At 46.5% G+C, this 71,025-nt stretch overlaps 1 protein-coding gene across 1 annotated transcript; it reads left to right on the top strand.

The window, feature by feature from the left end:
* The first annotated feature begins 28,567 nt into the window (after positions 1-28,567).
* Positions 28,568-61,850, top strand: TMEM260 (transmembrane protein 260). The gene is made up of 16 exons (XM_054635409.2): positions 28,568-28,916; positions 33,968-33,999; positions 34,805-34,953; positions 47,321-47,498; positions 49,419-49,532; positions 51,316-51,495; positions 53,791-53,831; positions 54,177-54,263; positions 54,631-54,748; positions 54,991-55,166; positions 56,361-56,532; positions 57,698-57,846; positions 58,701-58,877; positions 59,572-59,625; positions 60,013-60,103; positions 61,193-61,850. Exons 1-16 carry the CDS (start codon positions 28,736-28,738, stop codon positions 61,463-61,465), a joined length of 2,172 nt encoding a protein of 723 aa, XP_054491384.2. The 5' UTR covers positions 28,568-28,735; the 3' UTR covers positions 61,466-61,850.
* Positions 61,851-71,025: the final 9,175 nt, after the last annotated feature.

The raw sequence follows: 71,025 nt of genomic DNA, 5'->3' as shown, positions 1-71,025 counted from the left end.
GCAGTGCAGGTGCTGCTGGAGGTGGTACAGAGATGTGAGCCCGGCTGTGTGGGTTTGGCACATGCTGTCAGGGTCCCCTCGAGGCCGTGGTCACAGGGAAATGGAGCCCTGAGATAAAGGCTGTGGGTGAGCTGCCCATCCTGCTGAATGCAGGTGAAAGCATCCACCTGAGCCTGGGAGAAAAGGAAACTGCAGTGGGCACAGCAGGGAGGATGGGAAGGAAGTGTGACAGGCCTCAGAGTAACATTGGCAGGACCTTGGTGAGGCTCAGCCCAGCCCTGGACCAGACACCTGCACTTCAAACATGAGCAAAAAGAGCAAAAGGTTGTTTCAGGAGCAGATGGGAGCTTTCCCACCACCAAAGTCATTCATAGGAGATCTGAGCTGGAAGGGGACCACAAGGATCATTGAGAGCAGCTCCTGGCCCTGCACAGACACCCCAGCAATCCCACCCTGTGCCAGGGAGCACTGTCCAAACACTCCTGGAGCTCTGGCAGCCCTGGGGCTGTGCCCATTCCCTGGGGAGCCTGGGCAGTGCCCAATCACCTCTGAGTGAAGAACCTTTCCTCATATCCAACCTAAACCTCCCCTGACTCAGCTCGATGCCATTCCCATGGCCAGAACCCAGGGAAAGCAAAAGGGGAATTTTTAACTTCCCTCTCGGAGCCCTTATCCACCCCAAAGCCATCTCAGCACCCATCAGAGGCACCAGCAGCTCCTGCTAAAAACCTTTCCCAGCTCTTCCAGCATCCCCTAGCGTGGGTAGGGTATGCACCCAAAGCCTTGCAGGCTTTGCCAGAGGATTTGGGCACCTCCAGCTCAGAGGTTTCTGCTCCCTGGGTTTGCAAACCCAAAGCAAAAGTGTTTTTCAGGATGCGTGCCCTGAATCCTGCTCCAGCCTGGTGGATTTGGGCGAGCATTGCTCCGAGTGGCATCATCTGACATCACCTGGCACCTCTGGCAACAACTCCTGGGCTGGGGGAGAAGTTTCTCAGCTTTGCTTTGCTTTTTGCCTGGCAATTGGCATGCAAATACCCTCTCCCCAGAAAATAATGTACATTGGCCTGAGGATTTATGTGTTGCCAGCTGCAATTTATGAGATTCTGCAAGCTCTGCTGGTAGCTTTGTATACTGGAGGATTCATTTGAGAGTCATCAGCCACAGATTATGACTGCAAGGGGTGCCTGTCTTTAATCTCATTTTTGAAGGAATAAATGTTATTAGTTTTGATGAATTAATGGTATTTAGGTGTGCAAGGTTAGCATGATTTAATGTCCACTTATTTCTGTTGTGTGCCTGACTATTGTAAAAGGACTCTGGTAAGCAATCTTTGCACAGTCTCTTTTTTTCTTCCCCTTCATTCTTTTCTAATGCTCTTTTAGGAGCTTAAAAATAATGTTTGAGAATTCTTTTTTTCCTCTTTCTTTTTAAGTAAAAAGAAATATTGAAGATTTTCCCCTGGGTAGAGCTGACATTAACTTAGCCACTGCTGAGTCACGGAAGGCTAACAAGCATTTGGGAGCCCAACCAAAAGGCTCTGATTTATGGATGCTGCAGGTGGAGGAATAATTCATGGCACAGCTCAGCTTTCTGGGGAGGGCTGGCATTGCTGAGGATTGTGGATTTGCTGGCTGATGGAAGAGCACCAAGAGAGGAGTTGCAGGGAACCTGCCACCTCCAGAGTGGGTCACAGGAGTGCAGGCACTGGGATCTGCTGCCACACGGAGCCAGGGACCACAATCCCCTTTATGAGGTGCTCACCTTCTGCTTAAACCATTTTGTTTTAATTTTACCTTGGAATTGTTGAGCCACAGAATGGTGTGGGATGGAAGGAACCCTAGAGACCATCCCATTCCAAACCCCTGCCATGGATAGGGATGCCTTCCCCTATCCCAGGTTGCTCCAAGGCTTGTCCAACCTGGTCTGGAGCACTTCCAGGGATGGAGCAGCCACAGCTTCTCTGGGCACCCCATGCCAGGGCCTCACCACCTTCACCCTCAGGTTTTCTTTTTTATATTTTCTGCATATCTAATTTAAATTTCCCCTTTTGCAGTTTAAACCCATTACATTCTTCTTAAACTTCCATGTTTTCCTCTGATCAGAATCAACCAGCCCTGATAGTTACAAAACCTCATTTCCTTCATTTTCCCTGGCTGATTCATGATCGTTGCAACCTGGCTTGTTTGTGCTCCACACTGTCCATCAGATCAAGGCAAGTGTGCTGCTTTTACTTGTTTGAGATGATTCTCTAGAATAACATCACTTTCATGGTGGGGGAAAAAAAATCAGTAAAAAAATTGCATATTTCATGTTCCAAATGGTTGTGACAGGTCATGTTTTGAATTTCTCTGCGTGGGCTGAGAAGGTTTAACTCTGAAATGGGTGGATAGTGTGTTGAAGGTCCTCACTGCCACTCCATCCTTCAAAAGTAAGGACAGAGGGATGTATCTGGCTCTTTCTTTGCCCACCCTGCAGAGAGCTTGGCATGGGCATTTCACAAAGCTGTGGGGAAAATTAGGCTGGTCTAATAAGTTTGGCCTCTCAGAAAGGGGCTCAGCACAGACGGTTTTGGTGGCAGCTTTGTACCTGTGAGTGCAAACAGCCTTTCTGAAAACAGGCAGCAATATTCACTTCCAAACCTTGAGGAATAATTCTAACAGAAAAATAATTTTCTGGCATAAAATCAACATAAAATTGGGTTCCAAATCGATGTGCCATGAACACCTCGACCAGATATTTATTTATAGTTCCCTGGCAATGCTCAAGGAAGGTTGGAGAGGCTTGGAACAACCTGGTCTAGTGGAAGGTGTCCCTGCCCATGGCAGGGGGTTGGAATGAGATGGGCTTTAAGGTCCCTTCCAACCCAAAATTCTATAATTCAATGATTGTCAACAACCTGGGGACTGAGAACATTGATCATTAAAAACCCAGAGATTTCTCTGCCTTCCCCTGGTCCCATCAACTGGGGACTTGCTCTGTTAAAAGATAATAAGATCTAAGATTTGGCAGTGTTGTCTGGATGGAAGGAACCTTTAAGTGAGGATTTTTTTCCTTTCTTAATGAGGAGTCTCCAGGAGCAGGCGGGGAATGCCTGTACTGCTGGAAGGATCCAGGTTTTATCGTGCTTGCCTTTTTGAAATTCTGCGTTATCTGGTGACAGCTACAGAGCCTTCCCCAAAATTGGGTTTGTTACAGTGCATTTGCTGAAAAAAATTGCACACAAAAGATCTGAACCCCTTTACAAGGGAAGCACCTGTAGTATGTGATAGGCTTCTTTCTCCCATATAGGTATATTTAGGAATAACAAAAAGTCTGTGTAAAACTGCCTTGAGCTGTTCTTTAAGTTAATTATCACTTCTTTGGGTACTATGAATGGCTGTTCAATGACACTGTCAGCGAGTGGAATGAACCAAATTACTTTAATTATGGAGTAATTGCACAGAGTGATGGTAATTAAATCTTGATCAGTTTAAGTGAGTGAATTAATTGCTCCAGCTTGGAATGCACACGGCAGCAAGAGGAGTTGTTTTGTAGTTTAATTAACACCAACCACTAAATTCTTATCATATCTAAAATGCAGACAATTAATGAGTTTGATTCTGCTCTCACCTTAATAGGAACTAGGACAGAACACATGCTGAGAAAGGTAGTTGTGGTAGCAGAATGACAGAAAACTTAATATTCCTGTCAGTGGTGGAGATACATTAGCTATACTCTGCTTTGCCTTGCAGTGAAATGTGCAAATAGAAATATTTCCATATAATTAGCTCCTGGCCCCATTTTGTTTCAATACTTGCTGATCAGGAGACATTGCCAAATTTGTTAATGTTTTCAGCTTCAGCTGCCTGTGTTTCCAGGTGATTTTTAGCCTCTTTTCCCTGTGTTGTCCAGCCTGCTGCTCCCAACCTGGATAAATGAGCTGCTCTTCCCCTGTGCCACGTGCAAAGGTGCTGCCATGATTTTGGATCACACAGACCCCTCCTTAATTCAATGTCCACCTTCTGCCTCACCTGACAGCCTCCCAAAAGTGACTCCTCCCATGGGAAAGTCATTGCTTCTCTCCTTTTCATTCCTGCCATGATAAAATCTTCCTGAAGGGTCAGGGGACATAGAGGTTGGGGTGTTGACATGTTGACAAAAGGGAGGAAAGCTGCAAATGCAGCCCACAAGTGCTTGCCACGCTGGTGACACTGCTTAAGGGACACTTAAATTAAAGAAGAAGGGAGTTCCCAGCAGATGACGTGTCTGTGGGTTCAGAGTATTAATTTTTAGCTTAATCTTAGATATCAGAGGAGGGGGGAAACCCCCTGGATTGATACCAAATGAGGAACTTGGCTTAAAGGTGCTTTCAAATAATAAAATATCTGCTCTGAACACCTGCCTGAGGCACTTTCATGCACACAGATAGACAGCTCCACCTTTCACTCACAGGAGGGGATAATTTACTCTGCAGAGAAGCTGGAGGAGGTGTGATCCTGAGCTGGAGCTGCCATTCATGAGGACACAGCCACCAGGGCACTGATGGCCACTGGCCAGCATCGTGGAGGGCAGTGGCCACAGTGGGAATGCCATGGGACACTTAAATATAAAGAAGAAGGGAGTTCCCAGCACATGACGTGTCTGTGGGTTCAGAGTATTAATTTTTAGCTTAATCATGGAGATCAGAGGAGGGGGGAAACTCCCTGGATTGATACCAAATGAGGAGCCTGGCTTTAAGGTGCTTTTATATAATAAAATATCTGTCCTGAACACCTGCCTGGGACACTTTCACACAGACAGCTCCATCTTTCACTAACAAGAAGTGATAATTTACTCTGCAGGGAAGCTGGTGGAGGTGTGACCCTGAGCTGGAGCTGCCATTCACGAGGTCACAGCCACCAGGGCACTGATGGCCACTGGCCAGCATCGTGGAGGGCAGTTGCCACAGTGGGAATGCCACAGCTTCGAGGTTCTACAGGTGTCAAGTGTTTAATTGGAATTTGCACCCCTGAAGTCTCTAAATTTGACCAAAACCAGTAAATTTTCCAGTTCAGAGAAGCACTCAGCGGTGTGGCCAGGGACAGTGCCCAGCTGGCAGTGCCAGAGCAGCTGCCTCTTCGTTAGCTCTGATTTCTGCCTCCTCTTTAATTGCTGCTCAGAGCCAGCCCTGTCAAGGATCTGCAGTGCTGCTCTGCCCAAGGTCAGCTCTTGATCAAATTTTCCACATCTCGTCCCGACCTTGGTCACATTCCCTCACTCCTTCCACACCCACTCAGCTCCATATCATAGACACAGCTCCAGGAGATAATTCCCTGCTGAGTGATATCTCCTCTGATTTGAATTGCTGTCAGTGGCAAAACACCATCTTTTGGAAGCAAAAGAAAGAACCTGCTGAATTAGAGGTATTTCTCCATCCATTTGCTAGATTTCATGGAGTTAATTTGAATGCATGGCTCCCGTGGCTGCCATGACAAAATCAGAGCCTTAGAGACGGCCAAGGAATTCCCATTTTCAGGGATTTTTGATCCCCTGAGGCATGCTCAGCTTCTGCTAAGGACTCAAGCCATGTAAAGGGTTGAGTCCTCCAACACCTCCCTCCTCCTCCAACACCCTCAGACTCACAAAATATTTATTCATTATTCATTCAAATATTTATATTCATTTATTTCAAAGCATCTTCCTACTGTTTTCCCAAAATAACATGGTAGCACAATGTCTGGGGCTCACTACCCAGCATCCTAGAATTTTTTTTTTTTTTTTCTCTTCCTTCTTTGGTGACTTGGCTCATGAACTGGTGCACAATATTTGCCTGTGTTATGTCCTGAAGATATTTAAAGGCAAAAGGGCTTTTTCATTCTGAAATCTGAGCCTCTTGAGTGAAAGGCCCTGTTGTTTGTGGTGCTGGAGTAGTTGGCCACAGGACTTGCAGCAGCTTGAGGTTGCTGTGTTGAAAGCAGCATCACCCTTATGTCCATGGCAGGAAGGGCAGGAAGGGCTGCCTAACCTGTGTGACAGGGTGGGAAATGCCAAATCACAGAGTCACAGCACTCCAGAATGGTTGGAAGGGACCTTAAAGATCATCCAGTTCCACCCCTGCCATGGGCAGGGACACCTTCCACTATCCCAGGTTGCTCCAAGCCCTGTCCAACCTGGCCTTGGACACTTCCAGGGATGGGGCAATCACTTTGTTTTACATTTTCCTCAAAGTGCAGGAAAACCAAACTTTTGGCACTTATTCTGATTTATCTACCCCTTTTCTCCACTCTTTCTTCTCTTGGCTTTACACAGCAGATTTTAGCCCTGAATGAAGGAGGCTGTTGCAGATTGGTTGGGCCTTCATCCCCTTTGGGACCTTTGTTCCACTTTGCCTTTCCCCACAAAGCACCACCTTCATTTTGGCACTGGAGAGGAGGCCACACTGTGATAATTTATTTGTGGGGAGTTTTGAATAAGTTAGAGATGGGGATTTTTGAGTTATTTTTGATGATGTGGTTTATTTTTTTATTTTTTACATAGGTAGGAAGGGTGAGTTTGGTTTACATTGTTGCAGTATGGTTTAGAAAGTTATAAGGCTTTTAGTTATTAGATTTTTAAAGGAGTTATTAACTAATAAATTGGTAACAAAGATATTTATGTTTTTAACTTAATCTTTAAATATTTAGTCTTATATACTCATATTACAGTGTAAGTTTTCTTAATCATGTTATGACACACAAACCTACAGTACTACATTCTAATCTCCTTATTTACCTCTGTAACTACTTTTATTTTTTCTTTATCTTAAACTCAAAACCTCTAAACTTTCCTTAACTTAACTCTAAACTTTCCTTAACTTAAACGTGTCTCTACTTTAAACTCTAAATCCACATTCTTGCTTCTAACACTTAAGTGTAGAAGCTTCTTCCAAAGTCTCAAGTCAAATCTTGTATTTAATTCTAAGCTTTAACTTACAAACCCAAATTCCTAAAAATTCCTCTCATTTCAAATTCCAGCACCACACAACCACTCCAGACAGACAGGGCCCTGTGCCACCCACCTTTGACCCATCACAATGTTTGCCTAAGGAAAGACAGGGAAGGAGGGGAATTGCTTGTTTTTACTCTAGGGAGGGTCTGGACCCGCTTGGACCTGGATTCCTTCCAGCTGCCCATCCCTATGGATTTTCTGCTACTCTCCCTACACCTCCTGCCTGGGTTTTGCATGGTGCCAACCCTCTCCAGTGCCACCGAGATAAGGATGACCAGGAGTGACTTGCAGTGATGGTGGACTCTTGGGAAGGATGAAAGTTTGACAAGAAAGTCTCACAGATAGGGATGCTTAGCAGAAAGATTTTTGAATGTAGAGTTTGATGAAGGAATAGAGATGGAAGCAAGTTTTGATATAGAAGAAAAGAATTGCTGAGCCAGTCTTACTGGATAACCAAGGAAGCAAAGGGTGTGTTAGTTAAAAGGGCTTTTTATGACTTAGAGCAAAGGATAAACCCACCCCAAACAAGAAGATGTTTTTACCAAGCAGAAAGATAGCACAGGCAAAGTCAGCAAATGTTGCAAGTAGGAAAAAAGGTCTCAGAATTTTCCACTGCAAGAAAACTGAAAATCAACTTCTATCTTAAATTATAATGTACTAACTTTTAGTGATTGGAGAATGGTAACATGAATATGGTAATTATAGTAGTTATGATAGGCTACAGATAAAAGTTAAGGTATAGGTTCTTAAGATGCTCAGCAAAGAAAATATATAATGCATTGTGACCAAAACTAAGGGTGTCCTGGCCTGCCTGCAGCTGGAGCTGACAGCTGTGGGCACAGGCTCTGTCACCCACAGCCCTGGACTGCTATAACTCTTGGATGTAATAAACTGCATTTTGAAGAGCTCCTGGAGTCCCACATCCCTCATTCAGGCTCTCAGTGGACAGGTTTGAACAGCCCCCACTCGCGGTGCCCTCATCAATCCATCCCTCCTGCAGGACCCTGGCTGTCAGGAAATTCTGCTAATCCCATGCAGCCATAGAGAGCTTTTCTCCCATTTGCTGGATGTACGAAATCCATATGTCATCAATCTCTTTCTGGTGGCTGGAGCCTGCTCATGAAGCTTAAATCTCTGGCATGTGGCTGGGAGCACGAGGGCCAAGTCCTGGTGCCTGCCAGCACAAGCTTCCCCCTCCCACTTCTTCTGCTGCCCTCTGGTCTCCCTCCCCTGGCAGCCAGCACCCCCTGCAGCCACTCTTGGATCCATTTTAGGGGAACCAAATGGTTCCTGCATAAAGCTGGTGGTGGAGCAGCCCAGATGTGCTGTTGGAGCAAGGAGGAGGCAGAGCTGGGCAGCTGGCTGCGTGCTTTCCCCCGGGAGGGCATCACCAGTGCTCCAAAATCTTCTTCCCAAAACCACCTGCCAGCCCTCAAGCTGCCAAAAAAGCAATAAATGAAGTACAACAGGGTCAGCTGCCTGGCCTCCACCAGCACTGGGGAGCTGGGGCTGCTTAAAAATGATGGCATTGCCAAATTTGGGGGCAAAAATCAGCCTTTTGTCGATGCTGTCTTTGCTTCAGTGCCCGGTTTGGGCTTTCCAAATTCCTCTCCAGAGGCTGGGCAAAGGAAATGGGCAAAGGGGGTTGGTCTGGGAAACAATCCAGCCCTCCACAGTGGGTGGAGGGGGTCCTGCAGTTGGCAAGGAGGAGCTGGCAGAGGCTGGGCACCGTGGGGAGGTGACAGACCCGCTGGTGGGGACAGGGGGCCAGGAACGCTGCCCCACCACTGCCAAGCTGCCCCTGAGCCCCAGGCACAGAGCAGATGTGGGAGGATGGGGAATGCTGCCACAGAGAGGTGCACAAGAACAGGGAATGAGGCCCAGGAGCAGCTCAGGGTTGGGATGAGGGGAGAATTCACATGGGGTCAGAGCCCTTCTCCCTTTATCTTTGGGAGATTTGGGTAGCTTACTTTATTTTAGTCCCTTGCAATACATTTATATAAAGCTGCTTTGGGCTGAGTGCTTCTTAGTGCTGGTCTCTGCTCTATTTAAACATAAATGTTTTAAAGTGCACAGATAGGTTTTTAACAGGGGAAAAAATTGCATGTGAATTACATTTATTTCTTGTTTACCCATACGGCTCCAGCCAACACTTATCGACAGATTAACTTTCACTAAACTTTCCATGTAATATGTTTTAAAAACCCACTTCAAGTACAGATTCTATTAGTTCCTGACCTTATGTTTTAAGAGGAAGAAAGTGGCTTTACACCACATGAAATGTGTTAATGCATGGATAGAAGTCCTCTTATCCTCCTGCTTACATTAGGTCCAATCAGGAGAATGGATTATGTTTTTAATAATCTGACATTAGTATTAAAAGTAATATTTAAGGCATTAGGATCCATAACTGCTGTGGTGTGTTCAGAGCTTTCTCTTTGTGTGTGTGCCCACAGGGCTGGGCTAAAACATATGTTTATGAAACAATGCATTAGCCCAAAACCTCCCCAAATATATGGGGATAAATTGGGGCAGCAGATTACTGTTGACATCACTTTTTCAATTAGAGGCAGAGGGAAGATTTGATGGCCATTTTAAAACTGATTATGGAGGGCAGGGATTAGAGGCTGTTAGGAACAGGAGGTCTTGCTCTCCTCTCAGCCTTGGCCTCCTGGAGCTCTGTGGACTTCAGGAGTGGGTGCTGATTTATGGGGTGGAATAAGGCCAGAGGCACTGGTGGCACTGGTTTTATGTACAGGTCATCTGTACATGGGGCTAGGCCTCTCTGCCTGTCTTAGTCCCTTGGAAACATCTCATGGGACAGGGGAAGAAATTTGGAGTCTTCATCCCTAAACTGAATATTTTAGGGGAAAGCCAAATCTTCCCAGCTGGTCTGGGTGGGTAAACAGTGAGCCCTGCTGGGCTGGATCTCTTCTCTCTGTCTTCACTCATGGCTGGAGGGACATTTAAGTCATCTCAAGCCCTGATGTCCCCTGCATCCCCTGGACAAGACAAAAGGGAGCTGGAAAAGAAACAGAGAACACCAAGAGGAGAAAATGGAATGTGTGGCCATCACCATGCAGAGGAGAGGACTAGGATCTGCCATCCCAGACAGATTTCTGCAGTGTTTAATTCCCTCTACTCAGAACCTCACTTCTAGGTGTAGTTTGTCTAATTGCAGCTTTTAGCACTTCAGCCTCACTTCAGCTTTGTCTGCTCAATTAATCATCCTTCCAGAATCAGAAATCTTCTCCTCATGGGGCACTCGCAGCCCACAGCCACGTTACTGCCCACCCTCCTCTCTGCTAAGCTGTAGATTGCTCAGTGGAATTACAGAGGGGCTTTTTGCACTCCTACTGGTGCCCACAGTGAATTTTAGACCTGTCCTATGTTTTAAGAATCCTCCTTGGGAAGCCTAACCTGAGCCTAATGCTCCCATCAGCGCTGGACGCAGATGTAACTCCATGACTGCTGTTTCCTGTTGGCAAGAATTTGAGATCAAAATGCTTCAGTTTTCACTCCTCAGCTGCTGGGAGAGCATCCTCCCTTATTTTCACACACACACCTTTCTCTCCCACATCTCCTGGACAAGCAGGAATTGCAGGGAGCCTCTGCCTTTCCCCCGTGATGGCAAACAAGGCTTTATCTTCCCAGCATATGTGCAGTAACTGTTGTTTGGTGGCAGAAGGGAAATCCACAAGCTATCCAGCCACTGCACCTGCCTGCTTGGACCGAATTCCCTCACTTGTGTTTGTTGACTGGAGTTAAGCAGGTCCTGGGCTGGGAGACCAGCTGGGAAACCCAGTGATTACAGGCACAAACAAACGAGCGAGGGGCGGGCACGGGCGGCCGCTCCTGTGTGAGCACCACCGAGGGAATTTGGCAACGCACCATCCTGACTCTTTGTTTTAATTCCAGTCAGGGGAAACTGGAGCCAGCCAAAGGAGGTGGGAGACAGGATGTCCCCCACCCTCCAATCTGGACTGGTGACACATTTTGTCTGGGGGAACGCAGCGGTTCGAGGCGGCCACCCTGGGGTCTGCAGACTGTCCTGCCTTCCTCCTGCTCTGCCACGGCCTTTTCTGACTCTGGGGGGGTGTCTGAGCAGAGCCTCTTTGTCTCCAGCTTCCAGACACAACAGCTGTTTCAGGGGGCCCTCCTGGCAGCCTCTCACAGGTGTGGTTTTGGCCAGCACAGGGGTAAAAAGTGCCAGGTGAAAGGATGGGTTGTGCAGAGCTCACGGTGTTTAGCTGGAAACTTCCTTCCCCAAAAGAGCTGGGTCATTTCTGGGTAGATAAGAGATGAGACCCCCACAGATATCTCCATGCTTGGAGTGACTCCTTGAACTCAGCACCCAATGGATTTCATTCATATGCAGAGAAATCAAATGAAATTTAAAGGAAATGAAATGTAAGGTTTTTCTTAGTTTTCCTGGTGTCCTTTCCAGTTGGTCAGCTACAGCGGACAAAAACCCAGCTCAGATAAACTGATATTCATGAATACCAGTGGATATTATTCTGCAAAAGCTTTGTTTGGGAAGGTCAAGTTGTACAGCATTATCTCATATTTATGACTGAAAAAAAATCCACAAGGTTCCTAGAAAACAGGAAAAAATGCTTCAATTGCCTCCTGTATTGCAGAAGAATTATCTGTGCTGATTAAGCTGTTGCTCATTAGCTCACCAGGCTTATCAAGGCCCCAGCCCACAAGGCCTTTGACTCCAGCAGAAATGATAGCACAGAACATTTGGACCACCTTGGGTCATTTTACACCCATTTTGCCTTTTTTTCCTGCTAATATCATGTGTAAATATATGCACAGCTGACCCTGCTGGAGAGTCCCCTGTCCCCTGCAAGAGGCTTCAGTTCCCCTGTGCTTCCTTTAGCAGGGTAAGTTCAGGCAGATTTGTGGAAAGCAGGAGATTTTGTTTGCGCCTAAATCTTTTTGTAGGATTTTCCTTAAAGGCCTTAATGCCATGGAAAAACATCAAGAGGCAAATTCTGCTTTGGGTTACACCAAAAGGGGAGTAAGGCAGCTGAAGGCAATGAGGGAAGCTGGATTTATCCCAGTGGAGGCAGAAGCAGAGCTCAGCCCCTTGCACTTTGCTATTTTCTGCACCAGCAGTTCTGGCCTTTGAAAAATGAGATGCATTTTCCTCACTGTGGCTTGAGAAGAGCCTGCAAATGCCAGATGACAGAAAGCAGAGGAGGAGAAGTCTGAGGCTCCTAAATTAGAAGCTTGTGGCAACTTCAGGCACTGTCCTGTAGAAGCTGCCCTTGGCTTTATGATAAATGTTGTTTTCTTGTGATTTTCAGCATTTGGTGTTAAAAAAATGCTCAGGGAAGGCTCATTTTACCTCAAATCCATGATTGGGCAGTACCAGATTGGAAGATTTGTCTCTTTATGGATTTGGGATTTGGAGCAACCTGGCTTAGTGGCAGGGTGTGGAATGAGATGGGCTTTAAGGTCTCTACCAACCCAAACCATTCCATGAAGATTTTGGGGTCCTTCCCACCACATCTCCCACAAGGCAGCAACTCCCACAAGGTTCTGAGCAACTGGTGATCCGAATGGGCAAGCCAGGTCTGGGAATATGCCAGGATTTAATCTGGATTTAATGCAATCCATTTAATCTGTTTCCTAGCCTGGCCCTCCACAGGAAATGGAGATGGAGCCAAAGAATCCTGATTCTGTTTTTGTGCTTCCTGACCTCTAAGGAGAACAACTGCAGGACCTGTGCAGACCTTGAAACCAGGGCATGGAGACCTTTCAGGAGATTTGATGGAGGATTCAGGATTCAGGAGATCCTTGATGCATGGAGGGTAAAATTCCAGCTGAGCTCTGGGGATGCTGCTGGGCTGGGACATGCTCCTGTCAGCCACCAGCATGCTGAAAAAAACATGCCTGAGGTCTGGGTTGTTTTTTGAGGCTATGGAGAATCCCACTGTCCCAGCCTGAATTTTTGGTGAGGTTTATGCTTAAATGGTTCAGCCATCACTGTGAGTGTCAGAGAAGAATATTGTGTTCTGCTCCTGTGTAATAAAAACAGCAGCTCTGGGACTGTCACCCCCTGGGACAGGAACTAGGGAGGAACTGAGCCAGGGATCAGCCTGGGAAAAGCAAACCAGCCCACTGAGCCCAACTCAAAATCCTATCCATGGGTTCACCTACCAAATCTCTTCCCTCCAAAAATTGGATTTATTACATTGGAGCTCTCCAGGCAATGTGAGCTATCCACAAAATGGCACGTCCTGCATGATGGCACAGTGGAGCTGTGGCTGTAAAATACTTGTGCCCAGGCTAGAAGTGAAGTAGAGAACCAGCCACCTCCAGCTGTTCCGACACTCCTCCGGCACGAAGCCAGGAGGCGTGTGTCGACCGTGGGTCGATAGAAAAGGGCAGGAAGCCGCTGATGACGAAGGTCCAATACCGCAGGAGAAGGAAAGAGGCGACTCTCTACTGGCTTGGGGTAAAAACGGGTTTAATGGGGAAGGACTAAGCAAGGGGGGAACCAAGCAGAGAGAGCCCCGAGCCCTCTCGGGACCCGGGTTTTAAAGGCAGGGGGTGGGGTAACAATGAACCAATAGCAAACTGGGAGAAAGAGATACATTTAAGATGGATAGGGAGAAGGAGCCTATGAAAACCGATCTGGGGCGGAGCCCCGGTCCCTCAGCCAACCACACGACGCTCCAGCCAGAAAGTTCTGGAAGAAGAGGCTGGGTGCCGGATGACAGACAGGGGACTCGGGGAGGGGCCAGGGGTGTTACATAGTAGGTAACCGGGGAAACAGGGGAGGGGTGCCGGGATTGGCATATAACAAGATTCGGGCTAAACCATAAAACACAAGAGGGGGAAAACCGAACAATCCAAACGCAGGGGGAAACTGAGCAATCCAAACGCAAACCACAACATCTCCCCCTTTTTTGTTTAAAAAGAAAAGAAAAGGCAGTCAACTGAATCTATAACAGAATATGTTCAAACTGATGCTTCTCCTTGTCCTGTGCTGTTATCTTCTGCATCGGAGCTTCCGGCATCGGAAAGGTCCGATGCGCTTTCTTTGTTTCCGTTGAGTTCGGCCCGATGGACTTCGATAAAATCGGTGGCTTTATACAAGAGTCTTTTAACAAGTCCCCACAACACAGAACAGCCAATTAACACAATAAACAGAATTAAAAGGGTGATCAACACGGATCTCAAAACTGACCCTGCCCATCCTGACAATCCCCATCCCTTAAAAAGGTCCCTCAGCCAGTCTGACGTCTCATGCTTCACCTGATGAACAAGGTCTTGCATCTTTTGGATGGAGGCCCTCGCATCTTCGGCCCTTGATGATAAATTGAGACAGCAGAGGCCCTCAAACTCTTCACATCGGTGATGGTGCAAGAGCAGCAAAAAATCGATTGCTGCTCTATTCTGGAGCGTCGCCTTTCTCGTAGTTTCCTCGTCTGCTAGGAGGTCGGATAGCGTCGCTGACGTCAAGTTGGCTTGCTTAGCCACCCAGCACTCTAGGTGGGCCAATTCACCTAGAGATTTGGCGATCGATACCCATGGCAAAAATAGGGTGACCGCCACACTTTTAGGCTTTGACCAATGAATAATTTCGGAGTCGCAATCTGAGTTGAGATCTCTGAGATCTCTTTTGGCACGGGTCGAATTGGATTGCGCTCTCTTAGCTTTCCAATCTTGAATATGCTTGTTGCTGGGGGTAAGCAGCGTCAGTCGCCCGATAGTACACGGACCTCCGACCAGGCGAGAGGGGATGCCTGCCCACGCTCGGTCTCCGCATATAAAGAAAATCCCCCGGGGCAGAGATAGTGGTTGCCCTGCATAGGTAGATGGATAGTAGATGTGGAATGTTGAGTTACACCATAAACTGGCAGTATACTCTTTCTTGTATTGTTTCATTTGCTCAAAGCGCTTGTCATCGGGGGAGGGGGAATAAACAAACTGAAAGCAAAAGGGGGCATCCGCGGAGCCGAGCAACTCAAGTTGGGACGGTTCGGTGGGCAAGGGAGCTAGGTTCTTAATCGCATCCCTCCACACGAACCTGGGGTCAACTGAAGAATGGAGGGGTCGGGTGGCCAAAGCAATAAGGGGAGGGCCAATGGGGTAGGGGATTTGGACGGGAGGGAGAGGGATCCCCACGAGACAGGTCGACATAGGGTCCTCTGCTGAAGCCAGGTTAAGGCAAATGTGCTCTTGGTCGAGGGCCTGCGCAAGGGTCCTCCACACGTTCGCTTTTGGCTGGGGCACAATCCAGGGACCTACGGATGGCGATAGGGTCCCGATGAGGGAGACGGTCAGGAGGGCGATGGTTCGGAGGAGGTCCATGTAGGCGGGAAAGTAACTGAAAGTGAACAAAGGTAGACATGAGAAACGGGAATAATGATGAAGGTTTAGCCCAGAGAAAGGCAACTGAAATCAGGGGTGGCTCAACTTCCACAGCCTCCGCTTCCGCCGCCAACACGCTTCTGCTACCTGATTGGCTGTTTCTGGTTTTATACCCCTCTTAGGGCGGAAGGGTTTAACCCATTTGGATGGTATCCACCTCGGACCCGAGGGGGTGGACACGCAAGCGTATCCCCTTCCCCAGGTCACGAGATCAAATGGCCCTTCCGTTTTCCAGGTCTCCGGGTCCTTAATGAGGACAGGAGGCCTGGCCCTTGGCTGCAGCTTCTCGTGCTTCCCGAAATGTCGCACGATGGGCGGATTGAGATTTTCAAACGAACAGTTTAAGAAGTTGATGGTATACAGCGCCCGTGCGAGACGGATATGGGGGGACTCCACCTTCACTGCCGTACGTTGCTGTTCTAAAACTCTTTTAAGGCTCTGGTGGGTCCTCTCCACCACGGCTTGGCCTGTCGGGGAATAGGGGATGCCGGTTTTATGTTCTATTCCCCATTGCTGCAGGAAGCCTCGCAGCTCCCTGGATTTGTACGCTGGGCCATTATCTGTTTTTAACACCTTCGGGATGCCCAGGACTGCGAATGCTTGAAGCAGATGCTTCTGGCAATCTGCAGCCTTTTCCCCTGTGTGGGCAGATGCGTAGACTGCACCGGAGAAAGTATCAACAGAAACGTGAACGTATCGCAGGCGGCCAAAGGGAAGATAATGAGTGACATCCATTTGCCACACCTCACAGCTTGATAAGCCCCGGGGGTTTGCTCCTAAGGGAATGGAAGGGAGCTGATGGGACTGGCAATGAGGACATGTAGCCACAATGGCCTTGGCCTGTTCGCGTGTGAGATGGAACTGCCGAACTAGGCCAGGCGCATTTTGATGAAAAAGCTGGTGGCTGATCTTAGCTTGACCGAAGAGATCAGGAAGCGGGGCAGCTTGAACCGGGGCAGCAAGGGCGTCAGCACGCCGGTTGCCCTCCGCTATAAACCCAGGCAAGTCAGTGTGCGATCTTACATGCATCACGTAGAAAGGTTGCTCTCGGTGGGAGACTAATTGGACGAGTTTGGAGAGCAAGTTGTATAACGGCATGTTTGACACCTCTTGAAGAACCGCATTCTCAGCTCTGGACACCACACCGGCAACATACGCCGAATCAGTAACTAAATTAAACGGTCCAGGGAACCTCTCAAAAGCCCTGACGACTGCGTCCAACTCGGCAATTTGAGGTGAACCCTCAACTTCGGTGACATCAGACTCCCACCTCCGAGTTTGAGGATCTCTCCAAGTCATTACTGACTTGTGAGTTGCTCCGGACGCGTCAGTAAAAACTGTCATGGCCTTCAAGGGGACTCTACTCTGAACCGATTTTGTAGATAGAGTAAACTCTTGGTTAAACAATTTATGGGCCGGCCGATCAACAACAATTTGGCCGGTGAAGCTGTCCAAAGCGAACTGAAGCATCTCGTTGGTTTCGAGGAGGTTGTCAAGCATTTTGCGTTTTAAATGGCCCGAGTCGAATTTGAGGGGAATGTGTATGCATGCAAAATCGACACCCGCCAACTCTCTGGTCCTTGATCGAGCTTTTCTGATCAACTCTGCCACCATTTCAGCGGGCTGTGTCATCCTTTTGGACCTGTGGTGGCTGAGGAACACCCACTCTATGATCAAGAGGGGATCCCTCGAGCCTCGGTCCTTGCCTCTGATGTTATCGTCCCATTGGAAAATCATCCCGTGGAGGTGTGGCAGTTTTCCTAAAATGATAAATTTGAACGGCAGGCTCGGATGGTATCGGTGAGCCTGCCTGGCCGAGATAGAGTTCTGGATTTTCTCCAATGCAGTCTTCGCCTCTGGAGTAAGGGACCTGGGAGAACTTAGCTCCTCCCCCCCCTTCAATAAATTGAAAAGGGGGGCTAGGTCTTCAGTTGGTATACCCAGCCAGGGCCTTACCCAATTTAAAGACCCACACAGTTGGTGGACATCCGCAAGGGTCTTGATATTAGTTTTTATAGCCAATTTCTGAGGAACAATGGTCCTCTTAGTTATTTCAAGGCCCAGGTACTTCCAGGGTGGCATCTTTTGAATTTTTTCTTGCTGGAGCTCGAACCCTGCAGCAACCAATGCATCGATTGTGAGGTCAAGAGCGTGGGCAAGTAGGTCTGTGGTTGGGGCGCACACCAATATGTCGTCCATATAATGATATAGGATAATTTCTTTTGTGACTGCACGTACTGGGGACAGCAAGGAAGCGACGTACCATTGGCATATCACTGGGCTGTTCTTCATGCCCTGTGGAAGAACACGCCAATGGTAGCGCTTGCTTGGGGATTCACGGTTGATGGCAGGAACCGTGAACGCAAAACGCGGGGCATCGTCCGGGTGCAAGGGAATTTGAAAGAAACAATCTTTGATATCTATTACGGCCAGATTCCAATCTCGAGGAAGCATCGTTGGGGACGGCATCCCTGGTTGGAGAGGCCCCATATCTTCAATGATGTTATTAATTTGGCGGAGGTCGTGAAGGAGCCGCCACTTATCTTTATTGGGCTTTTTGATAACAAAAACCGGAGAATTCCATGGAGATGTGGTCTCTATTATGTTGCCCTTAAGTAACTGCTCCTTAACGAGCTCGTTGAGCGCCTCTAATTTTTGTTTATTGAGCGGCCACTGCACTACCTGTACTGGCTTGTCAGATTTCCAATTGAGCTTCCAGGTAGGGCGCTCATCAGTGGCCGCCGCCCGAAAAACCTGGGGAGCCACTGGGAGGTCAATTCGGGCTCCCCACTGGGCCAAGAGGTCTCTCCCCCACAGGGGTTCCGCATAATCTAGAACGAATGGACGTACAGAAGCCAATTGTCCATCCGGCCCCGTAATTTGTACGATGCTTTTTGACTGCTTAGCCAATTGTAAACCCCCAACACCACGGATGTGCCCTGGCGCGGTTTGCAACTCCCAATGTGACGGCCATTCCCGTGAGGGAATGATCGTCACATCTGCCCCAGTGTCCAGCAGGCCTTTGATTTGTTTGCCTTCTCCCCCTTTTGTGATATAACAATTTAAATGCGGTCTTTCTCGTCCCAGGACTTGGGCCCAAGCGACAGCTGGGCTAGAGTTTTTGGGTGGATGACCGATGGTCCAAGTCATTTCTGGGACAGGGATTGCTTGAGCTATCACTTGCCCCTTGGGCAAGAAGACCGGGGGCTGGACACAGTGCAATCCGACAGTAAACTTCTCTGGGTCCGATGGTAAAAGTCCCGGGATGATGTTTACTGCCGGCGGTGTGTTTTTGGTGTCACCAACCACGACATACTTGCAGCGAATCCGTCCCCAGTTACCTGGGCATTCCGGGTTTACTGCGACGAGTTGAAGGTCGGAGGTCTTGAGATGTAGAGGCTCCGAAAGCTGCAACCTGAAAGGTGTAAAAGCAGAAAGAGTCGTTAGAACTGGTCTAGATTGGAGTGCATTAGCAGAAGTAACGTCCGGTGAAAATTCGTCAAAATCGGTTGGCGGCGGTTTCTGATTGTTCCCCTCCGTGCGCGGTGATGTTAGATTTCCCGCCTTATTTTTGTCAGAGCGCAGGGGGGCACTGCGCTCAGATCTTAGTTTTTTTGCTGGTTGGCCCCCAACTGGCCCCGCTCCCTTTTAAATTGATGGAACTCTGCCCGCAACGGGCAGTCGGGCATCCAATGCCCAACTTTCCCGCATAAATGGCATGGCGCGGTAGGTCTAGGGTGACTGGCGGCTCCGGCGAAAGAGTCAGGCGGGATCTCTTCTGCCGTGCTGGCTCGGGGTAGCGGCGCTCTTTTCTTTTCGGCTTCCCTTGATGGAACGAGCTGGATTTTTCGGACGCAGACTTCGAGCATGTCTGACAACAGGGGCGGCGGGTGCAGGGGCAGGCTGAGGATGGCGTCTCGACACGCTTGATTGGCATTCGAAGACGCCACTTCTCTGAGGATGGTCTCTCGAGCCCCTTCGTCGGCCACTTGTTGATCAACGGCTTTCCTCAACTTCTCGACGAAGTCGAGGAAAGGCTCGTCTGCGCCCTGAAAAATCTTAGCAAATGCAAGAGGAGGGGCTCCCCTAGGCAGCGATAGGAAAGCCTTTTCTGCCGCCCGAGCTGACTCTTGAAGTGCCTCCCGGGGTATGACACTCGCCTGCGAGTGCCCATCTGCCCAGATCCCGGTCCCCAGGAGCTGGTCGATGGCCAGGACGTTGCCCATGAGGTCCACCCCAGTATGGGGCTGACTCCACAGGCCCGGGAGAGCCTCCGTCACTCCCCTTTTCCAGGCCGCCTCCCACAAGGCCCGCTCACTAGGATTAAGCAGGCACTTGAAGAGGCGCCTGATGTCAAAGGGGGTGACATCGGCTTCAGAGAGCGTTGCCTGCAACGCTCCCTGGAAATATTCGCTGTCCCGGCCATATTCTTTTTGTGCCTTGACCAGCTCCTTTATTTGAGATTGATTAAGAGGGACCCACTGTCGGCGCACCCCACCATCTCCCTCATGGTGGTAAACGACCGGGGCTGCGGATGGTATGGCAGCAGGCCCCGGTCTCCGGCTCTCGACGCCCCCCCCCCCCGACCCCAAAGCGTGGGAACCGGGAGGAGGAGCGTGGGAACCGGAAGAGAAGGGGGCAGGGGCGCGACTGGGAACCTGGGCAGGAAGGTCAGATGTAGAGTGACTCTCCCGGGAGGCGGAGTCAAGGGGCGGGGCATACTGATCGGCAGGAGGTGTAGCAACAGGAGGTGGAGCAGTGGGAGGTGGTCGTGGAGGGACCATGGGAGGAGCTACGGTGGGAAACGGGGGAGGAGAGATGGCTGGGTAGATGGGAGGAGAAGTGGGAGGTACTGAGGGGGAGTCTGAAAAGGAGGAGGGATTAAAGAAGGGGCAGGACGAAGAGGCGGGACATAGGGAGTGGCTGAGTGGCAGGAAGGGGTTAGGATTTGGTGAGAAGGGGTTCTGGGAAGAAGGAGAAGGTTTTCCCGCCAACTCAGCCATGCGGTCGCCTCCATCTTGGGCTTTCTGGGAGCCATTTTGGGTCTTCGGAGGCGACCGGGGGTAGACTGGGGATTTTGAAACCGGGGGACAAGAGCACGGGGACTTAGAAGCTGGGGATCGCGAACGCGGGGATTCTGGAACTGAGGATTTCGGGACGAGAGCTGGGGGGACAGGAGAAGGTGAGGGGCCCCTAGGAGTCTGGCCAGGACTCCCAGGGCGAGGGGGCTGCGAATTCTGAGGGGAGCCAGGGGGAGGATGGGCGCCCTGCGCTCGGCTGGTAGAGCGGGATGCTCCCCGCAGAACTCCAGCTTTCAACTTAGAGGGTTGGGAAGAGGGATTAGGGGTAGAGGGTAAGGTACTTGAACTGGGAGAATGTTTAATGCGAGCTGAGGTCTTTTCCGAGCTTCCCTCTTCTTTTAAGATTTTTCTAATTTGAGAAACTGTTTTAGCCAATTGCAGAAAGGATGCGTCTCCCGACCTGGTCAATTCCGAGAGTCTAATTTTGACTCTCCGCCAAAAAGCCGGATCCTTGACCAAGTCGGGAGAGATTTCAGGGAACTCGGAAGAGACCCACTTAATTAATTTTTTAACTTCGGATTTTTTATAAGAACAACCCCCCCCAATAAGGATTCCCGCAACTTGGATAGTGAGCCCCTTTTGGGCTGCAGACAGCCGCGCACCCATGGCTAAAAGATCTTAAAGTCTGCAACCACAACCCAAAGCCCTCCTCGCCCCGGAAACGAAAAACTAAACTAAAACGACTGCCTGCCGGCCCCTGCGGATATATATTTTGGGGAGGGCAACAGAGTACCCTGGGGACTGGGGAGGGCCGGGAGAGTGATAAAACACTCACGTGTCCGACGGGCAGCCAACAAAAACCGTGACGAGGTGGGTCCTGCGGCGAGACGGCTCCGGGTGCAGGAGTTCCCGTCTGATCCCCGGGGAGCGCTGCCACAGAAGGCCTGCTCTACCACGGGGTAGTGCGACGTCCAGAGGACAATGCAAGTCCAATCCACGGGGTCCGTGCGAAGATTGTAATTCCAAGCTCTACTGGCCTTAAAGGCAGCAGACCAGGAGCAGGCAGACGAAGCAGAGGGGCCCCACGTTGGGCGCCAGCACTGGAGCTGTGGCTGTAAAATACTTGTGCCCAGGCTAGAAGTGAAGTAGAGAACCAGCCACCTCCAGCTGTTCCGACACTCCTCCGGCACGAAGCCAGGAGGCGTGTGTCGACCGTGGGTCGATAGAAAAGGGCAAGAAGCCGCTGATGACGAAGGTCCAATACCGCAGGAGAAGGAAAGAGGCGACTCTCTACTGGCTTGGGGTAAAAACGGGTTTAATGGGGAAGGACTAAGCAAGGGGGGAACCAAGCAGAGAGAGCCCCGAGCCCTCTCGGGACCCGGGTTTTAAAGGCAGGGGGTGGGGTAACAATGAACCAATAGCAAACTGGGAGAAAGAGATACATTTAAGATGGATAGGGAGAAGGAGCCTATGAAAACCGATCTGGGGCGGAGCCCCGGCCCCTCAGCCAACCACACGACGCTCCAGCCAGAAAGTTCTGGAAGAAGAGGCTGGGTGCCGGATGACAGACAGGGGACTCGGGGAGGGGCCAGGGGTGTTACATAGTAGGTAACCGGGGAAACAGGGGAGGGGTGCCGGGATTGGCATATAACAAGATTCGGGCTAAACCATAAAACACAAGAGGGGGAAAACCGAACAATCCAAACGCAGGGGGAAACTGAGCAATCCAAACGCAAACCACAACAGCACAGCTCCATCACCAGGGCTGCTTGGATGCAGGGAAATGGGAATTACAGAATCCCAGAATGGTTTGGGTTGGAAGGGACCTTAAAGCCCATCTCATTCCACCCCTGCCATGGGCAGGGACACCTTCCCCTATCCCAGGTTGCTCCAAGCCCTGTCCAAGCTGGCCTAGGACACTTCCAGGGATGGGGCAAGCCCACCATCTCTCCTCCATTCCCACACTACCTGCTGCTCAGCATCTCCACAAGTTCATTTTGGTCATGTATCAACACACCACAGCCCTTGTCTGTGACCTCATCTATGCAGAACAGGGAGAGGAGAAAAGGTTCCCATCACAATCTTACCAGAATGAGATTAATGCAAAAACCCTGTGGGGTAACACAGGTTTTGGAGCTGACTCTGGAGCTGCATCAATTTCCAACTAGAATAAGGTAGCAGCACCACGGATTTGTTCAGTGGAGGAACATAACAAAGACATGGTGGGGCCAGGCAGGAAAACACAGGTGAAACCAGGTACAGAGAGCAATTTTGGAGGGTACAGGTCCTGTCCTACTTGACATCCTTTGTGCAAATTCCCTCAGCATGATCCTCAGCTGACACAATTCTGACAGAAGCCCAAAGAAATGGGAACAAAACAGAGAGAAATGATGGAATGTGAGAAATTCCTACCTAAATGATTTCCTTGATGAGTTTTACTGGAGATGTGAGCACAGATGGAGAAATTTGAGTTTGAAACCCTGAACTGCTGGTACAGATTTTCAACCATGTGCTGTGTGTGGGCATTTCTTGGGCCAGGCTGTGAATTTGGCCACCAGGGTATGGGCTAGAAATTGATTCCTACAGCTGTAATTAAAACAAGGATGAAAATGTGTAAATTAGTAAAAAATGCTCCCTTTTTCCAAACACTTACCAGAGAGTAATGGAGCAGCCCAGGGATGAAGGGAGCAAGGCCCTCAAGTGGTGCAGCAGCCAGAGAAGAGGATCTGGGAGGTGGTGGTGGAGTCACTGTGCAGATCAGGCATTTCCAATAAGGCATGGGGATAAATAAATAATATTAGTTCAAGGAAATCAGGTTTGAAAACATAGAGATGAATGTCAGAGTTCTGGGGAAACCAGCTGAGACAAGTGGGATCTGTGACTGCTCAGTGTGACAGAAAATCAGCTGGGAGGCCACTGAGACTGGTGCAGGAAGAGATTGGAGTCTTCTACAAGTCAATAAAGCCTTTCTGACAAAGGTGCAAAACTGTGGGAAACAGGAAATGGGGAAATTAAAATTAAAAATTGAAACAAGAAACATGGGGAAATTAGTTCAGTCCGTTTTCCTATTTGGGGAATAAAATGAAGCTGAGCTTTGAAACAAAGAACAAGCTGTTCTGGCAGCAGTGGAACCAAGTCTGTTTTCCCATGGAACTGAGTCCCTGTCTTCTCCCAGACCTCTGACTCCCTCTCACCTGGGAGATCTTTACCTTTCTTTTGAATTTTGAGGGGTTCACAAGGCACTGGGGGTTTCCTGGTGGATGTGAAGTGCATGAATCTGGGTCCCTTGGATGGCCAGGGAGAACACAAGGAACCAGCACAGAGCTTCCCCATGTGCTCTGGGTGACCAGCCACATCCAGACGTGTCCTTGATGGCTGGATCTACCTTGAAAATGTGTTTTTGCAGGATGGGGCAAACAGAACCCCACGTCTGATGGTTTTTGGCTTCTTTTTTCTACCTCTGTCAAGGTTGGGATTGAAGCTTTCGAGATATTTTGTGTTCAGGCTCAGGTGTTTATTATTTATTATCTGTATTACAAGTTGTGAGTTCTACAGCATTCTACTAACAAGCTACAAAAGGGCTAACTGTCTTTCTCTACAAGGTCTTTTAAGGCTAAACTATCCAAGTAAGAAATGGCACCTAAATTATTTTCACTTTTAATGCAATAACTAATCACTCCCAGTCCGCAATGCAGACTTTTCTGTCCAATTACGAAATACCACCCAAACCCATGGAGAAGAAGGAAGAAGGTGAAGAAGAGCAACCAGCCACCACCCTAAAACCTCCATCTTGTCCCATATATATTGCTATATTCTAAAATCTTAAACTCTAAATTTTCCACCCTGTGATATTACACACTTCTAATCAAACTACACACTCATAATCCCAGTTCTATTAATCAATTTTGGAAGCCTTCTTCATGGCCTCAGGTCAAATATAGTATTTTCCTGTGGGTCTGTGCCCTTCAGCACAGATAGTTTAAAATTCTCAGCATCCAGGATTCCAACACATGTCCAGGGACAACAGGATGCTCCCTGGATCAGGTGTGCTTTTATTCCACTTTATTCCCTTTGGAAACTCCTTCTGCACCATGTCCAGTGCAGCCACGTTGCTGTAACTGGGATACAAGAGCCTGGTCTTGCCCCCATCAACAAGCAAGTCATAAAAAGCAGCTTATTCATCAACTTAAGACCAAATAAAAGCAGCATAACCTCCTTTCTCGTGCTTTGCAGGCAGCCATACATCGCCAGTGGAAAATCTGCCAAAATTCTTGTTTAAACATAGGAACTGTGCTGCTTTGTATTGTTGGTGGTCCCCACGAGGACCTGCTCTCCTTGCATGGGGATATTGTGTAGAATGAAGTCTGAGCTGGCTACTTTGCCATTAAAATTCCGTGCCAGCCCAGTGCTGACAATATTGAGGCTTTGCTAAATGTGTGTACGTGTAAGTTCATTAAATGGGTGCTGACTGTTGTTACATGAGTACAGCAGTTGAGTGCTTTCTGTATTAACCTTATCACCTGATGGGCAAAAGAAAAGGTTTAACTAAAGCTTAGGACTAATTGAACGGTATTTCAGTATTTTCTTATGTAAAACTGGTTCTGGTCTATTGTTTTTATTTATTTGCAATAACTGTGCTCATTCAAGTTTGTAATGACACTGCCATGGGTGAATAGAATTTGCTTTAAGTATTATTCTCCCTTTTCCTATCTCCTGCCTCCTCTAAACTGTGTCTCTCAGGAGAAAATCTGCAACAGAGCCTGGTAAAAAGACAACTCTCTAAGTACACAGTCATTTTGGGGAGTTACAATCCCAAGCTGTGTTTTTAAAATTACTTCTAGCAGTTCCTGTTTATTTTCTCTGCCTGCCTTGGGTATTTCCTGTCGGGCTGAGCACCGAGCGTGGAGCTGGAGGAGATAGGAGAGCAAAGCCTCTCGACGAAAGGTCGGAGGTGTCTTATCATCAAGACACTGCACAAACCAGAGCACTTTCTTTGCTCGGTTGCCACTAGAGTATGCTCTCGTGCTACAAGTTCCAAGGATTTTTTAGAAATAAATCACTCTGTGTAGCAAGAGGCCGTCTTTCAAAGGCTTTCCACTTGCCCCAGTGGTTTGGTTTTTTTTTTTAAGTAAGACTCTTTTTTTTTTTTTTTTAATTGCTGTTGAGCACACACTCAAAGCTTTGTGAAAGCCTGGAGGGTTGCTCTGTGATGAGGTGAATCTAACTTGGGTTTGGACAACTCCCAGCTTCCAGAGCATGGGTGAAAACAGCCAAAAAATATCTTACCTGTCTCTAAAAAACAACAGAAAAAGGAGGTTTGCATGTCCTTCTTGTCTTGGTCAAACCCCTGGGTCATGGCTGATGAAGAAAGGGGAGGCAAATCTCACGAATTAATAGATTTCTGCTTACAGAAGAAACATGTAAATTCCCCTTTTCAACATAAAGTGTGCCTGTAATCCCAGCCTTTGAAATGGTGGTAGTTATTCAGTAAGATAAAGGCTGCTGTGAGCCTGCCCCACCACATTACAGCAAAGTACTTTGTCACTGGCACCCTAAAAGTTCCAGCTTCTGCATGACAAAGATATGAAACAACTTGCAGGACAATTAAAGAACAGTTTGTCCTCACCCTATTATTACCAGCCATTCTTCCACGTTTCGATATTTGCCCGTAAATTGCTACCTCCCCCATCAATATAATTGTAATCAGCCACGGTTCACATTTGTCTTTGGATGCCTTTTCCAAGGGAAACACAAAGAAGGAAAAATACGGCAAAGAAAAAAGCCACGCTCCGGATAAAGAGCCTCGCCACCAGCCTGCTTTCACACGCAGGCTGCGCACTTTGCTGCTAAAATTACATTTTAGGAGCCCCAACGGGCACGGGAACAATGACCCCGCTCATTTCCATAGTGACAATGGCTGGAGGAGGATTGGAACGTGTCTTTTTCCTCTCCCCGATGGTGCTCAGCCAATGAGGGCAGAAACCTGCCAAGGAGTTGGGTCCCTGGAAGCTCTGGGTCACCACGGAGCTGGGAGGTTCCCTTTGGGATGGGAGGCAGCTGCTGGGCCCAGGTGGTGCTCACAGCCTCCAACACCAGTGACTTCTGAGTGGGTGGAAACGTCATCTTTTCTGTACAGCCCAGTTGAGTGCACAGAGCTTGTCTAAATTCATAAAATAACAGGATGGCTTGAGTTGGAAGGGGCCTCAAAACCCATCTCATTCCACCCCTGCCACGGACAGGGACACCTTCCACTATCCCAGGTTGCTCCAAGCACCATCCAAGATGGCCTGGAACAGTTCCAGGGATCCAGGGGCAGCCACAGCTTCTCTGGGCACCCTGTGCCAGGGCCTCACCACCCTCACAGGGAACAATTCCTTCCAATATCCCACCTAACCCTGCCCTCAAGCAGTGGGAAGCCATTCCCCCTGGTCCTGTCACTCCAGGCCTTTGTCCAAGTCTCTCCTCATCTCTCTTGCAGCTCTTTTAGGTTTTGGAAGAATCTCTAAGGTCTCCCTGGAATCTTCTCCAGGCTGAACAACTTTCCCAGGAAGCTCATGGGAAAGCCAGGCTGCTGAGACAGAGTGGCTGTCACCCACTCTGTGACAGCCCATTTCATGCATGGAGCACTCAGCTCCTCCAAGTGCTACAGATGTCAGAAAACCAAACGGGAACATGCTGCATTCTTGAAGAACATTCATGGGATCAACATTTCCAGGGATCCAGGGGCAGCCACAGCTTCTCTGGGCACCCTGTGCCAGGGCCTCACCACCCTCACAGGGAACAAATTCTTCCCAATATTGTCACTGTGATATTTTCTGAAAAATCCCTTCACCAGGAGTTCTTCTCCTGGGAAGATAAGAAGCCTCAGCTTCTCCATGTTTTCCTCCTCTTGAATGGGGTCTGGAGATTGTTTATCCAAACATGTGAATTGTTTTTAATTAATGACCAATCAGCATCAGCTGTTTTGGACTCTGAGGAGTCAGGAGCTTTCATTATCATTCTTTTCTAGCCTTCTGATGTATCCTTTCTCTTTCTTTAGTATAGTTTTAGTATATCATTTCTTTTAATATAATATCATAAAATAATAAATCAGCCTTCTGAGAACATGGAGTCAAATTCTCATCTCCCACCTTGTCCCAGGGACCTCACAACACCACACAATATCCCATCTAAACCTACTCTCTTCTAGTATGAAGCCATTCCCTCTTGTCCTATCACTCCGTGCTCCTGTACCAAGTCCCTCTCCAGCTCCTTGGAGCCCCTTCAGGTACTGGAAGGCCCCAGCGAGGTCACCCCACAGCCTCCTCTGAGCACCCCCAGCTCTCCCAGCCTTTCCTACAGCACAGGGCCTCCATCCCTCAAATCATCTTGGTGGCCTCCTCGGGACCCCCTCCAGCAGGTCCATGTCCCTCCTGTGCTGGGGACCCTGGAATTCCCTGAATGCCTCCCTTGGTTTCACCTTCCAGGGGTTTTGTGCTGCTGTTTCAGCGGGGCCCTTCTCCAGCCCCGGAACACCACGCACGTTCCCTCCGTTGTGTCAGCCCTTAATCCTGCTCTTTTTTTTCCTTAATAAATGCAAACCTAATTTTCTAACGTCTCCACTTAGATCTAATCCATAAGGCTGTTTATTATCCTTGTTACCCTCTCCTATACCTTTTTTCATTTGTATTCAAAAGCCTCTCTTTAATCTGTCTCAATTCTGCAGGTACGGCCTTGCCGCTCTTTGGTACAATCCCATAATGATTTCCACGGATGTGTTTTAGTCCTCCATCGATAGGTCTCGGATGCTATTTGCCTTCCTTAACTGCTTCCCACAGCGGGAATCGCCGCTTTTAATAATCCCTGCGCTGACACCTCCAATCTTTCCCTTCACCAGCATCTTGTGCCATCCCATCCACGGGTTAAATCTTTATTATTTGTGTATGGGCACACTGGGGCTGTGGTGGAGGGGGTGCAGCCTGCAGCCAGCACTGTCCGAGGAGGGCTTTGTTGTATTTGAGAGAGGCCAGAAGGAGCTGATCCTTAAAAAACCTCGTCCTGAAGGGACGATCCCGGGAGCAAGGCAAAGACAGGACGCGCACCGGTCCCTTCCACCGCCCCGCATCTCCGCGGTGGTTTCGGCCCGTCCCCCCCCGCGCGCGTTGGTCCCGCCCGGCCGCCCGGCCGCTCTCACCCTCCGCCACGCCCTCTCTGGCTGTACCAACTCCTGTCCGCGGGGGAGGATGGAAGAGAACGGGAGGCCGCGCTGAACAGCCTCACCGGGTTCGCGGCTCTCTCTGTTCTCTATGTGAGATCTGTATTAAGAGAAGCCCCGCAGGGCGCTTTGGAGAGAGCGAGACGGCGAGCGGGACAGGGGTGCTCCCCCCGCGGGGCGGTGGATGGTACAGCCCGGCCGAACCCGGAAGGTGGCGGCGCACATGGGTGCGGGGCCCGGGCCTGGGGCCGGCACCGGCACCGGGATCGGGAATGGGGCGGGAGGAGCCGCCGGGGCCCTGGGCGCTGCCGTGGCTGCTCTCTACACGGCCACGCTGCCGCCCTCCCTGCCCGGCGGGGATGCGGGTAATGTACCGGGTGGGGACCCTCATCCCGTAGCGGCCGGTGCATGGCGGGGGGCGGGGGGGGCCGAGCCCTCAGGGACCGGGGCATCCTTGTCACCCCACGGGGCTACTGTCACCCCACAGAAGCTCGTGCATCAGTGTCAGCCGTGTGGGGTTGGTCTGTCAGAAGGAGCCGGTGCGTTGGTGTCACCCCTGGAGGGTCGGTGTCACCCCACTGGGTTGTCACCACAGAGAGCTGCTCACTCCAGAGGGACTGGTGCGTTGGTGTCACCCCATCGGCTTGCTGCCATCTCACAGGGATGCTCATCCTATAGGGGCTGGTAGTTCACTGTCACCCCATAAGGATGCTTATCCTATAGGGGCTGGTAGTTCACTGTCACCCCATAAGGATGCTCATCCTATAGGGGCTGGTAGCTCACTGTCACCCCATAAGGATGCTCATCCTATAGGGGACGGTAGTTCACTGTCACCCCATATGGTTGCTGTTATCCTATAGGGATGGGTGTGTTGCTGTCACCCCATAAGGATGCTCATCCTATAGGGACGGGTGCATTGCTGTCACCCCATTAGGCTGGCTGTCATCCCATAGGAATGCTCATCCTTTAGGGGCTGGTATTTCCTTGTCACCCCATATGGTTGCTGTTATCCTACAGGGACTGGGGCATTCATGTCACTGCAGGGGTTGCTGTCACCCCATAAAGATGCTCATCCTATAGGGGCTGCTACTTCACTGTCACCCCATAAAGATGCTCATCCTATAGGGGCTGGTACTCACTGTCACCCAATAATGATGCTCATCCTATGGGGATGGGTGTGTTGCTGTCACCCCATGGCATTGCTGGTCCCATTAGGTCCCCATAGCCACTGGTGCAGTGCAGCCACTTTTGGAGTGCTCACCCCATTGGGGTTGGTGCATTTAAAGCTCCCCACACAGGTGGGTGCAGCAGCAGGGACACCCTGCTTTGGGGTGTGCAATGGCCCAGTGGGGTCAGCACAGCAAGGACGCCCCTGGGATGGTGCCCTTGGGCCACCCCATAATGGTTTGCCTGCATTTGAGCCTTTCAGAGAAGGATTTAGGCAGGGGACAGCTGGTGGCTTTAGGGGACAGGTGTGCCATCCTGCCAGCTGTGCTGCCCCAGGCTTGTGCAGCAGGGAAATCTTTGGCTCTGCCTCTCTGCAAGTGCAGCTTCCTGACAGTGCCAGACTGACTGAATTTTGGTGTTGGCACTGCTGATCCCACAGGGGGACAGAGCTCTCCTGTTTGGTTCTCCTCTGGTTTTACTGATTTAACCTGTTCTTGCTTTAAAAAATACTTTGGTTTTGCCTGTGTGGTTTGGAAATGGGAGAGCTTGGTTTTTCTTGGGAATATGTTGATAATTTTTATTTCATGGAACAAGTGTCCAGGATTCTTTCTTTCTGTGTCATCCCAGAACAGTTCAGTGGCTCTGCTTAATGCTGTGCCTCCTGGTCAGCAGTGCTTTCAAATCCAAGCTGTGCATGAAATTCCTTCTAAATAAATGGCATTTTAATGGATTCATGTATTTTACAGGCTCAGGATGTGTGGAGAGAGGCACTGGCCAGGCTGGCCATGTGCATCCTGATGGCTTTTGCTTCTGCTCCCAAGTTACTGAAAGGGCTGGATTTGCTCCTTCTGGGTGTATTAATTAATATGTGATGATTGATATGTTTACAGCTGTTACCATTTTGGCTTTTATGATAATTTTTGCCTTTTTTTTTTTTGGTCTGTGGAAAGCACCCTGTGCTCTGAGCTGTTCATGCTGCACGAAGCCTCAGGAACCTGGCTCTGAATTGTGCTTGAGCCTGGATTCTCCCTCTGGGATGCAAATAAGCATGAGCAGCCTTTGCAGAGGGGGATGCAGGTTCTCCTGGTGATGTCATGGCTGGATGCTGGGATTTGGTTTTTTGTTTGGTGTGAATTATCCCAGTAGACAGAGCAAGCAGCCAAACAGCACATGGGTTCACCTCACTTTCCACAGGTTATTGTGGTGTTAGAGGAGATCCCTTGTGTAAAATTGTGTTAGAGGAAATCCCTCAGGACAGAGTCCCCTGACCAGCACTGTGACCTCATTCATTGTCTCTCCTTATTTCTTTATTTTTTGAATTTTCTTTGAAATTTGCTGCCTGCCTTCCATGTGTTCACTGGGACTGGGCAGACACAGGCTCATCCCTGCTGTCCCCTTGTGCCTGTCCCAGCCAGCATCATCGTGTCCCATCACAGTGTCAGGACTTTTTTGGGCATTATTCCCCTGGTTTCTCATGGCTTGAGCATGGAATGCCTCAGCTGGAATGTCTGTGCATGGTCCTGCTCAAGGTGTTTGATTTGCCTGTGCCTGAAAGTTGTGCCACCAAAAGCACAGGATTTGATGTATCTGTTTCCAGGCAGGGAGCCTAGTATTTTATTTTATTTTATTTTATTTTTTATTATTTTATTTTATTATTTTTATTATTTTATTTAATTTTTATTTTATTTTATTTTGTTTTTATTTTTATTTCATTTTTATTTTATTTTATTTTAATTTTATTTTTATTTTATTTTTATTTTTATTTTATTTTAATTTTATTTTTTATTATTTTATTTTATTATTTTTATTATTTTATTTAATTTTAATTTTATTTTATTTTTTAAGCTATCTGCATTTTTAATTGTTCCCAAAGTTTGCAGTAATCCAAAAATGTCCAAGGCAGTTGGTATTTCCACTGGCAGCTTGCTCGTGTTACTCAGTGTTAGAATAAAGAAATGAGTGATAGAATAATAGAGGGAGATGAAATTATAATTCAGAAATATCCACAGATGTTAAAACAGCTTAAAAAAGGATCAAATCAAGTTTAAAAAGAAAAAGAAACCAAGCAAATGTTCACTGTGATGTTTCAAACATCAGCTCCCAAACTTGCTGGGAATAAAGCAGAGTTCAGACAGCATTGGGCCTATTGCCTGAACACCTTTATGGGGGAGTCAGAAACTTGTTTACATTAGGAATCACTGAATATTCTGAATTAAAAGGGACCCACAATGATCAGCAAGTCCGACTGCTGTTCCTGTGGAGTTGGAGGGAATAAACATTTCAGTTTGAGCCAGTGCTTGAAGATGATCATTCTGTCTCACAGGACATTGAAACCAAGTTTAGGGGTGCTGTAGTTCTTTGTTATTTAATATCAGTGCTCCTCACTCCTCCAGCCCATGGAGGCTGTAAGGGATGCTCAGGTCTGTGAGTGGGAGGTGGAGAATTAACCTTATCCAAAGTAGTGCCTGTTCTGTACTTATTTTGATTTTCCCACTGGAATTCAACAGGCCTGCAGCCTGTGAGCTGATCTTTTGCAGGTCTTTTTGGGCTTTTTTTCCTTAATTCTTACAAGGCAAAGTTGTGCTGTTGTCTTTCAAAGCTTGGTGGTGGCTTCCACCAGTGGTTTATTTATATTATTTTTGCAGCTTCCTGGTTGATTTGTGGCTGTGTTTCTTTGGGGTTATTCTTGCCCTTGATATAAACGTCACAGCAATGTGAATGAAGTTAAATTTTTGCTTTTTTAGATGCACATATTGCTGCATCCCAGGAGGATTTTAGTGGAGCAGCATCCCTGGGATGTGGTTGGTGATGGGCATCACCAGCTGCTGCACACTGGGGAACCCCCCCAGTGCCAAATTTAGGGTTTCCTTTATTGTCACCATCCTCTGCTGTGTGCAGGAGGATTTGTCCCTTCCCAGCCTTGCTGTGCCCTGGAAACATTGGAGCTGCTGAACTCTGAAGGTCTCAGAATTGGGATGGATGGTTTTCCCATTGCATCCACTTCTTGGGGGCTGTTTTAGGGTGAAATTTTCCTAAAATAAGAATAGCAGTGTTTGCAAGTGCAGGGAACTCCATGTCTGAGAGGTTTTGGTGCAGGAAGTGGCAGGTTTGGCTCCAGTCATTGCCAGCCAACAGCTCTAATTCTGCAGGAGTTGCCACCAGCAGTAATGGGTTGAATCTTCATTTTAAAATGCAGCATTTACTGCATTTTACTTTAAACCCTGGTGTCAGGATTTAAAGGTGCCATTTGTACAATCCCCCCACCCCCCTTTGTGTGGCGTGGTGAGGACGTGACTGTACAGAAATTTAAAATATTGTTAATTTAGCATTTAAAGCCACCAGCACCCTTCATTTGTGTCTTTCCTATCTAACAATGCTGCCATGACCTTGGTACTTGCAAAATTATTAGGACCAGTAAAATTGGATTATGAAATTTGAGGGAAAGAAGGAAAACCAGCTGTATATTTTTAATTTTGTTTCTCCCCGAATGCGTTGTGCTCACTGAATATATTCCATGTACGTTGTTGAGGAGAGTTTTCTGCAAAATGCTTCAGTGTCAAGTGCTCTAAAAATGCCAACTATTCTGCTAATGTGGGGTTTTTTTTGTGGCAGCTATTTGTCCTGGCTTAAAATACAAACAAAATGCAAAACCTTAATGTTGTTTCTATTGGAAGCTGGGTGCAGCATCCACTGACAGGTAAAAGAATTACTTGTGAAGCAGAATTGCTTTAGCATCAAGGGAGAGCAACCTTCCCAGATAAATGGATGCAGATTTGCATGATCAGTGATTATGTTTTTCCTCTTTAAAAGCTGTAAAGCTCTGGTTTTGTGTTGGTTTCTATGATTTTTTTTATGACAAATAACTGGGTTGTTGAACAGACAATGCAGCTTAAGCGTTGCAAACTGTAGTGCTTGAAAGTTATTGAGTCAGATGGTTTTAAATTAAAAATACACACACACAAATGTCTGCATTTTGAGTGTCTCAGGCCATTCTTTGCCCAAGCCTACCTATATTTTCACTTATCTGTTCATAAAAGTCTCACGAAAAACATACAAAAGATATTTTGTGCAATGACATCAGAGGGAGAAAATATTCTTAGAAAATTTCATGCTGTTAAATCTCCACAGATTTACAGTTTTATCCAGTCAAATTAATGCAAAACCCCAATGCAAGCATTTGGATTTTGAAAACTTTGGAGGAGTGTCATTTCCTAATAGTAATTATTGGTTTTACATTATTTTTTCACAGGGGAGCTGATCACAGCCGCATATGAGCTTGGAGTAAGTATTAGTTTTATTGTTTAATCAATGCTCTCATTAACAGTTTTAGGAATTAAGGAAGTTTAATTAAGCATGGAGTAAAGTAGATTAATTTATTTTCAAACCACAGTTTTTACTAACTTATAAGTACAGCACGCGACAATTTACTTCAAGTTTTAAATCCAATTAAACTAAATTATAAAGCAAAGGCTTTACTGTATATACAGTAGCTGGCTTATTATCAACCCAAATTTTGTATAAGCTGGGGAGAATAAAATAAATCGGGTTAACAATTTTAATAAGTTTTATTATTTAATAAACTTTATTATGGTGCATGATCCCTTTAGGCAAGACCTTAGGACTGTCAGCGCGGTGGTAATCCGATAGCAGTGTGGTCTTTCAACTTGCTAACCAATAAAATAGTTGAGAAGCTGCTTTTTAAAAAAAAAAACAAAAACAACAAAAAAAAAAGGGGCAAAAAAAAAAAAACAACAGCCTTTTGAATGACCCTAATATACTGTGAACCCAAACAAGGAGTCCTTTAAGGCACGCTAATGAAACGTGGCACCTCCTTTTCCTCGCCGCCTCATTATTATGGGCGAGGCGTGGAGCCAGATCCACTGAGGAAAAAACCTTGGTGGGGTTGGGATGGGTACCAGGGTTTGGGATGGGCACAGGGATTTGGGATGGGCACAGGGATTTGGGATGGGTACCGAGGGTTGGGATGGGCACTGAGGGTGGCTCGGGGAGCAGAGCTGCTTGGGGCTGCCCTGCTCCCATTCCCAGCCTCTCCCCCCTTTCCAACGCCGTGTCCCTCTGTCCCTAGGTCGCCCACCCTCCCGGCTACCCCCTGTTCACGCTGCTGGCCAAAGCGGCCACGGGGCTGCCCAGCGGCTCCCCCGCCTTCCGAGTCAATCTCCTCTGCGGCTTGGTGGGAGCAGCTGCCGCCTCTTTGCTTTTTTGCACGGTTTTCAGGTAAAGTCCTCAGGGGTGCTTTTTCCTTGGCTTCGTGGTGCTTCCCTGGCGGCTCGGGACATTCCCGAAGGCTCCCTCTGCTCCCCACTGGCCTTTGGACCAGCGTTCCCCCCCGCCCTTCCCTAATTAGTTCCTCTGATTAACCTAACAGCAACTTAATCTGAATTTGACCTTCTTTCCCGCACAAAAGCCTCCCCCCTCTTTTTATTTCCCCCCCCACCCTTTTCTTTTCTGTTAAATAATAATAATAGCAATAATAAAAAGTGCGCCCTTTCCCTTGCCCAGCCGTGACAGGTTGCTCAGGCTCATTATCACAAATCACCGCTCGGTTTAACTAACCAGAACTAATGAAGTTTGTCGTTCTCGAAAGATGCAGATGGTCTGTTTAAATTAACAGGATGAGCTTCACCTATCGGGAAACCGTGAACTTGCTTTAATTGCAGCTCCCGGCGGAGGTGGATGGGCAGTTGCCTGCCCGTGGTACCCAAGGAGCAGGGAGAGCATCCCTGCCTTTCCCTGGAGCAGCTCCGGGCTCAGGGGGGGGATGTCCGGAGCCTCCTCTCCGCACCTCTAACCTTGGGATGACAGGGAACAATCGGGATGCTCACGTGGTTGTGGGGTTTTTGTTAACCCTGCTCGTCTTTGATGTGCAAGTTCTGGCTGCTCTTAACCTCAGCCTGACCCATATTTGAGAGGATTATGGCAACCCGTATAAACAATTTCTGATGTTCTTTTTGCAGGGAAAATAGGGCACGTTTTGAGGCTGCGAGTGGTATCGGGGCGCTCCGGGATGAGACGGGGCACTTCCCGACCGGGATTATTTTGACAAAAGCCCTTTTCTCCCACCCGTTTCCAGAGCCACCCCTCAGGGAAACCTTCCCACCAACCTAGAAATAAAAGCAGGAATAAATGGGGAGGTGGTGGCGGGCAGATTCTGAGATTAAGCAAGCCCTGAGCTCGCTTAAACTTTGTTCCACGGGGTCCATCTTTCTCTGCTGCAGAGGAGTTGCTTTTTAGCACATCACCTCGCATGTAGCATCAGCTCCAAAGCACACCTACTGGAATTGCTTGAGTAGTTCCTAAATATTTCTGTAGGCATTTAAAGTGATTGCTTTCACTGGTGGGTAATACATGTAATTAAGTCGGCATTATTTGATTTAATATCCTGTATTTCACAGCCTATTTGGGAAGCTGGAAGTGGCGCTGCCCTCCCGTGCACAGTGCTCGGTGCAGCATCAGAGCACAACTCCATTCTGTTAAAAACTCCTGCAAGGAGTTGCTAAAGGTTTTCTATATTTGGTTCTGATTTCTTTTTTAATGATGGTTATTCCCATTATTGCAGTTATTTGGAAGATCTTCCCCAGTTTTTAGTTTGTGTGTGACAGTTCCTTGGGTGCCCGCTTTGTGCTTTGGAAATGGTGCAATTGTTTCTTTTGAGAAATAAGGATACAGGAGAGAAATGACAGGCTAAATTTGAGAATTATTTTGGGAATTACTTTAGCACTTCTGAAGGTTTAGGTGTTTTGTTGGTGTTTAATTGGATTTGGAAGACGGCACTTCTGTCAAATTTAGAATTTGCATGAAGGAACGGAAAACGTGCAAGTGAGAGATGATAAAAACTATTAAGACTTACAGAAATTATTCCACAGATACTGACAGGATCAATTATTCAGCCTAACAGTGATTGTTTTGTTGTTCTTTTTAATAATTGTAAGGTCAGTTTTATTTCCACATTACAATGTTACATTTTTCATTTCAAGCACCTTAAAATTGATTTATTTTTTGGAACATTGATTTGGCAAAAAATTATTGCTTATTTATTTATTTATTTTAAAAGAAAAATATTAGAAAGTGTTCATTGGCACTGTCTGCTTGAAGCTGTAGCTGTCTGAGTGTGATGTGGTGTGTTTTAAACCATGTTTGTCCGTCCTCACAAAGGGACTAAAATGGGACTATCAAATCCCCCCTTATTTTTGTGTTTCAATAAAATTATCTGGTGGGGTGACCCCTACGAGGTACCAGTGGCAGAATCAGCACCTGCTCCTCTCGCCATGTGAAACGTGGATGTTAATATGAAAATATGTAGATGTTAGGAGTACAAATAATTGATGAAGTACGCATCCTTCGGGAGCAACACGGTTCAAGTGGCAAATCTGCCTGCTCAAACAATAGCCACCCTCCAGCGGGGAGGAAGCCATCTCTATGGAAATGGGGCTGACGCTGCCCTATTGATCCAGTGAAGAAGACATTATACAATGTCAGTTGGGTTGTTACGATTTCATTTGTCGTCTGACCTGAACTTAACCTCTAAAACCTTTCTTTTCTCCCCGCCAGCCGGGCAGCGTTGCTGTTTACCCTCACACCCCGTGCCTCCCTCCCTCCCTCCCTCCCAGCATCCCCATACAGTAAATCTCTCCCTTTTTAAAATTTTATTTTTAAATGAATTTCCCCATTGATTCTTTTTGTTTGAGTCATTTCCCGGAGTTTATTCCTCGGCAGGTCGGGATGATTTTATTGCTTGAGGAGAAGAGTCGTGGTTCCTTCCCTCTGTGGTCTTTGGGATGTTGTGGCACGTGTGGGATTAGGGTGGAATTTATTCCTTGAGCAGATTTCTCCTTTGCCAGGTGATGGCTGGCGGGATGCTCCGCGCTGGGGTTGAGAGGAAGTGGCCGCCGCATCACGTCTGTTTGTTAATTTTATTGTGTTATAATATATGATATTACTCATTTAATTACATTTTTTTTAAGCCTGGATTGTTGTTCTCAAAGCAAAATTATATCACAGCACATTGATGCAGAAAGGCTTTTTGTCAGTAATCCAGACTATCGCTGAACGAGCCGTTTCTCCTTTGAGTTACTTCTCAAGTATGGATTTCTTTTCCCCCCTCTGCACAGTCTTAATAAATTGCTTGTAATTATCGTAAAATGCCATTTACAAAGAGTTCTCTCGGACTGCTTATAACTGAGGCAAATAATTCTTCTTTGCTTTGAAGGAGGGGGGAGATGCTTTATGTTTTTAGGACTCAGCGAGCGCGGCTGTAGGATTGTTTCTTTAAACAACTATTTATTTGTTTTACTGTGGGAGGCAAAGCATAGCAAGTTTACAAAGTAAACCAATTATCTTCTTATAATATGATTGCCAAAGTGTCATTTTCTGCACAGGGTGTGCATTCTTTGCGTTCTCTGCTGCAAAGAGAAATAGGAAGCTTTCCCCTGCTCTAAGTGCATTTTTTTCCAGTCTATACCTTTCATAGTTTGGCTGTTTTGGGGTTTCTGAACAAACAAAGCTGCTTTATTGCAGAGGCAGTAGTAGAGTAAATGCTGTCATTGCCCAAGTATTTGTAGGAAGTTTTTGCCGGCTTTATTTTGGCTGAGTTGTACACAGGGTTTTGAAAAGGGGGAAGATGTTGGATTAAATTAAGCAATTCACATCTCTTTGGTTTGCTGTTGTGGGTATCATATTAACTTTGGTACTAATACATTATACAAACATATACTTTAAATATATATGTGTATTCCCTGCCCACTAAACCTTCCAGGCAACAAACTGTGACTATATATAAAACCCAGAGCCAGCTCTTCTCCCACCGCCAGCAAAAAGGAGAATTAGGCATGTTTGATAATGAAATCATCAAAATTATTCCATCATTTTGAAATCATAGGGATGTTTTGGAATTACCACTTGACCCTCTTGATGGCACTGAGTTTTCTGGCTCCCAGGGTGTGTGTCCTGGAGCTCTTGTGGGAAGGTCCCTAAGGAGGACCAGGAGGATCCCTGACCTTCATGGCCATCCCAGAGGGACCCCATGGCTGATGCTCCCTTAAAACTGCCCAGTGCTGGGAAAAGTTGTCTTCTGCCCCTGGTGAGTGAGGAAATGCTCCATGTCCCTGGGTGCACGGGTTTGCCAGAGCAGAATTCATCCCTGAGAACAGTTTGACCCCTTTTTTTGTGGACATGACTTGGGGAAGATGGAGGGATGAGAGAGGAGTCAGTGCCTGCTCAACCAGAGTGGGAAATGAAGAAACTGGGCTTTGGGGAAGGAGGAATCTCCTTAGAGGGCGTGTTTGGATTTTTCCAGATTACAGATTATCGTAGATTATCTCTGTTGTAGCACAGCAGGAGCGTCTTGGGCGTTTGGGAAGCAGCTGTGCTTAGTGAGGAGTAGTTACAAAGTTTTAGGTGGGAGAGAAGAAAGGAATGCACTCAGGTACTAATTTGCTTTGAGAAAATCTGCCGTGACCTCTGGCTAATTGATCACATATCTGTTTTTATTTTTTTTCCCACTTGTCCCCAGAATAAACCGGCGCTGAGTTCAGTCTGTTTGAAGACGCTGCCAAATCTGTTCATTTGCATTTGGCTCCAAAGTAGGCACACGAGGCTGCAGTAACTCTGCTTCATTTTGAAAAGGGTGGTGGTGGTGGTGGGGGGGGTGGAAAGAAAAAGCAGGGCAAAAAAACTCTTTTTTTTTTTTTTTTTAAAAGACTGAAGAGTCTTTTCTGACAGCTAGTCAGAGTTAGAATTAGTTCAAGGAAATGTTAATAATGCACTGCCTGGCTTAATCCCTTTGATATCACCAGGTATCCTCCTGTTCATGGGTTAATTGCTTTAAAAGCGGAGGCAATATTCTGAGCGGTGGGCCGCTTCACCTTTTCACAGCTGTTACCATTGAGTGACAACTAAATCCCATGTGTAAGATGAGGAAGAGCTCAATCTCCAATTGGGAGAAAATTTATGTAAACCGCAATCCCTTCAGAATGTGCGGAAGTCACAGACTTTCTTGATTTACTCTGCTTTTGCCAGAAAGCTCCATTGTTCCCTTCCCTAAGTCCCATCAACCCTTTGTAGCAGAATATCACAGCGGCGGCAGATAGCTTGAAATATATAAATGCTATCATAGCTCTGATTAATAGCGGCGCTTATGAGTCAAGTCTGATAACGGAGCAGCTCTCCACTCAATTTCAGATACCGCTAATGGAATCTGTCTCCTGCAATTGTAATGTGAGAAGGGCTAATTTGCCATGGAGCTTGGAGCTGTCACCAGCCGGGGATTGGGGGGTCAGATGGGAGCTGCCAGGTTTTTGCCCTGCAGCTTGTATCTCTCGCTTTGAATAGCGCAGCCCCCTGCCTGCCAGGGAGCTGATAGGCCGCCGGGGGGTTTATGCCACTCGTACAATAGCGAAGGGCTGCATGGGCTGACTTGGTAATTGTGAAGCCAGCTCATTTTTATTTTATTTTATATTTTATTCTATTTTTTTTCCCCCCCTCAACTCCTTCCTTTCCACCCCCCCACCCCGCTCCTTTTTTTTCTCTTTTCTTTTTTTTTTTTTTTTTTCTGTGGCTGCATAATTTCTAATAAGGGGTTTTAACAAATGTCAGATTAGGAAAAGTTTCTGCAATTACCCAAAAAAAAAAAAAAGCCAACTTATAAAACATTTAAATAGCTCAAGTCGGCTCCTACTGCGGGTTGGGGTTTTTTGGCTGCTGGAAGCAGGCGCTGGTTATTACAGGAGCCTGGGATAAAGGTGTATCTATTTTCCAAGGATTGTGAATCAAATAATGGGTTGAACTAATACACCCCTTGCACTTGCAAAGACACCAGGAGAGAATTTCTCATTTGTAATGGCTGGAAGCACAGTTTGTACAACTCAAATGTGAGTATGGGGTGATATTTCTTAAAGCAGCGCAGCCCTGTGTGCATTTTATAGATCTGTCATGAGCAACTCGTTGAGCTGCTCTGGAATAGCTTGGCATGGAGGTGTTGAATTTAAATACCAGACTTCCTTGGCAAGGGGCTGCTGCAGGCAGGCTCTGCTCCAGTGGTGATGGACATCCTGGAGCATACAAGGTGTAAGGTTGGGATGTCTCATTCCTCACTCCCCTGACACGTTGTCACGGGGGGCTCTTCCCATCCCTGTTGTCCAAAGGATGTCCTTGCTGCCATCCCAGAGCACTTTGATCTTCCCAGCAAGAGGATCCAAGGTGACTTGCCCCCAGGACACAAGGGGTGGGTGCAAGATGCCTCTTGCACATGCTGGTGACCTTCACAGGTCCACATTTCCAAAGGAATGGGCAGAGACAATATCCTTAAGAGGTTGTGTCCCAGCTGGACACCTCCAGTCCAGGAGGACGTGTGTGAGAGGGTGCAAGGACCAGCTCCCCTTTGCCAAAATCCTCGCTGGCTCAGCACTCCTTACCACCCTGGACCATCCCTTCTCCAAACTGGCATTTCAATAAAATAACTACAAGAAAGAAAAATCAGGAAGTGGTGGCAGTCCCTGGCTGGGTGTGAGGCATTCCATTCATGTGGTGGGAGGTGAGGGTGCTGCCTGCTCACCCCTATCCCAGAAATCACGGGTGTGTGGGAATGCTGGAGCTGTGGGATGCTGAAGTCCTGTTTCACACCAAGGGCAGCAGCTGGTTGTGACCAGACTGGTTTGGTTTTATTTTATGGTGGCTCTTCCTCTTTGCTCAGTCTCTTTTGCCTTCACTCCTTGTGACCATGGGACTCAACCAGGAGAGATGAGCCAAGCCCTGCTCTCCTTCCTCCTCCTCCTGCTGCGGGCAGGGCTTAAGTGGCTATTGAGCTCCAGGTCCTTGAGGAAGAATAAAATCTGGTTTGCTATTCCCTGTAGTACCTGAGCTGGCTCTTCAGCGCTGAGAGCAAGAGAAACCGCCTTTTGTCATGGAGTGTTTGTGGCTAAGAGGCAGGCAAACCCAGAGGGATTGGGGTTTTGGGGGGATAATTATTGTTACTTAAGCCCTAAACTCCTGTTTGGATTTTAATTTTTAAATAATTCTTCTATTTCAGCGCCGATGCTCGTGTACGCTTAAAATTTATCAGTGGGAAGCTTGGTTGTTGAGTCTTCTGTGTCCCTTTCTGTTTAGCCTCATCAAAAAAATAGTTGTTTTTTTTTTAAATTGATTGATTAACAAGCAAAACCTTTTAAATTCAAAATACTAACTCTTTAGTGCACTGCCTTGAAATAAAAATACATTGAAGGAATGTATCTTTGCTACTGCAAAGAGACAGAGGTTGCTGGTGATGTACTTGGAGTCTGTGGAAGGGAACAAGGAACCACTGGTATCAGGGTCACTATCTGCAGGTGCAGGGACAGACAGAAATTTTAAAAAAAAATCCATTATTTAGTTAATTAGTGGAGATTTTAAAAATCAAGAGAGTTTTTCTTACTTTACTGCCGAAAAAAAAAATAAATGAAAGATGCAAGGCTAAGATCTCCTGCCTGTAAAGTTTTGGAGAGAAAAGAAGGCAGAAATAATCAGCTTATTTCACTAGGTACAGATAGGTGTTGCCAGTGTTAAATACATCAGCTTCAAATATAAACCATTCCCATTATCTTACTTTTCTTAATGAATCCAGTGCACTGAAGATTGCATTTAACGAAAACATTTTAATTAAATTCCAGTTCCCATCCATGTGTAGCTTTATGCTGATCATTTAATACATTTTGGGGAATTATTAAATATAGAATGTCTACTGTTGTTTTATAAATAAAAAGTAAAAATGCTGGTAGAGTTTTTTGTTAAAGGCATATGACTTGTAACCTTGGCTAAAGGAAAATTTTACCAAACTTAAAGGAAAGACTAAATTTTAAATTGCAATCTTGCATGTTTTAGTGATTGCCAACAAATGAGAAGCTAAAAACTATAATTGAAAAAAACCAAATCAGGTTAATATATTTAATTTCAGTTTTCTCAAATGTTCCTGCAAACTCTTAATAAAAACTTGTACCTAAAACAGTCCTGATTAAGGCAAATTCTTGCTGCTTGCATCCTTGGAGCTGAGGCCCAACAGCACATTCTTTCACTTGCATGCTTCAAAAGGAAAACAAAATCATAATTTTTTTTTTAGTCTTTTGCTTTTATGTTTAGGGATGCCATGGGAAAATATTTCTCAGAAAGGACTGTGTGACCTCTCCTTTGCTGACTCTTTCTGTCCCTTCTGAGTGAGTTTTTGGATGATGGTTGTGAAGACTTTCCCAATTTTGCCATGGCTTCAATTATTTTCTTCTTCCATGAGCTGGCTCCTGTGTGCTGGAGCTGTTCTTTCTCATACTGGGCCCAAAGAGTGGGGAAACAAGCTGGATTTGGGGGAGCAGCCATCTACCCTCCCTGCTCCCCAAAATTTTGGGATAAAGATCTCCTAAGGTGTTGCTTTTCCATGAAGCAGTTGAGGATTCAGCTGCTGGGTGTCTTTGCCATGTTTTGTAGCACCTCAACTCTATTTGAAAAATAAAGGCAGTGTTTAAAGTGTTTAAAGACAGAAGCACAAGTAGAAGTTGAGTGGGGATAATTTTCTGCTGCTCTCTGCTCTGCAGTCCTGCTGTGCTGTTGAGAAGAAGGACAATGTAGAAGGTATTTTCAGGAAAAAACCCAAATGTTTCCTTCTCCCAACCATGGCACACATGGGAAGCCTCCAGCCAGTGCAGATTGCAGAATGTGGGGCTCCAGGCAGGGTGGCAGAGCCCAAAGGCTCTGTGGTTCCTTCTTGCCTAGCAGGGCTTGACTGCAGGAAATATTTGCATTGTCAGTGGCAGGGCTGGCTGGTGTTTGATTTTGGTGAGACAAGTGACTATGTGCCACAAAAAACTTCTTAACTTCCACACAAGAAGTGACCTCTTCATCTTGTTCCCTCTGTCTCCACATTGGTCACTGGGTTGCTGAGCTCTTGCTGGATTTATGGGAGGTCTCCTTTAGCTCTTGAATTAACCTTCTTCCACAAAATGCTCTGTCTTAACCACAAGAATTCTCTCTGTGCCTGTAATTAAGGCAGCCATTATCTTCTGGCTCCCTAATATCCTGCTTCCTTGTGTAACTTTTCACCAGCATCTCCAGTTGTAGATTGCACTGTGCTCATTGCAGATTTTTTTTCATGCTTTTTAGAGAATTACAGAATCCCAGGATGGCTTGGGTTGGAAAGGATCTTAAAGCTCATCCCTTTCCAAACTTTCACTAGACCAGGCTGCTCCAATCCCCATCCAACCTGCCATGGAACCCTTCCCAGGGATGGGGAAAAAAATAATTCTTGGCTTTGGACTTCTTGACTTCAGTTTCAAAGCTCTGTCCCATCCCTTTGCTTTTTCAGTTTTTCTCATCTTTATTTTGCTCTCGTTTTTGTGCCTTTTCTGGAGAGTTCTTTCATCTCACTCTGCCTTGCACCACTGAACACCCATCAGTGTCTTTTCCACCTTTAGGTTGGTCTTTGGTCCAGAGTGGTGTGGGTGAGCTGAGCTGTCCATGCCTGAGGTTTTTTGTCACCTCCTTGGACAGTGTGTCATTTGAGGTCGTCTTGGCTTCGAGGCAGGAGAGCTGTGGGCACATTGTCACTCTGTGCTGGAGAATTCCAAGAGGCTGCAGAGGCAGAGGAGCATGGAGACCTTCATGTTGATCAAAATGAGCTGTATAACCATGCTACCCCTGCTGCAGGGCAGGATTGATTTAATTTCACCCCAAAATCATGCTGACAGTAGCCTGGGATTAATTTCTACTTGTCCTGCTGGTGTTGCTTTGCACTGTGGATTGTTGCATTTCTTCTGCCAGGTGCTCTTCATCCTCTGGAGATACCTGCTCTGATTGCTTCCGCTTCTGACAGTGTCCCTCTGAATCAGCAAACTCACAAATCCATCCGTTCCATTGCTGATAGCAGAGCCTGCAGAAAAACTCTTGGTCTCCAGCTTGCACTTCCCAAAGCTGTTTTCTTGATGTTCTTCAAGAATGCAGCACATTCCTGTTTGTTTTTTTGACATCTGTTGTATTTTAGAGGAGCTTAGTGGGCCCCTGGATCCCTGAAGGTGTCCAAGGCCAGGTTGGCTGGGGCTTGGAGCAACCTAGTCCAGAGGAAGGTGTCCCTGCCCATGGCTTAGGCTGGACCAGGATCATCTTTAGGTTCCCTTCCAACCTAAGCCATTTTATGATTGTTTTTATGACTCTGTGGACAGACAGGTCTGTGGTCTCCAGCTTGCACTTCCCAAAGCTGTTTTCTTGCTATTCTTCAAGAATGCAGCACGTTCCCGTTTGGTTTTTTGACATCTGTGGTACTTGGAGGAGCTGAATGCTCCATGCATGAAATGGGCTGTCACAGAGTGGGCTCAGCAGCCTGGCTTTCCCATGAGTTTCCTGGGAAAGCTGTTCAGCCTGGAGAAGATTCCAGGGAGACCTTAGAGATTCTTCCAAAACCTAAAAGAGCTCCAAGAGAGATGAGGAGAGACTTGGACAAAGGCCTGGAGTGACAGGACAAGGGGGAATGGCTTCCCACTGCTTGAGGGCAGGGCTAGGTGGGATATTGGAAGGAATTGTTCCCTGTGAGGGTGGGGAGGCCCTGGCACAGGGTGCCCAGAGAAGCTGTGGCTGCCCCTGGATCCCTGGAAGTGTCCAAGGCCAAGGTGTCCCTGCCCATGGCTTAGGAACAGGATGATCTTTGAGTTCCCTTCCCACCTAAGCCATTCTATGATTGTTTTTATGATTCTGTGGACAGATAGGTCTGTGGGCTGTGCTTAGTTTGTGCTCCTGACCCTGCTCTGCTTGGTGAGCAGAGGTGTCCTGTGTCCCACATAGCTGGGATAATCTTTAAGCTTTGGCTTGAGTGGCTTTTGCTTAAGCCTTGTTTCATAAAACTCAACTTGCAGGTTTGAGACTTTTTGTCAAGGGGATGGGATTTCTTTCTTTCATCTCATTTGAACCCTCATGGTATGTTTGAGTCTTTCCTGGGAAAGACAAGGAGAATTGGTGAATGATTGGGACGTTTGCCTAAAGTGATGCTTTTCTGAAGATTTTTGGAAAAGTTGTTTCACTTTTTTTTTTTTTTTAACCTTATTTCCCTGCAAGAATTTCAAAGGGATTTATGGAGTTGTTTCTTTATAACTAAAAGTTTGGACTGTTTAAATGGTTTAGTCAAAACAGGAACGTCATGAAGTGGATTTGTGTATTGGGGATCTGTTGCTTTTTAATTACACATGGTCCTGCTGCCCTTTCCTGGTATTTTTCTTCAGTTTTTTTCCCAATTCTTTTGATTTTTTGAGACTTCTTCCCACAGTCTTGATGTTGAACTCACTGTCACCTTGAGGTTGGCCTGGAACACCTCAGAATTGTTTCCTTTTTTCCCAGTGTTAACTCCATGCTTCTCACCCGGTTGGCTACATCCTGTAGGTGCAGATCTCAAAATACTTCAAAAAGGAGATAAAAATCATTAGTCCTATTTTCCAGATACCTTCAGGTACTTCTGGCAAACCAAGCAGAGGAGCCCTTGTAGAGAGGGCTCTATCAGGAGCTTCCTCATGTGGAAATCACATGTGCAGCTCGATGAAGAGGTTGGGTAGTTTATATTTTTTTTTGGTTTAAACCTGCTAGAATTGTTAGGATTAAATGGAACTGTGTGTGTCTGGGGTGAAATTAGAAAAATACTCAATTTTTGGTGGAGGCTGTCTGAGTCCTACAGTGGAATGATGAATTTCTGCAGTGTAGCTTTGACCACAGCAACAGCTATTTTTATTTTTGGATAAAGCTTGGTTGAGCATGTTGTGGTGCCCTACACTTCTTCTTTTCAGGGTGACTTCCTAAAGGAGAGAGCTTCCAGACAGGCAGAGCCAGAGCTGCTCCCAGTGAGGCTGGGTGGGAAGAGCCACTGTGGTGGAATGGGTTTCTTAAATTCCACCTCGTGGGCTGCCTGTGCTGGCTGCAGCATCCAGCTGAGCTGGGCAGGCAGCTCCATGGGGAATGTGCCATAATCCCATCTGGGAGTCCCAGAGATGGCCAGCTTTGGGCTCACAGCCATCCCAACAGTGGATGCTTCACCCTCTCCCTCCCTCTTGCTGGAGCTGGCACCCATTTCCCACACTCCTGACCTCTCCCTGATGGGACTGTGGGTGCTGCAATCCCCAGGACACCAAAACCCCCCCAGGAAAGCCCTGCCAATGCTGTCCATCCTGAATAGCTCTAATCCACTCTTAATTCAGCTCCTGGATGAATTGAAGGCTGCACCCTTGCTGGCATCTCCTCCAGAGTATCCCATTAAAGCCATGACTCCCTGGCTCCCTGCACCCTCTGGGCTTTCCCTCATCAGGATTTCTGAAGCAAATTCAATCCTGGAAGTTTGCATGGCTAGAAGAAGCAGATTCTTTGGTGTTGGGTGGCTGGCAAAGAGGCTCTGCTCTTCCCAATGGCAATCCTTAGCAGAGAAATTATTAGGGAGATCTTAACCATATAATGTTTTGGCAGGGTGCTGGGTGGCACTCGCTGCTGCTGCTGCAGTATGTTTTTTTGGGTTTTTTTTTTAAATTAAAAAAAGAAGGACAATAAAGTAGGCTCTTTTTTTTTGTTGGAAAAGAAGATTTCATGTTATCTGTGTTTGCAGGCTTTCTGGCTCATATGCTGGAGGAATCCTTGCTGCGGGGGTGTTTTCATTTTCTCGTCTAACATGGCAGTGGTCCATCACGGCGGAGGTTTTCAGCTTAAACAATCTGTTTGTGGGGCTGCTGATGGCTCTCACTGCTCATTTTGAGGAGGCATCCACTGCAAAAGAGAGATCAAAGGTAAAACATCTCAAGCAAAGTGAATGGTTCTTTATTTTGTTCCCAATTGGTTAGCACCTGTTTGTTTAATTTCCTGTTCGTTTACTGCTGGTTTAGTTTTGTTTAGGTAAAAAGGCCAAGTTTTGGGTCTTGCTTCAGCACCTGTGCTGGGTGGGGTCCATCCCTGACCTACCTGGGTGTTCAAAAATAACAAACATTGAAAAAACCCTGCTCACTTTGCTTAAGGATTGACTTGGGACCTGTTGGATGGGTTCGGGATTGATTTATTTAATACTCACAGTATGGAAGCAGGAAGCAGGAAAACCAAAATCATTTCAATCTAAACATTTTAGTTCATCCTGCATCAAAGACACAAACTAGGCTGTGAGTGTTCAAGGTTTTGTTTTAAGAATTGATAATTTTCTTGGAGGTAAATGGATATATTGTACAGAAACCTTCATCTAATCAGAAACCAGGTTCCAACTCAAAAACGGGAACGAGCAAATTTTCCATCAGTTTTTCTTTTGAAATTAAATGTGCCCTTAAAATAATGGCATTGTTAAACACAGAGACTTTAAATTTCATGCTGTATTTTCTACTTTATAAACAGACTAGTCAGCCAAATGATATTTTTGCTCAGCAGTCTTGTTCTTTCTACTTTTGTTTGCCCGAACATCTGATCTCTTTTCCTCCGACAGACTTGCCTGCTGTGACTCCTGTAAATTGTGTGAATAAAGGGATTTTTGTCAGGCTAGGCTAGAATTTCAGGAGTCTGCAGTGGTAGTTTACTCAGCTTCATGAGTTCTCAAATAACATGTTTTATCAATGGCTACAGAGACCTTGTTTTACCATTGGATTTTTTTAAAAATTATTATTATTATTTTCTAATGAGCAGCAGTCCCAAGATCCCCACAACCTGAACTCCACAGACATGGAGCTGGGCATTTTCCAGCCTTCTCCCATGTTTCACATGCCTGGTTTCCAATGGGATTTTCAAAATTAGATTTTCAGAAGCAGTTAAGGAGCTTGTTCTAATGTTTTTTTGAGTGTCTGGCATCCCACGCCTGGAAGAAGCCAGGCTGCCAACAGCAAGCTTGCAGTGCTTTTCATAAATCAGATGGTCATACAGACATCATATTGGAGCTCATCCATGTGCTTAAAAAATGACTGAGGTGGTTCTGAGCCCTGCCAGGCAGCTCTGAGACCCACAAAGGTTTTTCTGAACTAATGGCAAGGTGCTTCCATGGCAGGGCAGTGTCCAGCATGGAATGCTGAGCACTTAAATAAAAATTACAAAGTGATCCCATCAGTACACCAAGGCAAGTGTTTGCATCTCACACACCACCCTTACCAGGGGCTGGAACAAGCAGGGGAGGTTTAGGTTGGATATCAGGAAAAGGTTCTTTCCCCAGAGGGTGGTTGGGCACTGGAACAGGTTTGAGGTTTTGGAGTAATGAGGGGTATCACCTTTAATTCCCATGGATTAGGAAGTTTGTGCAGCCCTGACTTTAGCCCTCTGTGCCTAATGCAGAAGAAAAATCATTCCTGTTAAAAAAATCAGATTTCTGTAGATAATGGCTTTATTTTAGGACATTTCTGAAAAATGACACAGAGTGAACAGCTGGGCAGCCTCCCCTGTGCAGCTGGGTTCAGGAATTGGGGCTCATCCCATCATTATGATGTGATGATGCTGCACAGGATCTCTGTATGCATGGAGGCATGGCTGTTCAGCTGGACACTTCTTAAAGATTGTTTTCTCTTAAACAGTTGGAATCTCCCTGTAAAAAGTAAAAAAATCCTCTGAGTTCTGTGTTACAACTGCCCACTGCTCACTGGTGTATTTGCCTTTCTCCTCTAAGGATTCTGTGCTGAATCTTTTTGATCTCTGGATGTTTTTGCAAATTTGTAAATAGTAATTGTGATTTTTTTTTTCCCTCCCAGATCTCTAAATTGGGTGCCTTTTGCTGTGGCCTCAGTCTGTGCAATCAGCACACCATAGTGCTTTATGTTGCTTGTGTTGTGCCCTGGGTTCTCTCACAGCTTTTCAGAAGGAGGGTATGTATTTACAGACATTTACACACTCACACCTCTGTTTTTCTAAGGCTGGGATTATTTCTTTTGCCCCAGAACTTGTGCCACTTCTAAGTTGATGTGTGTGAATAATCTGACACCACAGCCACTGATCTCAAGGGGGTCTGATTTAAAGAGGGTCTACAAGAAGGCTTTTGACAGGAGCATGGAGTGATAGGAGAAGAGGCTTTAAACTGATAGAGGGCAGGGCTAGATTTAGATATTAGGAAGAAATTCTTCCCTAAGAGGGTGGGGAGGCCCTTGCACAGGGTACCCAGAGCAGCTGTGGCTGCCCTGGATCCTTGGCAATGTCCAAGGCCAGGTTGGACAGGGCTTGGAGCATCCTGGAATAGTGGAAGGTGTCCCTGCTCGTGGCAGGGGGTTAAAACAAGATGGTGTCTATGTTCCCTTCCAACCCAAACCATTCTGAGGTTCTGTGACCACAGTTTAGGTCTTTGCTCGTGCCAGTGATCTGTGACTCCCTTGTGTCCCCTGGCACAGGAGTGCTCTGCCCCAGCTGCTTGCAAATACCCAAATGAGCTAAAATAATACTTGGAACTAAAAACTCAGACTTCTCCATGCCAACAGCTCCCCTGGAGATGAGTTTCTGTGTGTTGGCTCCCTGGAAACCAGGAAAAGTCACATCCACCCTGTGTGGTTCTCACTAGTGGCACAGGGCATAACTAAGCCTGGGTGAAGCACATGAGCTGCAAGAAATGTGATGCAACTCAGACAAGCTTGATCCAAAATCTCTTCAGCATCCCCAGCAACTCCCTTTTCTGGCCATATATTTCCATTAACACAATCAATAATCACTTCTGCAATATATTTGTTTGGGGTTTTTTTGAGCAGGGAGGTCCAGAGAGACCTCTGTGGTTTCCAGCACAGACAATGCTGTGCCAATATGATAATCCTGGGAAAAACTTTGGACAGCCAAGTAGTGCCTGCTGGAGAAATCCACTGAATAAGATGGAAACAGATGGAAAACTGCCTTTTTAAAGTACAAATGAGCCACCTTCCTTCTGGAGGAGCTCTGACCACCATCATTATCAAGCTCCTTTCTCTGCTCCACAGATCATCACTCCCAGTAACCCCAAATGCTGAGGAAGTGCTTTGATTGACAGGGCAGTGGCTAACGACAAAGCAAGCGTGCAATATTCTAGGGTGGGATTTTCCAAAGCACTTAAAGGAGTTAGGCACACAAGTCCCTTTGAAAGTCTTGTCTCCCTGACCCCTTAGGCAGTGTCGAAAATCCCACCCCAAAAGTTGGCCTATCCAATTTAGCCAGCCTAATCACGATCAAGTAAATGGCAAAACTGACTCCTGATGATGGTGATGATGTGTGCAGTTGTACTAGAGCAGCATTTATGTGGGCTTTTTTTTTTTTTTTGCCAGATGGAAAACCAGCCAACTCTTAATCGCTGCAAAGTGGGTTATCTCAGCCTTGCAGTGCTTCAGCCATCTATGCATGTCATGCCATGATTTAAATGTGAAAGATGCAATGAGTATGATACTCATGAGTCCTAGCTAATATTATTTGCTTCACTTAAATTTCACCCTGCCATGCAAAGGAGATCAGTTTGATGCAGTTTCCTAGTAATCCACAAAATCGTAAGGTTTAACATAGCATTTTGTAGGGACTTACTATAAATTGAGAGATCAGCTCTGTGTAAATATATTTGATGTTTTTTCTTTATCTGTTCTTGAAGTTCCAGCCTGATTAAACTAAAATAAACATTGTTATGCAATATGACATATTTTGGTGCAGGAATTGTCCCTAGGCCATTTGCTGAAGTTGGGTTTATGCTTCTTGGCTGGTTTGCTGCCTTATCTCTATCTGCCGGCTTCGTCCTACCTCAATCGAGCCCGCTGGACATGGGGAGACCAGACGACTTTTCAAGGATTTTTGACCCACTTTCTGAGGGAAGAATATGGGACATTCAATCTGGTAAACAAGGGTCACTGCCTAAATTGCTTCCTTTTCACTTATGCAACAGCAGAGATGTTCTGTTCGTGACGATTAAGGGCTCGCGGAGAAGGAAATTGAAAATGTTTCATTTTGTAAGCATTCATTTTGGATTTCGACCTCCTGACCTGTCAGGTTTTCTGGGAATGGGTCACATGGCTGGGAAAGCAAAGAGATAATACTCATTGCCTATGGGGTGAGCTATGTTATTTCCTGGGAGCTGTATGGGTGTCTTATGTGTGTAGGAGCCCAGAGAACAAACTGTGCCAGAGGGAGTCGGCAACATCAATTTTGTGGTGTTTTTAAGATGAATATTGTCTTATTTTTCTATTTTTAACTCAGACATTTAAAGAGGTCACAAGCAGTTTTCATTTAAAAGCTATTCCTCTTTAATTTACTGATGTTGAATTTAAGTGAGTGGTTGTTTTGAGGGTTCTAAATTATTCCTCTTAACTAACTAATGTTGAATTTAAGTGAATGGTTGGTTTGAGGGCTCTCAGGAACCTCTGATCTGAGTTTTGAGGTCTCTGCTCTTTCCAAGAGAGGGAAGAATCCATGGTTGCTTTCAGAGTGTAGGGTTTGCATCTGCCTCCTCCAGCCCTGACTTGGATGTTGGGTCTGGCCACCCAAGGAAATCACCAGCCCATCACCCCAGAGTCTGTCCTGCTTCCAAGTTTTCAGGGCAGAGGGCTAGGAAATCACACCACTGGGAGGAAAACAATAAAAAGGTGTGGTCTACATGTTCTGTCACTCCCTGGAGTCCTGGAGCTCCACATCCTCAGAAATCACCCTTCACATGCAGCCAGCGTGACACAGCATCACTGCCACTGTGCCATTCCACCCTTCTCAGAGGGCTGGGTGGCTGTAGGGTGTGTGTCAAAAGACATGATAATTCCTGCTGCTGCCACTAAATCTGCCCAAAAACTCCTGCAGAGATCAGGTCCAGCCTCTGAGACTTCCCCTGTTGTCCTGTTCCCAGCTGTCTCCTGAGAATCAGCCTCCACTGGGCAGAGCAATACCAAGGCATGCAAATCCCTTAACTCCTCTCTCCATCAAATGTGATAAATTCAAGTTGATGTTCAGGAGGCTTAGGGATGGACTGTGTGTAATCCTACACCACAAATCACATTTAGGATGAACTTGTCTGAAGCAGGAGCAATAAATACAGCAAAATCCAGGCGTTTGGTCCCGGTGCCAGTTGGGATAATGCCAGAGCACTGCTGGGTGGACAGACAGCTTTTACATCCCATAGCTCTGTTTTAAGGGCAGGCAGGGTCATTAAAAAAAGCCTAGAAGATATTTTGGAGAGGGTTCCACCTGTAAGCTGTGGGTCAGAAATGTCATCTCTGTGGTGGATGTGTCCAGGGCCATCAGCTGCCAGCAAGGTGGGGCTGCAGGAGCTCTGAGCTGGCTCTCCGTCCTCTAACACTTATTTTTTAATCAAATCCTGGATGCAATTAGCTATTCCATTTTTATTGAGATTAAATATTCCTTCCAGACCTCCTGAATCTGTTCACCTTATCTTTAATCTGGTAGCTTTCCAACAAGCAGCAATTAAGGTAATTCCTCCTCTCCACACATCATGTCTTTTTCCCAGTCATGTGCCATGGATTGCAGGTCTCTACAATAAAAATTCTCATTATCTCATAAAGATTTTGTACAGCTCTGCATTTGTCAGGGCAGAGGAGACAGGAGCAAGTCTGGTAAGCAAGGAGGAATTGAGCTTTTCTCAGGCTGTGGAGAGATGACACAGAAAATAATTGCACCATGAAGATACAGAACATGGCCTCAAGTTGTGGCAGGAGAGGTTTAGGTGGGATATTAGGAAAAAAAATCACAGAAAGAATGGTCAGGAGTTGGAATAGGCTGAATAGGCAGTGGTGGAATCCCCATCCCTGGAGGGATTTGGAAGATGTGTGGATGTGGCACTTGGGGACATGGGTTAGTGGTGGGCTGGGCAGTGCTGGGGGAATGGTTGGACTCAATGACCTCAGAGGGCTTTTCCAACCCACATGATTCCATGATACAGCAGAGACCATGGTTGAACCATATGCCATGCTCTAATCACAGGATAATGAGTTGCCAGCACCTTGAAGAAATGCTTATCTAGGGGTGAATCCTTCAGTGGCATCACATAAAACAGGCATGTGGGAGAACACCTTGCAGTGAAGGTTTGAGCAGAGGTTGCTGCCTTTCTTGCAAACAGAAAATGAGGACACTTTCCTTCCCCCAATCAGTGTGTGGGTTCCTCATGGGTTTCCTTTGTTTTTATTTCAGGCCAAGTCCGAGACAGGCTCCAGTATGGGAGAGATGCTGCTGTGAGTGACACCTTGGCTGTGCCTTTCACCTGCTGCTGCTGCTCTCCTTTGGCCCAGAGTAGCTCCTGTCCTTCCTTTCCTCACCCTGTCCAGAGCTGGGGCTGTGTGTGTCCAGCATTCCTGCCCTCTGGCTTCCCCACTGAAGGAAAAGCACTGAATCCCCCATCCCAGTGATTTTCCCTTCAAAATTCTACCATATAACCCACCTTGTCCCATTTCTGGTAGACTCAATCCCAGCAGAATGGGAATATATTCTCTTGTGCTTATTCCCTGTTTCTCCTGACACTTTAATTGAGTGCAGGGATGATTTGGGGGTGACACATCCATGCTTTAATTTCTCCACAGTTTCCAGCTGGCACAGATGAAGTCAGAGCTCTCCCTTCCTGTCCTTGCCCTGGCACTGGTGGCCTGTGTGAGCACAGCACTGCCACTGTAAGTTGAACAATATTTGCTTCAATGTGCATTTTTTTTTCCCATTTTTCTTACTGCCTGCATGGGCAGCTTGTTTTGCCTTCTGCTTGCTGCTGCAGAAATTGCAGCAATTGGCTGTGGTCATCAATTATTAAGAGCAAAATATCCCTTACTCCTGGTTAACCCTGTGGCTTGGTAGGTGGCAAGCTTAGAACTCCTGAAATGCTGATGGCTTTGTGCTTTGAAAACAGAAGTTTCATAGATGGCAAAGGTAAAGAAGGACTCATCAGCTCCTTGTGTTAAATGCATTTAAGTATGCATGTTCAAGCACATACAATTTTTGCTTTGTTTTTCATCATGTCTCAGGAATGATACTTTTTTTTAATAGGAAAAAGCAGCAGAAATCACCTGTGATCTGGCTCTTCACTGGAATGCTCTGCCTTTATTCCCTTTTCTTTGCTTGGAGAGCAAATTTGGATGTTACAAAGCCTCTGTTCCTAGGTGTGGTAAGTTGCACTCCCAAAGTTCCTCTGGCACGCTAAATTTTTGAGAGAAACATTCAAAACCTTAAAACCACCTGACCAGCAGCAGGCAGTTGTCTTGAAACTGCAGAAGATGCCAAAATACCATCTCCAAGGCCAGGTTGGATGGGGCTTGGAGCAGCCTGGCCTAGTGGGAGGTGTGGGATGGGGGAGGATCTTTATGGTGCCTTGCAGCCCTGCCCCAGTTCTGGGATTCTCTCTCCTAGGTGGAGCGGTTCTGGCTGCAGAGCAGTGCCGTGGTGGCTGTGCTGGCAGGGCTGGGTTTGGCCACACTGGCCAGCCTTGGCAGGGACACTGTGCTGGGGGGCACCTGGCTGCTGCCATGCCTGGAGTGGCTTCCTGCTCTTGCCCTCGTGGCTTCTCAACTTTGGGCAAATTACAGGTGAGAAGTTCCTTTGGTGCCGCCTCTCAGGGTGGCCTGGGGCGCTCCTGGGGTTTCTGGCTTTGGCTGGGAGTGGGAAAGGCTCTTTTTACACCCCACCCAAGCTTGCATGGTCACAGCCTGCAGAACCCCCTGGTCTGATCTCCCTCAGAGTCACCAGCTCCAGGCTGTAAATGGGGATGTCATGGAGGTTGAGGGAAAAAAACCTCTTTAGATACATAAATTTCTAAAAAACCCTTGTAAATCTCTGCTTTGTCTCCTAAGGAGGTTTGCAGAATTCATGTGGCCCGAACTTCTCTAGCTTTATTTCATTCTACCTTGTGTCCTGAAGTTTTTTTCTGATTTTCTCCCCGTTTTTGAAGATTTAAGTCTGTAGTTTGGGGCTTCCCTATCCCATAACCCATGCTGTTGTTTGGATAGGAATCAGTGTCCTGGTAGGGATGCTCAGATACTGGCTGACCAAGGAAGTGCAGACTTCATCCTCAGGAATCCTTTCTTTTGGCACACCTTTTCCAAAGGCTTTTCCATAGGTGAGCCAATCATAGCTCCTGTCCTCAAGTGTCATCTGAATCCATACCTGGAGTATGTGCACACAGCTTCAATGGAAATGATCCAATCTCAGATCATGTAAACTAACTTCTGCCTGACACTACAAAAACTTGGGGTTTTCAATCTTAATGGAAACATTAAAGGATTAGGAGGATTTCAAATGCTCTACAGAGCCAACGTTGGACTGGCACTTCCAGCACCAACTAATAAGTTTTTAGATTTAGCCCAAGAAAAAATCAGAATTAAGGTGCAGGTGTGTATTTTGGCAAAACTGTAGTGGATGGTGCTTTCTGAGGGCCTGTGCTTTAAATGCTTTGTTTCTGCATCTCATTTTCTCTGGAAATGGAGATATTAAGTTGTTGTAGTGATTAAGTTGTTGACACTCTCCATCCCTGGAAGTTCAAGGCCAGGTTGGATGGGCTTGGAGCAACCTGGGACAGTGGAAGGTGTCCCTGCCCATGGCAGGGGGGTGGAGTGAGATGTTCTTTAAAGTCCCAACTCAAACCATTCTGTGACTGTGATGTTTTCAGCCTGACCAGGGTGGATTTCCCCTGTGGGTGCCCGTTGCATAAAATTGTTCTGAATTTCTGCAGAGCCATGCAAATACTTGGTTTAAACATTCTGATTTTCATCTGTTCTCTTCAGCACTTGTGATCAGAGCAACAACTATGTTGTTGATAAGTTTGCAAGGAACGTGCTGTCCTCCATGCCAACGGGGGCAGTGATCCTGCTCAGAGGAGACTTGCCAGGGAATGCTCTTCGTTACCTTCATTATTGTGAGGGGATGAGGCCAGATATCACCTTAGTGGACCAGGAGGTATGTGCAGAAAGTGCTGTTTAGAAAGGCAGATTTAAACATCAGCTGCAGAAGTTCAGTTGTTCCTTTGTCTCCTTAAAACTCAAGATGTGGAAATAAATAAAATTGATTTTTTTTTAAGAGTCCTGGGTAACCCTGGGATGGAGTGTGGTGTGCACATTCCTTTTTCACTGAGAAATGGGAAAAGGAAAAAAAACCAAAAAGTTACTGGATGGGTCACCCACACTTCAACTGCCGTATCATCCTCACACCTGGCTTTGCAACTTGTTGGCAAACCCCAAACCCAGTTCCTGGTGTTTAACCAAACCAAATCCCTGTTGTGTGTCTTACCAGCAGTGGCTATTTTGTGGTGGAGTGAGGACCATGTGCTTCTGATCAGAAGGCACTGGTGACCCAGTCTGACCCAGGTGCTGTGGTGTGACCATGGTGACCCAGTCTGACCTTGGTGACCCAGCCTGGTGCTGTGATTTAACCGTGGTGACCCAGTCTGGTGGTGTGTTGTGACCATAGTGACCCAGTCTGGCCATGGTGATCCAGCCTGGTGCTGTGGTGTGACCATGGTGGCCCAGTTTGACCTTGGTGCCCCAGCCTGGCCATGGTGACCCAATCTGGCCATGGTGACCCAATCTGGCCTTGGTGACGCAATTTGGCCTTGGTGCCCCAGTCTGGCCTTGGTGCCCCAGCCTGGCCATGGTGACCCAATCTGGCCATGGTGACCCAATCTGGCCTTGGTGACCCAGTCTGACCATGGTGACCCAATCTGGCCATGGTGACCCAATCTGGCAATGGTGACCCAATCTGGCCATGGTGCCCCAGCCTGGCCTTGGTGGCCCAGTTTGACCTTGGTGACCCAGTCTGGCCATGGTGACCCAGCCTGGTGCTGTGGTGTGACCATGGTGACCCAATCTGGCCTTGGTGCCCCAGCCTGGCCATGGTGACCCAATCTGGCCATGGTGACCCAGTCTGGCCTTGGTGACCCAGTTTGATGCTGTGATTTAACCATGGTGCCCCAGCCTGGCCATGGTGCCCCAGCCTGGTCTTGTGGCCCTGCTGACATGGTTGGTGACATCCCTGAGCAAATGGCCATTACTCCTGCAGAAACCATTTCTCCTGGCTGTAAATCTCCTGATTGCTGTTCAGATGGTGATAACAACTTTCATTGCAGATGATGACTTACGCGTGGTATTTACCCAAGCTGGCAAAGCACTTACCTGGCGTTCATTTTCCCGGGAACCGGTGGAATCCTGTGGAAGGAGCATTACCCGACGGGACACTCGCCTTTAATCTCCATCGTTTCCTCCAAGTAAATAAACAGTAAGCATTCCTTTCATATGTAACAGCTTTCCTAAAATCTCTGACCTTTTTTTTTTTTTTTTTCCCTCTTGAAATTGTTTATGGAACAGCTTGGTACTGCATCCAAAAGACCAATTTTCTCCACTGACTTCCTCCCCGGTGGCGAGATTATTTTTGCAATTAAAGCAAAATATCTCTGCAGAAGTAACTCCATCCGGATATAATATTGCCTGTTGTTTTGAGGTTGGTTTGGTTTTTAGGAAAGAGGGGGAAAAAAAGGTGATCTGCAGAGTGTTTACTGATGATTTTTTTGTTGTTGTTGTCAATACAATTCATCACAGAGAATGGGAACGTTCCTGTGTACTCAGAACGACGATGGTTGGAGAGCAAATTGCTGCTGCTTCTCCTTTGTGAACATTGTGGCCAACTGATTAGCATAGAATGAATGTATTCCAGGAATAATCATCATATAAAAATAGCTTAGTAAGAGTGGAGAAAGGATTAGATACTCACACGAATAAGAATAGCATCTGCATTTAGACTAGCTGGGGTGAGCCCTGCGAGGGTGGGGAGGCACAGGAGCACAGCCAGGTGCCAGTGGGCAGAAATGAGCTTCTGCTACAGCTTCTGGCCTGTTTGGGAAGTCCAGGAGAGGGGACAGGATGTGCCAGCTGTGCTGGCTGCTCAGGATGGGCAATGCCAGATGGGGAATTAATCTGTTTTCCAGACTGCCCCAAAAGATGCCCGTGCTGACGGGAGATGTGCTGGGTGGGTGTGTTTGCTGCACAGTGCGGTGTGGTTTGGTTTGCTCAGGGACAGGGGGTGGTCCGTGAGGTGGCTTCACCATTGCTCTCTCTGTTGGTTTTTTTTGGCAGTAAGGAAGTGTTTGTCTGCATAGGTCTTCATGAAGGGGACTCAACCTGGAGAAGGAGCCACTCACTGTGGCCCTGGGGGACGTGTGAAAAGTTGGTTCCTTCTGGAGCTGTGTTTGACCCAGGAGAATGGATTCGTCTCACAAGGAATCTCTATAACTGGACTGAAGACTATGGCAGGTACAAGGCAGAGGAGCCTCTGCTCCTTCCTGCTCATCATTTTCTGCCAGCAGCATTGCTGCAGTGTTAGAGGAATCAAACAAGAGCCATAATCTCAATGTTTTGTGTTCTGGAGAGATAGCAGGGAGAAATTCTTCCCTGTCAGGGTGGTGAGATGCTGGCACAGCCCAGAGAGCTGGGCTGCCCCGTCCCTGGCAGTGTCCCAGGGCCAGGTTGGATGGGGCTTGGAGCAACCTGGGATAGTGGAAGGTGTCCCTGCTCATGGCAGGGAGTTGGAATGAGATGGTCTCTAAGGTCCCTTCCAACCCAAACCATTCCACGATCTGTGATTTAATAGTGTGAAAAATGGCAAGGACATCTCTAGTCAAGTATGAGGTCCAATTCTGACCTTAAAACTTAATCAGGATCTCAAATTATTGAGACATCCAGAGGTTTAAATGTCATAGGCTGACCTGTGGTGGTAAAAAACATCTTTGGCTTTGAGATCTGGGATGCTGTGAAACACCTGAGGCTCCTTCTGTGGAGAGAGAGGCACAATGTTTTTTGAATGACAGAAAATGAGCTGGATTCCCTGCTGTCAGAGCCACAGGTTTTCTTCTGCCTGGGAGGTCTGTAGCTGGGCTGGGAGGGTTGTGCTGGGTGAAACCCAGCGACGTGGATCTGATGGCTGAATTTCATTTCCATTCCCATTTAGTTTCAGCCCCTCTTCCTGGGAAGCTGTTGCCAACGAGGAGATGTGGCAAGCCAGGTAATTTTCCTTTGCTCTCTTCCAACAGCCAGTGGGCACTGCCAGCTCACTGGTGTGGAAACACACACCAAAGCAGGCAGCTTGATGGGCCGTGGCCTTATTGGGTCTGCACGTGCCAGGCTTTAGAAGGAAAAGGCTGGCAGGATGAGATGAAGCTGCCAGCAAAGCCTTCAAGAACGTGGCTGTTTTGTTCACCAAAAAGGTTCTGCTCAAACTCTCTCAAAGGTAGTTGGGATGTAGGGTGAGGAAATAGGTTATGGAGAGAAATTTCTATCACTGATGGCTTTGCTGTCCCACATGTGGACGTGTTGAAGCTGTGTGTAACCCTGTGATGGGAACTGGTTGCATGAAGCAGTTACCACATGGAAGTTTGTCTCCTTTTCCTAGGATGAAAACAGCTTTCTTCATCTTTGACCTCGCAGAAACAGCCAGTGTGACTGCAGAAATGAAAGCACAACTTTACACATTTGCATACACTGTAAGTCCTGGATTTGGGTTAGGAGTGCTCCCTGCATTCTAATTTTTTTAGCCTCCATCATAATTTTTTTACCCCCTTTTCTTTTAAATATCTGGAGTCCATGGAAATGCAGTGTTTCCTGTAATCTGCATTCCCCTTGTTTATCCAAACTGGGAGCACAGCTGATCCAAAGAGATTTGTTCAGGGATTTTATCCATTGCCCCCTCGGTCACGGAGGATGCCAACAGCAAACCAGTCAACACCCTGCTTTTGCTATAATTATGTTGTCTGTGCTGGGTTCCAGACCCATGCCAAGAGATTGCTTGTCCTGAAGTCCCCTCTCTGCACTTGTCCCCTCTGTCATTACACAGTCGTGCAGTCTGAGCCAGCGGGTGTAAAATCCGACACTCTTCTCGCCGCAAATTAATTCTGCTGCATTTCACACCAAAGAATAACACCCATAAGCTGGTGTAGGTATCTCTGGAAATGCTGGACTGCCTGAGATGCCAACAGATGCACAAAGTGATCGGTGTGTGTCAGCAGAGAGGAGCAGTATTTCATACTCCAGCACAGAATCAACAAATGGTTTCCTTAATTCTTGCCCTTTTTTCTGTGATTTTTGCTGTTCTGCAAACTTCCCAGGCACATGCCTGCTGTTGAGCTTATGAATATTCCCACTCAAGTCAACAGACTGCTTAAGTCCTGTGGAAGACATCCTGATCTCCTGAAATATTGAGTAAATGTCTTGCAGGCGCGGAAGTTAAATCTCTTTTTTCCCCCAGCTTGGTGTAACACCTCTCTGGGGGAAGCACATAATGTGCTGTGGGGTTATCACCATCATCTGTAATGTTTCTAAACAAACAGCTGCTGTTGGAAGGGAAACGTTTCAACCCCCCTTGGATTTCTGATTCATGCTGCTGAATGGCAAACACAGAGCAAATTACAGAAATACTCCAGCTCTGGACTTGGACATCTAAATAGCATCTGTTTCTTTCCAGGCAGTTTTGAAGCACTGTTAAAAGCTGTTGCTCCCACTTTGTTCAATTAATTTGCTGCCTCTACCTTCTCTTTTTTTTTCTCTTTTTTCTTTTTTTTTTGTTCCTTTAACAGTCATACAAAGAAATTGTCAGCTCCCATCCCCATCACCCGGTGAACTGGCACAAAAACTTCGCCATCGCCTGCGAGAGGATGCTGCGCCTCGGCCGGGGGGACGTGGACCCTGAAATGCTGCTCTCCCAAGCTGTGAAACATTTCCTGCTCTACACCCAGAAGGTAGAGGATGATCCCCAGCGCCAGGACATCCTGCAGGCTGTGCAGCACCTCAGGGAGGAGCTGCAGGGGCTGAGGAGGAGGAAAGCAGAGCTGAGGCGCAGAGCTGGGTAGCTCCTGGTCCTGCTGAAGTGTTAAAGTTGGAACTTAAAATCTGAATTAGTCCTTGCCAGCATGACAGTGGTTTTAAAAGGGGACAGAAATGACAGCAGAGAGGAAATCCAGTGTGATCCCCTCTTCAGGAACATTGTGGTGTTTGATTTCTGTTGCCAAATGAACTTTTTTTGGGTAGGGGAGAAGCTCACCACTAAATAAAATATCAGGTTTCAAAAAAGAGAGTTTTCTTTTACAAGAAAACTATGAGCTTGTACTGTGAATATATATATATATATATTTTTAATGAATGCAGCATCCATTCTAGATGTAAAAATGTATTTAGCATTTTATTGTTTCCTCTGTTGCTGAGCCAAGAGGTTTCCTAAAGCCATTTTTCATTAGCTGTGCTGTGTCTGTGTGTTTTTTGTGGTGGGTTTCCAGCAGGACAAGCTGGGGGATGGTGCCCTCCCAGGAGCCTGTTCATTCACTGTTCTGGATGTGCTCTGAGCCCTGGCTGTGCCTGTGCCCAAGGGCACTGCAGAATCATAATCACAGCATCCCAGAATGGTTTGGGTTAGAAGTGACCTTAAAGATCATCTCATTCCTCTCCCTGCTATGGGCAGGGACACCTTCCACTATCCCAGGCTGCTCCAAGCCCCATCCAACCTGGCCTTGGACACTTCCAGGGATGGGGCAGCCACAGCTGCTCTGGGCACCCAGTCCCAGGGCCTGCCCACCCTCCTAGGGAAGAATTTTTTCCCAATATCCCATCTACCCGTGCCCTCCTTCACTTTGAAGCCTGCCCACCTTGTCCTGTCACTTCATGCCCATGTAAACTGTCCCTTTCCAGCTCTCTGTGACCCCTTTAGGTACTGGAAGGACAGGATGTCCTGCTGGAATGGAATGGATAGAGACCAACCCATTTTTTTCTGCCTCCCTTGCTTTTTCAGGGATGGCTGCTTTCATTCCCTTGGGATTTTATGATGGGATGGTCTTTATTGCTTTGAGTTCTTTATTGCTTTGAATTTGGGATGCTGCTCTCTCCATGGGTCATGGCATCTGTGCTGTGGCCTCTCTCTGGGCTTTCAGGGGGATGCCAGAATTGCAATTTTGGAGATATCAGGGCTTTAACCAAAAGAATTGGGTGTGAATCCACCCTGCTTTTCAATCTGCCCCAGCAGCCAAGTGACTTCTGGGGTTAACAAGAACTCAGCTTCTCCTTTACAATAAAAAAGACATAAAATGTGTTTTTCAATATTTTGTCAGTTAACAGTACTTCAGATGCTTAAAACAGACACAAAACTCTGGGGGTGTTCCTGTAAAGCTCTGTTATCTAAAACTTCACACATTATTCTGTGGTTTTGTGATATCTCAGTGCAGTGTTTTGCAGGAGACCATTTGCTGCCAGGTCAGGATTTCTTTTGGACTGGTAAAATTGTCAGAGAAGAAAGAAGTACTTCTGTAAAGATCACATTATAAAACAGCATCTCTGGAGCAGATTGGGATGGGGGCAGGAGAGAGGGGTGTTACAGGTGGATGCTCTGCTGATCTGGAGTTTGAGGTGTGTGTAGGGACACGTGGCTGCTATTCCTAATGGATCCTTTTAAAAGTTGACCACTTCTCTCTTTCTCTCCAAGTGCTGATTTTTCAAACTTTCACTGAATTCTTCCCGAATAAAAATGAAACTGCTGTCTGGGAATCTCTAACTCCAGTTGCAAAATAACATCCTTTACTTTTCGCTCTCACTCTTGATTTATTTTGTAGTATATGATTTCCATAGCAATTCCCTGTTCCCGTGAGCCATTCCTGTACGAGCAGCAGATGGGAAATGAGCAATAAAAAGATGGGAAACTGTGGCTTCTGGGTTGCAGAGCCACAAAGCAGAAGGGTGAGAGGGAGCAGGAGCAGTTCAGGGGTGTCATTTTAACTCTTTGTGTTGTAATTGACTACATTTCAGGTCGGCTGTGCCTCACTTAAATCTCTTCCCTCCTCTCAATCCCTGCAGAAGTGTTTGTACAGGGAGAGGGAATATCACACATTCCTCCGTGCAGCTTTCTCCTTCCCTTCTCCAAACCAGTCCTCCAGCCCTGGCAGAAAAGCATTAGGAATCCAATTTTTGAATGCTTTTGTTACCTGCATTATTGCAAATCCATTCAAGCAAATATACTGAGCTGAGGGTTTTCTTTATCTTGATTAGATGCCCCTCCTTAGCCGCACAGTCTTGAAATAATTGGAAGCTCTTGCAGATGCCACTATCTGCTCTGGGGGAAAAGAGGGGCTGTGCTGAGTAAAGTATCATCCTGTATTGTAATAAACAGTGGTGGTGGCTGCAAAAAGGACTTTACCCCTGGCAAAAGCCTTCCCAGGTGTGAAGAGCAGTGGGATGGCGATGCCTTTTTTAGGGGGAAAATCAGAACGGTGCCGTTGACGTGCTCCGTGTCCTTGCAAATCCTGCTCACGTGAGATGCAGGGATGTGTGCTGGGTGTTCAGCACAAGATATGCCAGGGAGGGGGGAATATCCAGCACTGATGGAACTTCCAAAATTCCTCCCCCTGAACCTGTTCAAATGAGATTTGCTGCTGCTCGCAGACGGAGCCGCTGCGTGGATGTTGCTGAGCCTGTTGGCTAAAAGGCGGTGCGGAGGGATGCTGGCAGAGTTTAATTTTTATCAGCTCCTCTTAGGTGGCACCCTGAAGTTTATCAAACAAGCAAAGCTGATTTGCTCTTCGTTAGTCTCAGTTGCATGAATCGGTTGCCAAGTAAACAGGATTTTGCATTTTCCTAATTACTTTCATATTTGTGTTTTACCTCTATTTGTTCTCTTGCAAAACGGGTCCCAATAATTAGTCAGGCTCCTGCTGCCTAGACCTGGAAAAAAAAAAAAAAAAAAAAAAAAAAAGGGGGTGGGGGCAGAGGGGAAAAAAGACTTCTGAGGGTTTTTTCTCCCTTATAAATTCATTTTTGTTACAAGCATCTTTTATACATATTACTAAAGGGAGCGCACTAAGAAATGCAAATAATAGTTCTTTATTTTATTATGACAGTTAATTAATAGCAACCTGTTTTAATGAATAAAGTCACTCAGAGTCCTTCAGCACTTCCTAAGTAGAGGCCAGAATCTGTAGGGATTCTTTTTTCCCCCCCATTGTATAGCTCCAAGACTCGGAGCACTATATAGGGGCTGTATAGAAATGCTCGCTAATGAAGAGGGAGGGTGAGGAACTTGTCTGCATTCAAAGATCACTGGTGAGTCATTCAGCGAGAAAAGGCCCCTTGCTAGGAATAGTCACAGTTCCGCGGCATTGTGCTAGCAAAAGGGTTTGATCAAAGGTCTCCTGCCGAGCTTGCATGGTTTCCTTTCATACGACGACCATAATTAAAACCACTAATTCTCTTTTAAAATGCTGCAGGATGCCATGTAGGCATCTGTCTGGAGTGTCCTTTGTGCTGTCGGGAGCTGTTAAGGACCAGCGCCGAGGGCTTTTCAGCGACATGCCAGTCAGGAAGGTGATTCGACATAAGGGTGCCTCTGAAGGCTTGACAGGGCCTTGACTACACAATTCCAGCTGAATTTGCCCCTTGTCAGCTGCCAGTAAATAAATCTCAAAGAAGAAGGAGGAGGGGGGGAAAAGCTGAAGTTTCATTACCTGATCCCCGGGGCTTTGTTGGTTTTGGCATCGCCCAGGGGGAAGCCCTCGGGAGCTGGAGTTGGCCATTGGAGACCCCAGCGCCCGGCGTTTGAAGACCGTCAATACTTGTAACAGTTCAGCTGTTAGGAAGACAAATAAATGGAAGAGCCCATTAATCCCCTTTGGGTACTCGGTGCCTTTTGCCCTTTTATCACAGCCTTATTAGGTTCCTACTCATCTTGAACCAGGAGGGATGAATTGAAGTTGTTGAGCGCTAATTGGCAAAGACTTTTCATTGCGGGCCAAGAACTTTCACTGACTTGAAAGTAACTTCGCCACGGGGAGGATCAGCAAATTTTTGCCTCGCCATTAAAACAAAACCCCCAAAATCCCATTGGGATTTGATGTGGTGTTTAGAAAAAAATTAGAAAAATATATATATATTTTAAAAAAAAAGAGGAAACTGCTAAATTGTCAGGCTTATCCTTCATGAGGATGCTGGCAGCTTTGCTCTTTAAAAGAGAGTGATGGAAGCAGATGTGGCTCAGGGAGATCCACCCTGAAATGCAGTTGGAATTCATGTATCCTATAGGTGTGCCTTACCCAAACCTACTCATGGGACAGGCTTCCCAAAAGCAGTGGGAGATGGTCTCTGAGGGGGCACCGCTGCTCTGGACAGTTTGGAACCACTCCAGGGTCAAGCAGAGCAGTGCTGAGGTTCCCATATGCCAGGAGACAATTCTGGCTGGCCTAGAGTCATCCCTGGGTGTAGTGGTGGGATATACAGATAGGAAATATTTCAGTGTGGAGGTACTTGGATGTTGGAACACTTGGATGTTATCATGTAAAACTGGTTTTTAATGTTGATTTTGGTAAAGGCTGCATGAATTTGAAGGTACTTATTGACCTCCCTCCCCATGTCCCCCACAGTGCGCATTTTAAACAAAGACAGAAACTTTTGCAAAGTTGTGAAAGCATCTTGTACATGAGAAGTGAGAATGTCATGGGCAATCTCCACCTGGAAGACATTGAGTTGGGGGTTTAGAGCACAAAATCCCACTGATGTGTCCCCCAAACTCTGCATTTGAGGGACTCGTGAACCAAGGTGCCCACACTAAGGATGGCATCTCCCACTGGGACACCAGTGAGTGTACCCTGCAAAACCCACACTGTTTTGCCAGGGACTTCCAGGACAGGGAGCTTGGCATGGTGCTACCTGAGCAATTGGGCAGCTGAAGCTCTCCCATCACACCGTGGGGAATGAGGACATCATTGTCAGCACCCTTGGAAAGGCTGTTTGGCTCTGCCTGATGGGTTTGGAGCATTGCTCCTGCCAGGTGGCTGTGGGCACCACATTGTCCCTTCTAAGGAGCACTTGAGCGTTTTTGGTTGTTCTAGAGCTGTAGCACATCTGGTACACACAGAGCAGCAGCTTGCTGAAATTTGGGGAAAAAACATGTAAGAGGAGCATGGGTTTGGGTGGTTTTGGGGGTCTTTTCAGTCATGTCCTTTGATTTAAGTAGTAAAACCACTTAAAAAAGAAAAAGACATCTGAAGAACTCCTCTGCTCATGAAGGCCAAGGAGGATCTGCCACCTGCTTCAAGCCTAAAGGATTTGCCCGCCCAAATTTTTTCCCAAAATTTATTATTTCTCCCTTGCTGCCTCTTGAAGCTCCTGTTGCATTCAAAGTTGACTTTTCAATAAGGCTTTGTTTTTGAAACAGAGTGAAAACAAGGAATCAATATAGAATCACTTTATTCAGATGAGTGGAAGGAATTTGTGCTGGTGGAGGGCTGGTTGGAGAGGTGCTGTGATTGACAGCATCTTTTCATCCATCCATCCATCCATCCATCCATCCATCCATCCATCCATCCATCCATCCATCCATCCTTCACAGCCTGCTCCTCACAAACTGGATTTTGCCTTTTGTTGGGCTGAACAAACCCAAGGCAAATGTACTTGTAGCAGTGAATTTTATCAGTAAATCCTTGATGGTCCCATTCAAAACTGGGCTTTGCTGGAGAGTGAGGATGAGACATGATGGCCTTGAGGAAGATGAAGGTCAGCCCTGATACTTGGTGTACACAAGGGTTGCCATTGTTGGAGAAAGAGAAGTTCTTTGGAAGTGATTATTTCCAGCATTTGGGAAAGAACAAGCCAGAATTTACTACTCAGTTACAAGCTGTAAGGTTTGGCATAGAGAAAGCAGGATTTTTTTAGAAATCCACAATCGTAATTTTGATCTTTAAACTTAATTGAACTAATTCAATTAGACCATGCCAGTCTTGCATTTGATTGAAGACAGCAGCTTGGTTTTGCTAGAAGGTAAGAATGAACCATGGATAATTCTGACTAGATATGAAAGAGGATTTTTCTATCTTGTGGGGGCCCAGGAGGGAGGTCGGAGCCTTCTTTGGCTCAGTGTATCAGCTTATGCTGATATTTGATCAATACCTGCTCACCCATCACATTGACTCTCCTCCAAACCTACTGAGACCTGGTTTTTGTCACATAAAAATTGGAATCTGTGACATGACATGAAGATGATTCAGCTTCTTCACTTGTTGGTTTTATTTAGGAACATTTTGGGCAAGAGTCACCTTCAAATAAACTTATTTGCAGAAAAAATGAGAAAGCTGGGAAATATGGGCTACATGTCTTGTCCTCAATTCCTGAAGGCAGTGTCCTATCGAGGTCCCCAGCACATGGGTGACCTCAAATATCATTGAAAATATTGGGGCTCATTGTGCTTTTAAATTCAGTGACATCACTCACAACACTTTAATTCTTCCAGTTGTTCCTGGTGTTAAAAACAACCAGTTTGAAGAAACCCCGGGGACCCCTAAATACCCCTTTTTTTTCCCCCCCCTCTTCCAACCGGGATCTAGCTTTTTACCATTTCCTTAACGTTTGCAGCTAGAAATACAGCTTAAGTGGCATTATGCTAAGTAATTATTCTTACAGGATGTGAAATGAAACAAATTTTGCACAGCATGAAATTATTCCTGCCATGGATGGCGTTCGGCGGCAGATTTCTCCGTTTGGACCACAAACAAGGCTCGGTGGCAGCCACACAACGCAAAGCCAGAGGAGGGGGGTGAGCAGGGAGGAAAACACCACCAAAGGTAAGTCCTTGTAGCAAAAACAACAACAACAAAAATTTCCCTTTTTTTTTTCTTTTTCTTTTTTTTTTTTTTTTGGCTTTTTTTTTTTGGCTGGATCAAATATTAAACCTGCTACTACAAATTTCACGCTTTGCATTCCTAACGCAGATGCCAAGGGATGATGCCAAAAATTAATTGGGAATAATATTCCTTGCCTTTGTGCGCTGCATCCAGCAGAGGGCACAACGTGATGGGCGAGACGCCGGATCCGCCGCCGCTGATAAGGCTGCTCGGAATTATTCCCTGCAAAAATATGTAGCAACATGCTTTGGTGCTTATTTCCACTTGGGGATGTGGTCTGGAATAGAGGGTTTAGATTTATAACCCTTCCTCCCCCACCAGCCCCATAAGAGACTTAAGTGTTTCGCCCACTTTGTATTTTGTTAAATTGCTGGGGTTGGTTTGGTAAAGTGTGGGGAGCTGGTTTGGTCTTTGAGTGATGTCTTCAATTAAAAATTCAAATCTTGGCTGCTGACAGGAGAGGATGTATCTTGTGGTAGTGTGTTCTTCCAGCAGTGTTTTTACGTGGGTTTCTGTGGGAAAATAAAAATGTTGCAGAGTGAAAAAAATCCCTTAGGCAAAACAGGTTGAAGACAGTTATAAGGAGGGGAATATTGTCACTTTTATTTATGGAGGGGAATATTGTCACTTTTATTTATGGAAAAGTGTGAGCCACTGGTTTATATATAACAAAACAGTGACTGGGAAGAGAAACTTTCCCATTAGTTTCACACACTACAGAATAAATCCTGTGATGGCACTAGGCAGTTGATAGGTGGGGAGAACATGTAAGAGAAGCCTCAAACAACAGATTTTTTTATAAATTTGCTATTATTTGCATTCAGTGAATTATGCAATTAGAAAAATGAACCATTGGGGCACAGCAGTTCCTTCACTAGTGCAGAGAGGGCAGATATTCCTAAGTACAGTCAGTATTCAGAAGCACATCCCCAGAAACCAGCACAACCCTTAAATCAGCCTCTCTGATTAGGGGAGAGTTTTTTTCATAAATAATACAGATAGAAAAAACACCCTGTTAATGTGTTCTTCCTGCCCATCCTCGTTTGGAAACCCTGATACTTCAAATGATTCCCACTGCTTCCAGCCCCCTTTGCACAAGTGGGAAGGAAGGAAGGAAAGAAGAGAGGGAAAAGTGTGTGAGGAGAAATACAATAGCACAGTCTTTCTCAAACAACTGAAAAATTTATTTCACACTGTTTCCTTCCAGTTTTGCAACACCTAAATAGATGCTGCCCTGGAACAAGTCAACATTTGATGCAAACAACCTCAGAGCTCAATCTGTGCAAGGAAAAAAAAAAGAGTCTGTTTTCATGTTCTAGTCTCTCCCTATCTTGTTTCAGGGTTTTTGTTTAAATCAACACTTTCCAACTGTGTAGATTTTAGCTGGAGGTTTTTTTTTGCTTGCTTGTTTGTTTTGGAGAGGAGGGGGGTTGTAATTTCCCAACGTATGGGAGATAAATGAGATGTTTAAAGCGCCTCAGTGGAGTGGCATAAAAGCTGGGAAATCAGAGAGATTGTAAAGCTATGTTTGTTTTAGAAATAAAATAAAATAAATCAAGCAAGAGCAGGTTAGAGCTGCTAATACTGAGCTGATTAAGAGCAGCAGTTACATAAAAAGCAGCTAGAGTCCATATTGTAAGCAAGCATTATTGCAGCCATGAGAAATGCAGCTCCAAAGCTTTTAAGGGCTGGTGTGACTTTTTTTTTTTTTTATGTGAATTAAGTGCTGATGAAAGTTATGGGATTGACAGCTTTGCAAACTCAGTGTTGCTATTTAATCACATAACCCAGGGTAGTGCCTACAAGACCTGCAGGAGCACGTCGTCCCAGACTTCTGTTGTCTCTGATTTTAGGGACAGAGATCAGAGTCCCCCAGTCCAGGCTAGGAGGATCCAGAATCTATTTGTAGATGTCTAAAAAAAAAAAAAAAACAACAACAAAACCCAAAAAAAACACCAAAAAACCAACCAAACCAACCAAAAACACAAAAACCCCAAACAAACAAACAAACAAACAAAAAAACAAAACCAGAAAAAACCCACCAAAAAAACCAAACAAACCAACGAAACCAAACAAAAAAAAAACCAAAAAACCCCCAAAACCCCCAAACAAACAAACAAACAAAACCCAAAAAAACCCACCAAAAAACCAACCAAACCAACCAAAAAAACAAAACAAAACAAAAAAACCAAAAAAACCCCAAAAAACACCAAACAAACAAAAAAAACCCAGAAAAAACCCACCAAAAAAACCAAACAAACCAACCAAACCAAACAAAAAAAAAAAAACCCAAAATCCCCCCAAACAAACAAACAAACAAACAAACAAACAAAAAAAAAAACAAAACCAGAAAAAAAAAACCAAAAAACCCACCCTAAAAACCAAACCAAACCAAATCAAAACCAAACCAAACCAAAACAAAGCACCCCACAAAATTGTGAAGCTGGGAGGTGGTGGAGTCCCCATTCCTGTAGGGATTTAAAAGCTGTGTGGATGTGGCACTTGGGGACATGGGTTGATGGTGGCCTTGGCAGTGCTGGGGAATGGTTGGACTCAGTGATCTGAGAGGGCTTTTCCAGCCTCAATGATCTGTGGCTCCAACTCTCACAATCCCAAGCCACTGTGCAACCACTGAGTTGTCCCTCAGACCCCAAATTCCTCCCAACCCTTCTGCCAAGCTTGAGGCTGCTGAGAAGGGGAATCCTCCAGCTCCAACGAGGCAGGAAAGCAAAGGGTGCTGCTGTTCTGGTGGGACTGGACCA

Source organism: Agelaius phoeniceus, chromosome 6, assembly GCF_051311805.1.
Source record: "Agelaius phoeniceus isolate bAgePho1 chromosome 6, bAgePho1.hap1, whole genome shotgun sequence".
In the NCBI taxonomy this organism is placed as follows: Eukaryota; Metazoa; Chordata; class Aves; order Passeriformes; family Icteridae; genus Agelaius; species Agelaius phoeniceus.
This window is presented reverse-complemented; position numbering and strand designations above follow the sequence as displayed.

Coding starts and splice junctions, on each gene's coding strand:
- TMEM260 (XM_054635409.2), top strand. CDS start 28,736: ATGGTACAGCCCGGCCGAACCCGGAAGGTGGCGGCGCACATGGGTGCG. Junction 57,847..58,700: donor TTCCTCCAAGTAAATAAACA/GTAAGCATTCCT, acceptor TTTTTTTGGCAG/TAAGGAAGTGTTTGTCTGCA. Junction 60,104..61,192: donor TTTACACATTTGCATACACT/GTAAGTCCTGGA, acceptor TTCCTTTAACAG/TCATACAAAGAAATTGTCAG.